Consider the following 72,089-nt stretch of genomic DNA (forward strand, 5'->3'; position numbering starts at 1 on the left):
CGCCGCAACTCGCAAGCATCAAGATTCAGATCGGAGTCTACAAGCAGAATCAGCTAAGACCCAAGATCAAGTCGCAAAAGAATCATAGATAGGAATCTTGTAACTAGCAGTTGACATGCATATAAGTAGTTAGTTCAGTTTCCAATTTTCCTTTGGTTGTAATAAGGCGGTCAGTGACGCAGCAGTGACAACAGCAACAGCAGTAACAGCAAGCATTGCAATCCCATGGTAGTCCCAGCTACCAAAACTTCCCGAACTACATTGACCTGATTCCTGTTTAGCCCAGGATATGTAGGAAATCTTTGAAGCAAGATTCGGTCAGATCTTTCAAAAACATGCTTCATACGGAGTAGTCCATAGGCAAAAATCGCTCATACACGCTCACTTTATCTTTGCACGAAAACTCTTCGTGTTTCCGAACAAAGAGGGGCAGCTGTGAGCACGTGATTTTTGTTTCGCGCGACAATCGCTCCAAAAGAAATAAAAAATAATAACAATTGGTCCTGCTGTACAATTTTTGGATTTTTACATGGCACTTTGTTAATTATTTACGATTTTTGCCCATTTTATTTTATTAAAACAAAATACAAAAAATGTATGTGTCATGCGTAATCTGAACCATAACACGGTTGTTAAATAGAAAATCATAAATAGGCATCTTTGTCCGTGATTTTGTTTTTGTTTGATTTTACCTGTTTTAAAATATTTTAATGTGTGTGCAATTAATTGTATTAAGTGTTTATTTAATTTTAATTTGATTTACTTAGATTTTGTTTTTTTAAAAAAATAAAGAAGAAAATAAATTAATAATAAAAAACCTTTCTTTTTTCGGACTTGGGCCAATTTTAAACAAATTGGCCCAAACAAACCCAGCCCAAAACCAGGCTTGCCCGGTCCGTGACCAGCTGACACCCAGAACGTCCAAACGACGCCGTTTTAATCCAATCTGATCTGGGCCGTTGATCTCAGATAGATCAACGGCCAAGATCACTTCCTCATAACCCGTGATAAACCCGACCCATTTCCACCCGGACCAACCCAAACCCCCTTTAGATGAAACGACACCGTTTCCCCTAAGCCTTCAGATCCAAGCCATTGATTTCGATTGATCCGACGGCTGAAATCAACCCACCCATTCCATATATAAGCCCTTTACCATACCCTGCCCCCCTATCCAACACCCCAGCCTTCGTCTTCACCGAACCCTTCCCCTTCAAACCCTAGCCGCCCCCGTCTCCCTTCACCAGAAACCCGGCGGCATGAACGCCGGTGACCCTACCCTTAACACCATAGAACCCCCTTGCCATCCGGAACACGGATCTGTTAACCACTTAACTCGAATCACTTCCCACCTTCTCGAATCTTCATTTGAAGATTCGAGTCGGAACTTGACTTACACCGTTTAACCCCAGTTTCACACCAGACACTCCCCAGACCCCCATCGTGACCAAACCAGGCTTGGTTTGGTCCGAATCTGATCAGGGAAGCATGAATCCTAGATTTGATTTTTGGAACCTTAGGGTTCCTCGTCACTGGTCCATATCTGTTTAAGCCGAAGAGATTAAGGTCTAATGGACCTTAATTGAAGTGTTTCTCCGTTCAGCCTTAAGAAAGGTCTGTTCGAATCCAAGTAAGATTTTGATTTTTCGGGGTTTAAGGTAAGTTTTGCTTTCTTTTCTTTATTTGTTTTGGTTCATTTGATTGTTTTAAAGGTCTGTTCATGTTTTGTTTGTGTCCCTGAATTTTATCAACTGTGCCCTGTCCACTTTGCCTGAACCTCTGTTGTTTGATTGAGTCTTTCTATTTGTTCTGATAATGTGTATGTAAGTGTCGTGCAATTAGCTGATTTTCAAAGTTGAACTGACTGATTGATTCCTCGAATACCAATTCTGCTTAGTCAGTATAATTCAAATCATGTGCTTGATACTTTTAAATGTCTGATTTTGGCTACGATTGTACCTGTTATGATTAATATAGTCGAGTCGACATATGTCGTCAATTAGTTTTAACTATCTGAACAATAACAAATTGACCTGCTGCAGTTAAACATTGCCTGAATCAATTAAGAACTGAGTCTAGTGCTTATAATTGTTAATTTGAATCAGAAATGTAAAATCAATGTTTTGTTTAGTTACAGTTTTGAAATTGGAGGGCATGTGCACTTGTGCACAACATGTGCATTTGTGAACAGCCTGTGCCCTGCCTAAGGGCTTTTTGAATTAAATAGTTTGACAGCATATGCTGTCAGACTACATCCTGCTGCCCACACCCTACTTTAGTTTCAGAAATAATAAACATTACTAAAGGTAAGCCTGCCAAGGGAATATCATGGGGTTTTGTTTATACTTAATTAGCTAAGTGGAAACTGAAAAGGGGCAGCACATGGGAGGGTATTCTGATGGTCTAAACAGGCTGTTAAAGGGATGACTTTAGGCTTATAAAAGGGCAGGACTTCCATCAGTTTTAGAGGGAGGAGATAGAAGACATCAGATAGAGATTTTGAGAAGAGAGAGCTGAAATACATACATATTAACACACACAGACAGACAGAGAGAACTGGAAAAGATTTCTTTTGATAACTTCAGTATAATTTCAAAACTGAAGATTGACATTAGGTTTTGAAAAGAAAGGAGATAGGGAGAGGGATATCACAAAAATCAGAAACTGCTTCCTTCCTACTGTTTGTTCGATTCTTAGTTTGTTCAAACTGTCCAAATCAGTTCTGTCTTCTTTCAAGTATCGGCTAAGTCTATTGTTTGGATTTGTATTGTTTGTTTCTCCTGGAATTGGATTGCTTGGATCTCTGATTCCATACTACTGGGAATTTGCTTCATTCTGCCCTTCCTCCATTGGCTTTAGTGGCTTCTTGCACTGGGATTTTGTTCTATTGGTACCTGTTGTTACTGCTGCTGTTTGGTATTGCTTCTATTGCTCTACTGACCCCTTGCTTATTCTGTTGTATCCAATATCCAGGTACATACTAAGACTTGCATCTGATGTAACAATTAAAGCATGAAATCAAAGATATGCAGGAGTTTAATCATTCGCTTGCTGCAATTACAGTTTTTTTATGAATACTATTAGATTTATGTAATTTGTTTAGTTTGTGATTCAGCAAAAGAAGCACATTAGGTAGCCTTGTACTTAATCGCAGCTTAGTTCACCCTAAATTGTGATTTCGTTTGCTTAATGGATTGTCTGATAAGGCATGTATGAGTGTTTTGGCACACAGACAATTAGGTAACCTTTCAATTAATATTCTGTATGTATAGAATAGAATGCCCTTAATCTTGCCAGATATGATGTTAGATTTCATTGAATCTTTGTAGGTAGTTCACATGATCCTGTTCAAACTCTATTAGCAATAGTTTTCGATAGGATAATTCTACTGACTTGGTTTAAATAAGTGGGTTTCAAACTCGGATCTAAAAAACATTTATCATAAGCTTTTAGTAGTGATATTGATCTTGTATATTAATTCCCCCTGACCAATTAACAACACGTTCATCCATGAAATAAAGCACAAAATAATTCACGCCTCATAAAATCAGATAGTCAAATAAGGATCCGAAGTTGGTCAAGCATGTAATCAGCATGTAATCCTCCTTCTTTCATTTTATTAGAGACAAACACAATAGAAATGTAGTCACTTTAGGATATCCTCTTCTAAAATAATGAGACGAGCCTCGCTAAATAAAAAATGCAAATTGCGGGGCCCTCAATGATTAATCATAATAAATACTTAGAATTTGGGATGGACTGTTTAGTGAATTCCACTGCCTTCCCCAAAGATAATAACGCGTTAGACTTTTTAGGCGCGACTTAATTAAATTACATTCTTAAATTCGGGTGCGCATTTATGTGACCCAAATTCAAATCTCAACGGAGTCGAAATGTGTTAACAACTACGGGTGCATTGATTGTGACGTGGTTCGAGATGCATTTTCACGACGTTGCAATTCTATAAAAATAAATGATAATAATAAAAGCGGTTTAAACTTAATAAAAGCACGTAAGTCATAACATGTATTTAAATCAGATATTTAGCCATTATAACAATTTAAGCGACCGTGCTAGAACCACGGGATTCGAGGGTGCCTAACACCTTCCCTCGGGTCAACAGAATTCCTTACTTAGAATTTCTGGTTCGCAGACTTCATTTGGAAAAGTCGAAAATTTCCTCGATTTGGGATTCAAGATAAACCGGTGACTTGGGACACCAAAAGCCAAACCTTTCCCAAGTGGCGACTCTGAATTAAATAAATAATCTCATTTCGAATATTGTCACTTAAATTGGAAAAACTCCCTCGCGCATTTAACCCTTCGGGGCGGGCGCGCACTTATATATATAATATATGTACTTACGCTATACTATGCACTAAGTATAAGTGTATTAGGTAATACTGTATCGAATACAACTTATATATATATATAATATATGTACTTACGCTATACTATGCACTAAGTATAAGTGTATTAGGTAATACTGTATCGAATACAGCTTATATATATGTATCGAATATATCGAATACAGCTTATATATATATAATATATGTATTTACGCTATACTATGCACTAAGTATAAGTGTATTAGGTAATACTGTATCGAATACAGCTTATATATATATAATATATGTACTTACGCTATACTATGCACTAAGTATAAGTGTATTAGGTAATACTGTATCGAATACAGCTTATATATATATAATATATGTACTTACGCTATACTATGCACTAAGTATAAGTGTATTAGGTAATACTGTATCGAATATAGCTTATATATATAATATATATATACTTACGCTATACTATGCACTAAGTATAGACTGTTTGACCAAAATAGCGACCAACGTTGGTCGCCATTTTTGACCGTCTGACCAAAAGGCGACCAAAGTTGGTCGTTTTTGTATATATATATATATATATATATATATATATATATATATATATATATATATATATATATATATATATATATATATATATATATATAAAAAAAAAATTATTTTATTTATTTATTTTCAAATATAGCGACCAAAGTTGGTCGCCATTTTGGTCAAACGGTCAAAAATGGCGACCAACGTTGGTCGCTATTTTGGTCAAACAGTCAAAAATAATTTGGCTACCAAAATAGCGACCAAGTTTGGTCGCTATTTTTTTTAACAGGAGCCAAAACGGGTTTCAGGTCCATTCTTTCAAAATTATTCCCCAAATTAAAATCTTTCTCCTCTAACACTCAAAACCCCTTCCCCCTCCGACTTCCAGCAGCAGCGACGCCCCCGCCACCGGCGACCCCTGACGGCAGCAGCAAATTCCGGCGACCTCCACTCCCAAGTTTAGTTTCTCTCTCCTTTCTTTTATTTTTCCGAGAAACAGTGATTTTAGGGGTTCAATTCCAATATATTAGGGTTCAAAGTTATATATTATTTGTTCAACTATGTTTAGTTCAAAGTTAATTCCATGTTAGGGTTTCATTTCTCCATGTTAGGGTTCAATTTCTCCATGTTAGGGTTCAATTTCTCCATGTTATATATTATTTGCAATTTTTAGGGTTCTTATTAATACTTTTAGGGTTCAAATAAATTAACTATTTAGGTAGACTAATTTATATATGGGGTTAAATTTCATTTTATGAAGCAACAATAATAGGATATGAATTGGACTTTTAGTTAACTAAAAAAAGATTAGGCTATGAATTAACTAATTTAATTTGTTCTTGCTTTATTTAAATAGATGGAACATCGTTCTTGGATGTACAATAGGAATTATCCTAATCGGCGGGGATTGCGGGAGGATTTTGTAGAAGGGGTTGAGGACTTTATTAGACATGCAATGTCACTTCCGCCATACATAAAAGAAGGAGTAATTAGGTGCCCTTGTGTTAAGTGCGACTGTATGAAGTTTGGAAAACCGGAGGAAGTTAAGGTTCATCTTTATATGGTGGGGTTTATAGCGAATTACTTTGTGTGGACTAATCATGGAGAGATGGATGGTAGCCATGGGATATTTCATAACATGGTTGTTGGTGAAAGTAGTAGGTCGAGGGAGAATAGAAATAGTGATTCCAGAATTCATGATATGGTTGCGAATGCTTTTGGAATGCACTTTGGGGGTGAGCCCAACGAAAATGTTGAACAAACTCCTAATGATGAAGCAAGACATTTTTATGAACAGTTAGAGGAAGCTAGTCGTCCACTACGTGAAGGACGTCCGCACTCTGAGTTGTCTGTTGCAGTTAGATTACTAAGTATCAAATCTGATTGGAATATTTCTCAAGCAGCCATGGATTCTTTCATTGACCTTATGCGTGAACTAGTTGACGAGGAAATCGAATTACCTGGTGATTTCTATAAGGCAAAGAGATTAGTTTCTAAGTTAGGACTTTCGTCAATGAGAATTGATTGTTGTGAAGATGGTTGCATGTTATATTATAAAGATGATGCAAATTTAAGCATTTGTAAATTTTGCGGAAAGTCTCGTTTCAAGAGGCTTTCCAGCGGGAAGATGGTCGCTATCAAGGCGATGCATTATTTACCTCTTATACCTAGGCTAAAGAGGTTATATACGTCGATGAGTTCTGCTCCTCATATGAGATGGCACTTTGAAAATAGAAGACCACTTGGTGTTATGTGCCATCCTTCAGATGGAGAAGCTTTGAAGCACTTTGATAGGACATATCCATGTTTTGCTAGTGAACCAAGGAACATTTGGTTAGGTCTGTGTGCGGATGGCTTCACGCCTTTTTCTGTATCTGCGATACCGTATTCATGTTGGCCTGTCTTTCTTACACCTTATAATCTACCACCCGAGTTGTGCATGACTAGTCCATATATATTCTTAAATTGTATTATCCCCGGTCCACGTAATCCGAAAAGTTTGATAGATGTATATTTGCAACCTTTGATTGATGAGCTAAAACAATTGTGGTACGATGGTATTGAAACATATGACATATCAACCAAGCAGAATTTCAATTTGCGTGCTAATTTAATGTGGACAATTAATGATTTTCCTGCGTATGGAATGTTGTCTAGGTGGATGACTGCTGGGAAGCTAGCTTGTCCTTACTGCATGAAAAATAGTAAAGCGTTCACTTTGGAACATGGCCGAAAGCAATCATGGTTTCATTGTCATCGTCAATTCTTGCCTGAGGGTCATGAGTTTAGAAGGATGAAAAATGCTTTCAAAAAGAATAAACTGGAATATGATTATCCACCTCCGATACTTTCAGGTGATGAAATTTGGGAGAGGGTCCAGAACTTCAGTAAAGTTACTGAAGTTCCACCGCATAGATTCCCCGGATACGGTGTTACTCATAATTGGATCAAACATAGTATATTTTGGGAGTTGCCTTATTGGAAGGGTAATCTTCTCCGTCACAACCTTGATGTCATGCATATTGAGAAGAATTATTTTGACAATTTGTTCAACACAGTGATGGATGTTAAAGGTAAGACAAAGGATAACCCGAAGGCTAGAATGGACTTACAAGAATATTGCAGGCGGCCTGAATTACACTTGCAGATAGCAAACAATGGTAAGTTATTCAAGCCCAAAGCAAGTTACACATTCACTTTGGAGGAAAGACGGCAGATTTGTGATTGGGTAACGAAATTGAAGATGCCTGAGGGTTATGCGTCGAATTTTGAGAAAAAAGTTGATATGGAGGTAGGGAAGTTGAGCCATTTGAAAAGTCATGACTGTCATGTTTTCATGGAGACCTTAGTGCCTATTGCGTTTTCTGGTTTGCCTGAAAGAATCTGGAAACCCATCACTGAGATTAGTTTGTTTTTCAAAGACTTGTGTTCTTCCATATTAAGGGAAGAAAACCTACGCCGGATGGATCAGAACATTCGTGTAACTTCGGGTAAGATGGAAAAGATATTTCCATGTGGGTTTTTTGATGTGATAGAACAACTTCCAATCCACCTTGTACACGAGGCACGACTTGGAGGGCCTGTTCAATGCAGATGGATGTATCCCTTTGAGAGGTAATATTATAGTCCATATATAATTTTCTGTTTTATTTGAATGTTCTTGGCTAACCTGAAATTAAGTAGGACAATTGGCAAATGCAAACAATTTGTTAAGCAGAGGAATAAAATTGAAGGATCTATATGCGAAGCTTATCTTGCAAAGGAAACTGCTCATTTTTGTTTTTATTATTTTGAGAGCAACGTGCCATGTGCTAGGAATAGGCCCAACAGGCACACGGTCGACCTTACGAATGATCCATTATATCCGCCTATGTCCATATTCAATCAACCAGGCCGATGTTCTAAGGATGGTAGAAAGAGAAATTTGAGTGATATGGAGTTCAAGTCAGCTACACTTCATGTGTTGCTAAATTGTCCCGAAGTAGTACCATTTCTCAAGTAAGTATTGATTTAATAGTTATCAAAATATAAAATTTACTGTGATTACATCTCAATGCAACTACTAAAAATATTTGATGTGTCACAGTCACTTCGTGGGTCAATTTGGCCAAGATGTTGTATATACGGCATTTCATAGGTGGTTCAAACAATTTGTAAGTATATCCTTAAAATATTCTAACACTATGTAGGTAAACAATGTTTGGAAGTTATGCTAACTTATGAATTTTGTTAACAATATGTAGGTAAATGATCCAAATAATGGTGTAAATCAATTTTTGAAAGATATATCTTGGGGACCTGGGGTTGAGGTCACAACATATTCCAAGTACGTTGTGAATGGTTATAAGTTTCATACAGAGGGTTGCTCTAAAAATAAAAAAAGCAACAACAGTGGGGTGTGGGTTCAAGGTGGTGATGGCAACCAAGTTGGAGATATTGATTATTATGGTGTGCTCAAAGAAATAATAGAACTAGAATATTCAGGTAGGCCATTTAAGAAAATTATTCTCTTTAGATGCAAGTGGTTTGACCCAAATCCAACAAGAGGTACGAGAGTACACAATCAATACAACATAATTGAGGTTAATCATACGAGGGAGTATGATCGCTATGATCCTTTCATAATTGCACATAATGTTAGGCAAGTGTATTATGCTCCTTATCCATTTCGGCGGAATAAGTCTGATTGGTGGGTTGTAATCAAAACTAAGCCTGTAGGTAGGGTCGAAGTCGAGAATGTGTTGGATGTTGCATATCAAAACGATATCTCCAGTGTTCACCAAATAGTGGACGAACTTTTAGAAAATGATTTGGAACATCTTGAACACATATTGGAAGAAGTTGATATAAATGAAGTAAGAATTATAGAAAACGAGGAAGAAGAATCAACTGATGAAGCTCAAACTAGTGAGGAAGAAGAATTCTCTGACGAGGAAGAAGAATTCTCTGACGAGGAAGAATACGTCGATGAGCTTTAAAAAGTTGGTTTCTTCGATAACTCTGGTTTATAGATAGTTTCCTTATATGTTTCAATCTAAATATGTATTATATTATGCAGATAACAGGCAAGGGTCGAGGTAACAATGAAGGTAGTGGTTCTCGGGGTCGAGAAAAGGCTAGGAAGCAAAAGAGAAGGGTAGAAGATACTACTCATCAATCTTTTCCACCATCTTCTGATTTGCCTATCACTATGCCACAGCCTCTACCCCATGGCTATACTGAGCTTCCACAACATCACCAGCCCTACACCTTCGTGCAGACCCCGGGTGTTTCTTCACAAGGCCATCAGACTGTGCGTCCGACATACAGTCCACCTGCCTCACTACCACGTGGATCCCACCCAGCAGCATCACATGGATCGCATCGATCCGTGTCACAGCCATATGGATCACAGCCATCAGTGTCACAGCCAGTCTGGTCACAGCCACTCGGGTCACAGCAATCAGTATCACAGCCACTTGCGATCCGTGCAGCTATGTCACAGTCATAGGGATCACATCTATCGTCATCAGCGACTCCACCTATTGGAGGCCTTCGCTTGCGGGATAGTAGCTCTGACCACCCCTACTCCTTCCACACATGCCTCTGATACACATGTTTCGGACGATGATGCTGATGCTACTACTGCTTCTGACGATGAGGTGCATTATGATCAGTATGGCAGGATCATCATAGTCCCTGAGGGTGATGGGTAAGAGTTATTTGTTATTTTTTTGTACAGTTTTTACTAAGATATTAATTTGTTTTATTTATTAAATTGCAGGTTCCTCCCGATTAATATTACTACGAGGATAATCACCAAAGCAACCAGAAAGCTTTATGATGCCCCTTATGCGTCTTGGCGTGAATTCCCATTCTCACTGAAGGAGGCAATTTTCAATGAATTTAAGGTATAAATGTTCTTTTAAGCAGTATAATTATTTATATTTATGATATTTCCATATAATATTTAACTTTTGAAATACAGAGCAAGTGTGTATGGGAACACCAGTATAGCGCGGACGTGGCTGCAAATTTTAATCTCAAAGCTCGCAAGCGGTTGTCACATTCTTTCTCCATAGCTAGACAGCTGAACCAGAAGTCTGGTTGGTTGCTTCAGGAGTTTTGGGATGATTTGCAAAGGCAATGGCTTACTGCAGAGTTCTTACAGAAGAGCGAAAAAGGAAAGAAAGCTCGCGCATCTGAGAAGGGAGGATCATTGCACACTGGAGGTGCGGTCAGCCAGGGGACAATAAAAAGAAGAATGGTACGTAATTGCTTAATTTATTTTAATTTTCAAAGTATATCTATTCTATTTATTAATTAAAATTTATGAATTTTCAGGAAAAGAAGTTGGGTCGTCCGATGAACCAAGATGAGCTATTCAGGGAGACTCATATTGTGAAGAAGAAGAAAGAAACGGATCAAGAAAGGTGGGTCGAGGGACGTGCCTCGACTGTACATGTAAGTTTTCACTTTTCATTTACTTTTATATAAATTTTGAAATACTAATTCAATTTACTTTTTCTTATAGGATCGTTTCAGAGTTGAAGCTGAGGAATTCATACGCAGCCAGCCACCTAATGAGTCGGGCACGCCATTCCAACTTTCGGCCAAGGATGTTGAAAGACTATGGACGCGGGCTGCAGGCGGTCCAAAATGGGGGAAGGTATACGGCCTTCCTACTAAGACATTCCATCGCTATAGGTGTGGAATGCAAGGAATAGGGACTTCCTCGCAAGCCGAGCAACTTGATGGGGAGAGCCTCTCCGCTATGCGGGAGACTGTGACAAAGCTCACATCCGAGCTAGAAGCGTCCAAGGAAAGAGAAAAGCTTAGAGATGCTCAGTATATTGGTGTGGTCGCTCAGTGCCAGAGCATGCAAGAGCAGATCAAAAATCTCCTAGCTGGATCTTTTTCGATTCTCCGGTCTCGGCCATCATCGCCAAAGGCTGCCCGTCCCCGTGCTCGTTCGTCCCGTCCTCCAAGTGGTCGTTCCTCCCGTCCTCCCCATGATCATTCTTCCCGTCATCGACAAGTAGACCCTTCTCAATACCGTGATAATGATGAAACTTCATCAAACGTTGATGATAATGATGTACCAAACAATGAATGAATTTTAGACAATTTGAACTAGACAAATACAATTTGTTTTCCATTGGGTTGTAATAAGAGTTAACTTAGTTTGGTAGTTCTATTGAAATTTACACTTTCTTGGTTTTAATGTAGCTTTTAATGTTGTTTTTGTGTTGTTGTTGTTGTTGTTGTTGGGTTGTTGTTTGGTATTGTTATTGGAATTGTTGTTGTTGTTGCTTGTTAGGGTTTTGGTATGACTGGCAGGTGGTGTAGCTGCCAAAACAGGCAGTTTCTGCCAAAATAATACACAGAAAAGCAACCAAAGTTGGTCTCTATTTGGTCGCTTTTTATGTTAAAAAAAATAATTTTTTGGAGAATAGCAACCAACGTTGGTCGCTATTTACCCAGATTTCTACAAAAAGCGACCAAACTTGGTCGCTATTTCATTAAAAAAATAAAATTTCTGGTGATATAGCGACCAAAGTTGGTCGCTAATATTTAAAAAATAAATTAAATTCATGTATTTAGGGACCAAAGTTGGTCGCTAGTTTAATAAAATAAATAAATAATTGAATAAAAAAGCGACCAACATTGGTCTCTAGTTTCCAGATTTTAAAATATAATATTTGGATTAGAGACCAAAGTTGGTCGCTTTTTAATGATTAATAATAAATAAATAAATAACGTATTTTATATTTAGAGACCAACTTTGGTCGCCAAATTTATATTATTAAATTAATAAAGCGACCAAAGTTGGTCTCTATAGTCAATATCCGAAAAAATTGGTCCATTTAGCTTAGAGACCAAAGTTGGTCGCTAATTAGCGACCAACTTTGGTCCCTAAATAAAAGGGACCATCAATATAGCTATCAGGCCCTTTTTGTCGCTTTTTAGCCCAATAGCGACCAACTCTGGTCGCTTTTTGCGGTCGCTTTTTCCCGAATTTCTAGTAGTGAAATTAAATCCGTTAACTAATATTATAACCTATTTTGCACCCGAATCTATATACAGTATATAATAAAGCTGGGAATAAAAAAACTGATGTGGCATCTCTCCTAATTTAGGAAATATATTTATCTATTTTCTCAGTTTTTTGGGGTTTTCTTCTCATTTTAATACAATATATTTAATTTTTGAACCCAAAGAAATAAAATTTTAATTATAGCTCCATAATAAATAAGGGAAAAGAGAAAACAATAATACCATAACTGAAAGACATCCGTTTTTAGCTACCAAATCAATTATAATATCTGTTTCAATTGGTTATTATGATCCTATTATTACTAATTAATACACTAACACTGATTCTATTACAATTGCTCTGTCTAATTTACGTTACAATTTATTCCTATTATACTCAATGAAAGTTACAAATTGAATTGGTTTACTATAAATATTTAAGCAAATCTTTTCCATCACATAACTTTCATTTATTGTTCTCATCAATCCTTCACTCTCTATACGAAATCTTTCTTTTTTAAAAATAAACTCTTTTTCTAGTTTTTCTAGTTTTCTAGGCTAATAAAACCTAGAATAATAATTGGCGCCACTTGGATCATCGCAAATGTTTACAAGGAGGACGATAGAATTTGGCATTTTGAGCTATCTAATTTTTTTGGTCTCTCTAAATTCAAAAGGATAAATTTGAACGAGGCATAAAACATTACAAGAGCAAGATCAATAAGGACAAGAGAATAACTCTGGAGAAACATTTAAGTGTTGATGCACTCTATGAGAAGGAAAAAAAGGAGGAAAAGAGGGAGGTATACTAATATATGTTAGAAAGTGATATTTGAATTTTTTAAATATGGTACATAAATAAAGGAAAGTATAAGGAAAAAAAATCAAGAGAGAAATTAAATTTTTGGATTTTCATGAGTTAGTAGGAGGAAATCGGTAATAGAAATGATAGAAGGGTGTAAATATAAGAAAGAAAAGCAAAAAAAATAAATAGAAAAGATAAGCAAAGGTAAGTAAATAAAGAGGGCCACAAATTGTGGGAAGTGGAAGATAATATTGGAATGAATATAAGATCGTGAAAAGAATAATAGATAAACAAGAAAAATAATGAAAGGAGAAAAATAAAATCTCAAAATGCCAAAACTGTAATGAGAATATAGTAAAAACATTTTTGCCTTTTCTTTGTTCCTTAAAATAGAATAAAGTCTCTTTTATTTTTTATTTTTATGAAAGTAAGGAGAAGAAAAGCAACACTTGGACATAGATTTATTCACTTCCTAAAATTTTGAAAATATAAGTTTCTAACTTAAATATATCTATTAGAAATCTTAAGAAAATAATCATGATAGGAGGTCAAATTAATATAAGTGCCTCCAAGAAGTAGAGAAAAAAAAATTTGACCACACCATTTATTGGATATAACTATTTATGAAAAGAAAATAAGACTAAATCGATTGACTACTTTTGCTATTTTTTTATTCAGATATTAGAAATTGATCATATCGTTAATTTAACTGCGTGAGTTCACTAGTTTGGATATAAGACTGGGGGTTCTTAGAGGCTTGTAATCATACATACAGCTTTCCATCTAACCAAGACATCCTACATACTGCATCAAGGTCAGCCATTTATCTATTCCTGCGCTTTGGCTCAATAGGTGGTGAAACATGAAATGAGGTCAAAGAACGTTCACCATCATCTTCTGAGGAACAGTCAAAACAAAAAGAAACGCTCTAATTTCTTTGCTTCTTCAATGGTCATACCCATACAAGAGGGATGGAACCAGTCTTTGCATTGTGGTAGCTTTATACCCTGCGACAAGGTAGCAGTAAAACCCCCTGTTGTAGCTTTGTACCCGAACCTACAAAACTAATCCTTAGGACCCACATTCTCCAATTTGGTGTAGTTCTAAAACGAGAGAAGTATGCACTTCCTTTCAATGGTGCATATCAAAGTGATCTGACTAGAACAGCTCTTTGGCCCCATGTAATATCTGCAACCACCAAGAGACTCCTCAGGTTAGTAACACCATCCAGCTCTGACTATCACATTGTTGTGGTGGTCAGCCTCAACCTTCTCCACTCTTACCACATAAGGAGGCTTATCAGAATAAGAGTCTCATTAACACAATCACCAGGTCTAACGACTTTGTTGGTGCCCTTAAGTGTAAGAATCAAGGTCTTTCTTCCCAGGTTAGTCTTAGCCATCAATCTTTCAACTCACTCTTCAAAACCCAGAAATTTCTTTTTGTTTTTACAATAAAGACTCGGTCTTTTTTCCCACTTCTTTAATGAAAATCAATGACCCACTAAGAAAAGAAACTATTTTGGAGATGACAACTGTAAAAATGGAAATGGGTAAGCACTGGGACCACTCCTTCAGAAGAAGAAAAGGAGCAAAAGCCCTAGTTGCTAACCCGCAAACCATTTTACTAGCGAAGAAAAGAAAGTTTTAAACGATTGCACGGCCAGAATGCAACAATATGATGATGAACTCGTCCAACTTAGCGGGAGAAATTCAAAAATAACCAGATTTACAGGTGGTCATTCAAAAATAGTCACAGTTTCAAAAGTAATCGAAATTTAGCCACTTTTCATGTAAAAATAAATCTGAACGAAAATACTGTTCAAAATCCGGAAAAATACTTCAGCATAATATTATACCGGTCCAGCATAATATACTGGAGTTTGGAGCATCGGTGCTCCAGTCTCCAGTATATTATACTGGAGCCAGTAAAGTATAGCGGTCCAGCATAATATGCTGCAAGTTCATACACAGGTGCACCGAACTCCAGTATATTATGCTGGACTGGTCTTTGCTGCAGCAAAATAGTGACTATTTTTCAATAACTTGGCAAACGTTGGCTATTTTTAAATGACCAGTCCGAAAACTGGCTAGACCATGCTATTTTAACAACTTTAGCACAGTAACAGATCAAAGTAATCAAAGCTGCCTAACTATTATATATGGCTCATAAAAGAAAACTTATTCGCACCTATTGTACACCAAAATATATCATGTATATTTAGATGCATTTTTACCACTTAACAGTATTTAATTCAGACCCATTCTTATTTTAATTTTATCACTTAACCATGGTAACAAGGGCTAAGTGCAGCAATAGCAACTTCAAAAGAGCGGCTGTGAAAAAGATATTCAGCATTTGCAATGTGTTGAAAATTTAGCCAAACACGGAAAACTCTTCTACTGCTTCTTCTGCTGTACCTTCTTCCCTCTTCTTTTTATTCTTCTTCTACTTTCTTCTTTCTTTCAAACTTCAAAACATCAAACTTTCTCACAGAGCTACTTACAGTTTCACACAGACAAAACTCACTTTACTCCAAGAAAGCTCGGGAAAAAAAGAGCCTGAAACCAGTCCAATAACTTTTTGCAGTGGTAATTCCGGAATCTGTTCAACCAAGTTGTTATGGATACTTACTTGGTGTAGCAAGGATGCAACAGAAAATAATCAGAAACAGGAGAAGTTCTCTAGTAAAGGCACTAACCGAGTAACGAATGTTCATGCCATGAGTTTTTTTTCATTACAAGCAAGATTCACATTTACTCCCACTAAACCTTCTCGATGACAGATCCTTCTGCCTCAAGTCTGCTTCCATTGTTTATCATAACAGCATCACAAAACACATAAAAACCACTGATACACCCATCATCGAATACGCTACTCCACCTATATAATGTCCTGAAGTTCGAACTTCGGGACACTCAATTCGAGCATCAGGACACTCAATTCGATGAGTGGCCTGAAGTTCAATTGTAGAGTTGGAGAGAAATTCAAGTAGAAGAACCTTCCTAGCCTTCAAGTAAAGCCACTGCTTCCACAGTTTTCATTAATATCCTGCGTTGACTGATCAGAATCCTTAAAGGTCACCTTCTCCAACTATATAAAAATAAGAAGAAATGGAAATGCCTCAAAATCATTTATCGGTTAATGTTAATGAGAAATGGGGGAAAAAAACAAGAAGTTCACCTTCTTTATCTTTTCCCACTTTTCCTGACCTTAGCTGCATTATCATCTCAAGTTTGCTGTTTTTCTAGTGATTTTCCAGTATTACACATGCCAACTGAGTTTATATCAGAAGAAAGAATTTTCCTACTTTTCCAGGAAGGGAAACAGAAGCATGGGAAACTTTACAAGGATGGGTTTTTGACCAATATTGTCCCTTATCTTTGAGGGTATGTCTATTTCGGTCCCTCAAATATAACCTTGAGCATATTTAGTCCCTTAAGTATGCTAAAGTGGAGCACCTTTAGTCTCACTGACAGAATGTGTTAAAAAACTAACAGTGTTAACCAACTCTGATTCATGAAGCAAATCTTTTGCTCTGAAGCAAAACGTTTCTCTCCTTTTATTGGATAACGCAAATTATCACTTTAATTCCTCATTTTTAGATAATGTCTTCTAAAATTTTGACCTTGAAAATATCCCCTTCTGTGCCAGTTTTCAATGAGAAAATGATATTGTATAGCCGTTGTAAAAATAATAGCCAAAAAAAGGTATACATTTTGTATATTATTTTGTGTATATATACATTTTGTATGTTAATATACAATAATTATACAAATTTTATATACTTTTTCAGCTATTAGATGTAAATAGTTTTTGGCGCTGGCTAAAAGTGATAATACAATATGGTTATTCGTTTGCTTTAATAATATGCCTAGAAGTGATCTTGGCAACTCTATTTTTTTTTTTTTAACTTTTCTTTTTGAAAAAATCAACCGAAATTGTTAAAAGTAAAAGTTTCAACGTTAAAATCTAAAATTTATCAGTTCTGTACTATTAGTGGGGATTGGTTTATAAATTTTTTTGATAAGTAAATTAAAAAGACAGTGAGTGCCGAAACCAACCCCGTAATTGATCTTGGACAGATTCTGTCAGTGAGACTAAAGGTGCTCAACTTTAGCATACTTAAGAGACTAAATATGCTCAGGGATATATTTGAGGGACCAAAATAGACCTACCCTCAAAGATAAGGGACAATATTGGCCAAAAACTCACAAGGATGAGGAAGAGGAAGAAGTGAGGTTGGTAAGTTTAGAAGGGATGTGAAGTATATAGTAAAAATAGGCTGAGGAAGAGGAAGAAGTGAGGTTGGTAAGTTTAGAAGGGATGTGAAGTATATAGTAGAAAAGGAAAAAGGTCATATTTACCCTTCGACTTTCAAATATTATTCGTATTTACCCTCCGTTTCACTATTCGACTATAAAAACCACTGTTGTATACTTTGGTCCAAGTATACCCCTTATCCATTAAATAATCCGGTCCAAGCCTAAAAATAGACACGGAGGGCTAGACATTTATTTAAAGGACCCATTCTTTTTGCCCAAATCAACACCCAAAATTTCCATAACCCGACCCATTACCTCCCTTAAAATACTCTCTTAACCCAGCCCATTAATTCAAACAAAAAAACAAGTAAAAGCAAAAAAGCAAATTTGAATTTGATCATAAGCCCAAATTTCAAACAATTTCAAAATGACAAAACAAATCCCCATTTATCCCTTCTTCAAAAAACCCTTTCTCCATTTCACAGTTCAACACCCCCTCTCTGCAACCACCCACGCCGGCGCAACAACACCCTCTCCAGCAGAATAAAGCAAAAAGCATTTCAATTCAACCATTTGGGTTCTGCATAACTCAAGCTGAAAAGTTTCGTGAATATCTTGATATGAAAGCCTTGAGATTTTTAGGACATTGAACTCATCACTATCTTCAAATCCAAGCAAAACCCATTTCAATTCAACCATTTTTCTTTGCCTTGACCCATCCTAACCTCAACAAGACCACCCCACAAGCACTAGTCTTTCTTCCTCTGAAGAAGATGACACGTCCTTCTCAGTCTTCGACAGTTTTCAGTACGATGTGGTGGATGTTGAATTAAATGATGTTAATTCAGAAAAAAATGTAAGCAGCAGCTCCACTTGGGACGAGAAATATAGGGAAAGAGTGAAAGCTAAAATCTTTCGTGAAGAAGACCCTTCTTTGGTGATTAAATGGGTTCAAATGGGTCGGGTTATGGGAATTTTGGGTGTTGATTTGGGCAAAATGAAAGGGTCCTTTAAACTAATCCCTAGCACTCCACGTGTCTATTTTTAGGCTGGGACCAGATTATTTAACGGATAGGGGGTATATTTGGACCAAAGTATAACGGTAGGGGTTTTTATAGTTGAATTGTGAAACGGAGGATAATATTTGAAAGTAGAGAGGTAAATATGACCCTTTTTCCAAAAACAACTCAACGACAGGTAGGGGGTAATGTTGCACAGGTAAATCGGGCCTTGGCCGAAACTCCGGACATCAGCGGATGGAGATATCACCATCAGAAGGATGGCGGTGTCACATAGCAAAATGTTCAATTATGTTTTCAGGTTCTGGACTTATGAAATGATCATCATCAACTATATATTGCTGCTGGGAAATAAGGCTGCCATATGGTATGTGAGTGATCAAAATCAACCAGTAAGATACAGAAATGTGACTACCTTCATAGAGAAAGGGTCAAGTGACGAATTCTATGTCCATGGATGGATGGATTTGGAAAGAAATTGGCAAGTTCATTCAGGAGATGAAGTTGGATTGTACTGCAACAAGTAATGTGATTACTACAAGTCATTCCAGAAAACTTTTAAAACTGCTATTTTCATATTCTTTCCTATAGGCTGTTTTCCAGCATCGTACTTTACTTAAGCATCCCCACTGTTTTGAATTAGTTCAAATAGCACTAACTAGATTCTCGATCTCTGACTCACCCAAGATATTATCCTAGGAATAAATTGTCAAACAAATTAGCTAGAAGATTGTATTTCCTGCTGTTCTATCTTGATGTGCTAGCCTAGCTTAATTAAAAATTATTCTTCAAAAACATTTCAGCCATTTCATATAATTAAATTATTGTTGGTTTTAGAAGCTCTATTTTTTCATATGTTCAAGTTAGAAACATAATATGCAGAGGAAAGCAGTAGAAGTCCAGCAATGGTAAGTTGTAGGTACTGCTCAATCTACTGCAACTCGATATCCATATGCTTTTTACATTACATTCAAGATTGTCACTAATAATCTCACCGACCAAAATGATGAGCCCCCATCATCACCATAACATGTGCCAAACATTTACTATGACTATTAAGCTCAAACTAACATCGAAAATGACATAAAAACAAACAAAGAAGTCCCATAAGGTGATTGTCATCCTCTCTTTTTGGAGCTCGTTTAGGTTTCAGGCAGTCCATTTCTCAATAGAGGAACTGTTCTCACTACTTTGCGGTGGGGCCCAATGAAACTCATTGAAGATTCAACCATACACGTGGTAACATCCTTCTAAAGCTTGCATAATAGATCTTTCTCGCTTCATTTAAATTTGAAACCCATTCAAGATCCAGCCATTTGTGTGGCAATATTCTTCCTAAAGCTTGCTATAGTAGATCTGTGTGACTTAACGTATCTTAATAGAATACCACTATTAGGATATGGTTCTCCTTATCTTTACCATTTAGTTCCTAAATTATCCATCAAATTCAGTTGAATATAGGAGAGCTCGAAGATGCTTAGGTAAAATTTGTCTTGGCTAAGAGAGGTCATACGTTGAGAAGTCGATAATCATTCTGGTGAAATTGTTGTTACCAATAAACATATTAGTTCATGGTGTCGATGATAAGTATCTGTATTATCTTTCAGGGAACCTATTTTATTTTGACCAATTCAACATCTTAAAATTCAAATGCAATTAAAAATCTTAGTTCTCCTTTCTCAAAATTAGTTGATAGTACGTCCTCCCATCTGTTTATTGTTTGCTACCAAAATATCATCTATACCACTTCATTAGTGTTGAAAATTAGATAAAATTTTACAATTAACTTTGAGTTTACCTTAAAGGCTCACTGGAGAAACTTAATCAAATACAGAACTTGAGTTCAGTTCCAATTCATTTGTCCCCCTATCTCATAAATAAAATGGGGCAGATACCAAATGTACAGAGCAGAAACATCCTAATATCTAACCTCAGGCTCAGTACTAGCCACAGTTTGTTCCTCTCGCTAATTCAATTTCTGCTATAACAACAAGCTTAATGAAGATAAACCCAGAAAATAATGATCAGATTAGCAGCTTCCAGAGAGGAAAAACCACCTAACCTTGGCCGTCCATGAGCTGGTCACAGCTTAATGTTCTTCTCTTTTCCTACAGACATTTAAACAAGCTTTAGAAATTAGAGGTACACATTGAAGGATCAAGCATGTGCAGAACAGCAATCTCACCAAATATGTTTGATTTTAGGGGGAACCTTAAAGATGATCCTTTAAGTTTTACATCTCTGAGATGCTTGCTCCTGCTGGGTTTCTCCATTTTTGGCAGACCATTGCTGCTTTCTCCAGCTGAGGGAACATTTCTTTTCTTAACCTTTTCATGGTACACAGCAGGTGGTGCAAGCCTCAACTGAGGAATATTCTCTATTTGCATTGACTGATGGTTCTTTTGAAGATTAAGCAGGAGGTCAAACTGTAAAAATTTCACATGTGATCAGTGGAGCCTAAATTTTGGGGTGCGTGCGGAAGAGGGGGGGGGGAAGCACATGGTAATATCAAGTACACAATTATAACAAAGTGAAATATTTGCATACCCTTGAAATGGACTGGAGTCCATAGAAGTTGTCGATACCATCATTCTCATGGGGATGAAGAGCAGTCATCCCATGTGTTTGATGGGATTTTGATAGAGTCTTCACCAATCCATTCTCCACAAGCACAGATTTACTTCTCAACCTCTCTGAATTCTTTCTTGGCATACAAATAGGACATCCAGCTGAGTTGCCCCTGCATGAAGCTTCATTTCCCTGAGTTTCGCATTGGAGATGTACTGCATGACCACAACTGAAAATTTGAATGCTAGAAGCTGAGAAATCTTTTGTGAGGGGACAGTTACAAATGCAACATAGGAGGCTCCGCGGTGCAAATCCATGAGAAGCTCCTCTCTTAAGTAAGCTCAAGGAGGAATAAGTATCATCTTCAATCAATGATTTAGCAGTGTCCTGTAACAGAGTATGGAAGTTGTCACTATGAAAATACTGCATGACAGCTTTGACTAAGAATCAGTGTCATAGGTAGGTAAAGTTACTTTAAGAGTCCAGGTCTAAATCCTTTATCAGAAAAGAGTGGAGCCTTGAAGACCTAGAACTTATTGAGCGCCCCACCCCCCCCCCACCCCCCCACCCCCCACCCCAAAAAAAAGAAGGGGAAACCCTGAAAACCTTAACAGGATAAAATGGCAAGTGGAATGTTTAATGCAGTGGTATTACTTTGCTGATATGAACAACTAATTCCACAGAAAATTACCAAATTTTTTTTCTTCTTTTTTTTTCCTTTTCAAGTTAGCTGTTCTGGTTAGAAGTCAGGATTGAGGTTTCGCCGCCTCTCAGGTTATTCAAACAAAATACATCAAGTAGTGAAGCAAATCAGTTTTCCACATTGAGGTTTCTACATAGAAGTTAGAGATATTTTGAAATTGGGATCCAAGCAACAGAAAGAGTTACTTGCACAGGATGTCACCGACGCAAGAATACAACCTTTAAAATGAACAACAAAAAAAAAAAGAAAACGGACTTCGATGACTCATGCACAAGTGTACATTTATTATTTATTTCGCCTTTTCATATTTTCATCAATTAATCAAAATCTTTGCTTGAGAGAACTCACAGGCTTGAAGGGTTTAACACATTGATTAGCATATGGGAATTCTTCAGCAACCAAATGAAGAAAAAGGTGTACGCCAAAGAATATACATTCAGCCACCAAACAACAAGGAAAAACCTATTTAAGTAAACACCACAAGCAAATTACATAGAGTAAATGAATGGCGTGCAATGATAATCTTATTGACACGCCGTACTCACAAGATAGGAAAGATGAGGAAGAAACATAAAAGGAAACCTACCAAAATCCGCCTCTCAAAATCATATGTTCCAAGCATCCCCAGTATAGTAGGTTTGAAATCACCAAATTCCTGTGTCTCATTATCTGAAAGAAGCTTTAGAATGATCCTTGGGAGGCTTACATATCCAATCATTCCTTCGACAATCTCTTTGATAAACACAGAAAGCAATTTCCTGAGGATGTGAGCATTTATATGAGATTTTGATACCTTCCACTGAATTTTGCAAGCCTGCTGACCTTCTTGCATGCATTCTTCTTCTTTGTACCTTATTTTACTATGATCATGTGAATCCATCAAAGGCTCACAAAAACTGTACCAGGAATAAAAAGAGGGAATCAATAAGCAGGTGATGAAGATGATGTAAGGATCTTTTTTTTTTTTTTGGGAAGGTAACATTTATGTAAGGATCCATTTTTGTTCAGGTGATTTGAAATCCATTGGGTAAATAGAAAAGATTATTATGGACAGAAAAAACATTAAGTAGTTAGATATTGTTAAAGAACTTGTTTCTATTTTCAATTTCAGTGAAATGGCTAAAAAGAGAGATTACTAATTAAGAATCTTGATATTTTCACATAAAGTAAGAGATCAATGTTCAGGTGTAAAGTTACCAACGGGAATACAAACCTGTCGAAGTAAATGAAAAATGGAACTAAAGATTTCAAGTGACCTGAAGGGAAGCAGTTGCCTCTTTCATTTGAAGCCCCGTTATAGTGAAACTGGGCGAACATGAATAGTAAAGGTAAGCAAGAAAATAAGCAAATAAAGGAAATTGGCTTACGAATCAAGCAATTGAAACCAGAGACTTTCTGCTTCATCAGGGTCCAATCGGGGGCTGTTTCTCTGGCACAGTCCAATACAAGTGCGCAAAATATCTAGTATGTCAGTGACCTGCAAGAGAATAAGATGTTGAAGGACTAGAGCTAACAAGACAAACCTTATCATAAAAGAGTATAAGAGGGAAAAAAACCTCTTTCTTGCTTAAAATAGCTTTGAAATGCTCGGGAGCTGCATCACAGTGTTTACTTTCAACAGCAGTATCAAGCAGGATGAATTTTTCATTAAGTGTAGATATAACAAGCAAAAGGGCACTTCCAATGTCACCAACCCTTTCTAACAAGAAAGCAGCTGCATCTACAATTCCATACTCCTGGCACAAACGCAAGCAGCGTTCCACCCTATAGCTTTCAAAAGTCTCCAAAAATCCAAGGACTGACTTAGGCTCATACCTACATAACAGCTACACAAAAGAAATTGTATAAGGAAGATATTGGACTTAAATGGCAGTATAAGACTAAACTGCATCTGCAGGACCTAAGTCATGCTTCACAACTAAGGCTCTAAATGGAAGTGGCTTCTTTTTGACATGGAAAGAAGCCACTTTCATTTAAAGCCTTAGTTGTAAAGCATGAAGGTCCTGCAGAGCTCTTATTCTGAAGCAGACTTTCAAGAAAAGCTATATACTCTGGTTTTTACAACACAATCTGGTAGTTATTATCACTAACAGCAGGGGATTGTACCAAAACTGCCAGATTACTATATTTAGATGCAATAAAACACTGACTGAGAATATAAACTAAGATAGCTCTAAAGAAATAGGCTGACAAGTAGTCGATCATATCTGCTGGAGGCAAAAGAGAGGGTCCATGGAAAATACATCAGTTAGTTGTGGGATGAATTTAGCCAAAACACTCATTCAAGATATGTAATAGTAAATATGCCAGGTTCTGGGAAGATAGATGGCTTAGAAATAACTCTTTAGAAGAGGAATTTCCAGAACCTATACCTTTTGCCCTCATCCCCACATGCTGCTGTAAGTCATTGTAGAGTAGAAGGCAACTGGAACGTACTATTCAGAAGAAATATTCATGACAGGGAACTGGAGGAAGTAGTAAATCTTCTATCAAGGCTAGAAGTAACAGTCAACCCCCTCATGATGTAAGTTGGGGTGGAGTTGTGGTAACAGTGGTATTTTTACTGTGAAATGCTGCTACTTCGATATGTCCAGCAGCAGCAGAGTCATAGAAGAGTGACATGGAAGATAGTGTAGAAGGTCAAAAATCCTACCAAAATAGCTTGCTTCAGTTGGATAGCCTTATCTGGTGGTTGTTTAACACATGAAAATTTGATAAGAAGCCTCTCAGCAGTAGATGCTATATGTGCCTATAGCATCTGACATGTCACCTCCTACTTCACTGTCAGATAGCTAGAGAGATATGAAGTATGTTCTTCTGCCTTTTGGGGTACACTGGCTAATGCCCTTTCAAATCAAAGAAGCCTACAGAAGTTGGAGGCAGTGGAAAGTAAGTCCATCCGGAAGATATGGCAGATGGTACCAGCTTGCACTTTTTGGTGCTTATGGACTGAAAGAAATTGCAGATGATTTGATGGTCCTTATAAAAAAATATTCTAAAACCTAGATGCCTTGTAAACGTTTTTTGCTGGTGTAGATTCCATGCTAATAATTTTTATCAGTTTTTTGACTTTGAGCTCCTTAGACAACATATAGCAAAGCACCATGTAGGAGCTTCTCTCTTTTGCTCTCTGCTGTAATTTTTAGCATCCTCTTGAGGCATTTTCAGTGAAACTCCACTTACTTGATTAAAAAAAAAAGAGAGGAGGTATTCCATCAAGACAGGGCATATCAGGAGAAAAGTTCATGCTCGATAAGCTAAAGTTGAAGGAAAAGAAAGTGAAGTAGAAAGGCTCTCTTACCTATATAGGCTAAAGGGTAGACCTCTAATATGGAGCGTTTTTACCAATGTATGAGTACCAGATCAAAAGGTCAGTACGAAACAAACTTTTCTTCTATGTTTAGACAACATTTGACTGTTGCTCAGAACATCCAAAGGCAGCTTTTCTGATAATATGTTGAATTATTTTGCAGAAGGTACAGGATAGGAGCAAGGATGTGAGTAAACAAGGGAGGGCGCCTAGGAAAGACTTGGCATTAGGACAGCACATAAGCCAAACTTATATATACAGGAGAGAGTGACAGAAGGCTGAAAATATGTAACTGTAATAAAAGCAAGTAACTTATATTCATGCGAAGGAGTAAAAGATGCCCCTGAACAAGTTTCGATGTACACATTACTCAGTTGAGAACAATACTCACCTCAATATAAAGCTCTGTCATTTCATCAGTTATGTGAATTGGATAATTCTGCAGGAGCTTAGGTAAGTCAGACAAGCTTTCCAGGTAGACTTCAGACGACATAAGTTTCTTGCTTCCACGAAAGTCTGAAGCATTATCTTTTCTTAGAGAAGAGAAGTTTAGGGTGCCTGTTGAATGAACTTCAATGAGCGCCTTCAGATAAAGGAAAAGACTTTCCGGATTAGACCGCAGCTGAGACAAAATGTAATCCTTCTCCTCTCCTAAATGATTGACAATCAGAAAAAAGGTTCCTTCCCTGCAGAATACCAAAGTTAGCAAAGATATTCCAGCACCATGTGATTCTCCTCTAAAATAATAGGTTAAATAACGTGTCGCTTGCATAGAATGAACTTCATCTCATGAAAATCCAGCTTGACTATGAAGGACAAGCTTTGTGGAATTGTATAGCAACCTGTTCAACTTGAGTAGATCTGGGATTCGAGAAATGACTGCTGATCTAAAAGCATCAGATTCTTTGCCTCTCGTTTGCCGCAACATGCCATCAATAAATACGAAAGCAAGAATAGGCTCATCAACAGCTTTCATATAACTGTCCAAAGCAGAAAGATACTGATGTCGGATGGCATGAATTAAGCCGCAGACCTAAAATAATAAGCATGTCCTCTTAAATAAATGGAATTCGTTGATACATGATAGAAGAGAAAGGAAAAGAAACAGTTAACAAAGAAAAGTACCTGATGCAGTTGACCCCTCTCACATAAATTCAGTAAGTAATGTGCATCCCAGTCTTCCTCTGGCAAAACTTCTAACAGTGCAGTCAGTTGCTTCTGTCTTCTGTTGAAGGTTTCAACAATCCGCCCAGACACATTGGGGTAAGTTTCGTTCCCCAGTGTCAGGTACTCAAGAATTTGACGAAGGGTATCTTTTGAAACCGTAGCTTTTTCAAAGGTAATAAAAAAGGAAATAAAATCTAATATGTACTCAATATCTTTTTTTGTAGGCCAAATGTCGGTACATCTTTCATCTTTACTGTTAAAAGAACCACCAGTTTGGAAATAACTCATATCAAGAATGGCAGCAAGAACATCTACTACTTTCTGAACTAAGTTTTCGCCTTCGATAGCTAAAATGTCTATTTCAGTTGTTTCCGTCTTTAAATTAGCTGGATTCCATGCAGGACTGAAACTTTCGTTTCCACCTTCTACAAATGCATATCGGAAAACATCTAAGGTGGCCTCTGTGTCGAGCTCTAACAGAGAGAGCAGGTTTGGGTGCGGTACACTGTATGGTAAGCACATTGCTGTAGAAGAATTTGGAGAACTCGCTTCCTCCAACAAAAATTGCACAAGCTCTCTTTTAAGAGACGGCACACGTGTGGGAGGGAGAGTTCCACGCCCTGCAACACAGTTCATCATCAATTGCTTGAGGCTAAACACAAAAGGCACAGCTAAGTAAAAGATAGCGTGTAAAAATACCACAGGAAGGTCCACACAAGAAGCAGAGAGAAGCGGTGGAAAACAACTCCAGCATGCATATGGTGGACGATATGGAGGGAAAGAAATGCAAGATGCTCAGAAGGAAGCAGTAATTTAATACAGAAAATCAAAATGAATTATATATTTCTGTTTCACTTTTGGTGTAAAGAAAGCTTTTTAGAAGATGCTCAACCTTTAATAGAGATTATTGAGTCCTTGTAAGATGAAAACGACACCTTTTTAATGTTTTGTATTGCAAATATGGCTCCAGCACAGCCTTTGTACTGTTTTTCAATACACTTTTCTCATATAGAAAAAAAAACAGAAATGCAGAATAGCTAAAAAATCTTTTTAATTAAAGTTTCATTATCTTCAGCATAAACTCCCCATCCCCAGTCCTTGTTTCTCCCCTGGACAAGATGCCGAGGTGCATATATCATTAGGAGATCTACTGTGCCAGTCTTCAAAGACTAAATATGAAAATAGAATAGGATATAGGCAATGCAACATGTCACGGTGGATATTGTGGGAAAATATGTAACGGAAATAGAAAAACTATGGAAATTGATTTTGAAAATAGCCCCATATGTCTTGAGGGAATATTCCTCTCATCTTTTAATTTTCTCAAGACTCTGTAACACCTTTATCCCAGTTTATAAGTCCCTAAAATCTCTTGCTCCTATCCTTCAACTTCTCCATGAACTACTATCTATCCAAAAACTTCTCCTTAAAGTACTTCAGCTTCTTCAAACAAAAGAAACCAACACAACCATATACCAACCAAAGTAATTGTCTCCTCGACGGCTTTAATGCTCACACAAACAAGGGAAATGTCAAATGCATTCAATAGCCCTTAAAATACGTGAAGCTGAATGTTTTAACATCACATGTGCATACAACATTTGACAGTTCCATATTTTTTTTAATCGAGCTCGTTTCCTCAGTTGAACTAACCGTCAAATCTTTCAAATTTAACTGATATCACAAGAATCGACCACCACAATAGAGAAAAATAATAGAGTTGCTAGGAAGTGAAACCCAAAATATAACCCTTTTTCTTCTGGTATCAACAACAACAAAGTGCGGTCTGGAGAGGGTAGGATGTATGCAGCCTTACTCCTGCCCTGTAAGGGCAGAGAGACTGTTTCCTTTTTCTTCTGTTATCAATCTATTAAAGCACGGAATAACTAACGGCAGTTTACTGTTCAAGCAAGCATAGAAAAAGAAGTTTATCAAGCGCTAAACCATCTCAAATTTAATTGTGTATAAGTTACAGCAGACCAACCTGGAGGAAAAGCAAGACCTTGGAAGCAGTACTTGAGGTAAACGAGCATCTTATACCTGTTTCCACAAAGAAAGTGAAGTTTGTTTACTTGAAACACCAAGTACATTTCAAAAGATGTCAAAAAATGGATGAAACTTTAGGAAGCGGATCACCTACTCTAGCAGAAATTTACATTAGATGGGGGCATTAAATTTGTAGAAGTTATGAGACATGTTCAAACAATTATACACATTTATCAACTTACCCAAGAGCAGTAGCACTTTCTCTTTTGCTATCCCGCAAAATAAAAAAGAGCTCTTCCAAGGGAGTCCTAAAATCATCAAGACCTTTATTGAACAAGTAGATCAATGCACCATGCAGCATATGCTCCCTGCATAGGCGAACAACCTACAAAGTAGATTAAAATTTAACAGTTAAAGCCCAACAAATTCACAGGAAAGAGAGAAAAAACAATTGCAGATCAAGCCTATTATGCAAGCTTTATTTCGTTCATGCAACTTTTTATATGCAATATTTTCCCTGTTTAAGGACAATCTCCTTTGCACTTCTGTCTTATTAACCAAAACATTCATGACGGGCTAAGTTGCTCCAACACGGCAGTTTAGGTGCCGCATCCGTGTCGACATGACACTAGTATGGGTATGGGCATGGGATCCGTACCGAATTTGGTCAAACAATTTTGGGTACTTTGATCACGACGGAAAAATTCGAGACGAGATGCAATTTGATTCCTGAAATCAGGACCAAACTAGGGTAAATTTGAAGAAAATAGCATATCTTATCTAGGAAATCAATCCATTACTTATCTATAATTTGTGAATAAAAAAGAAGTCCATACTTTACAAGCTATACGTAAGTATTCCACAAAATTTCTCATAATTTAGAGATATTTTTATATTTTTATTTTTTTGAATTATTTTTAGCCGGATCTCCGTACCCGTATCCATACTAGGATCCGTATCCCCGAATCTTAGAATTTACATCTCGAAGAATCCGCACCCGTATTGGACACCCACCCCTGTGTCCAAGCAACTTAGATGACGGGTATAAAACATGCAGCAATACCTGATTGAAATCCAGGGACAACATGTCCATGTGGAGGACACACTGTTCAACACGCTGTAACCAACCTTTAGTGCTGTAGTGCTCCACTAGTGCTTGCATTATCTTCAGCAATAACAGATCAAAGTAGATCAACAGCAATATTATAAAATTTGATAAATGAACCACAAAGCAAGTGTGCAACAGTGACACAGTAAAGTAATAAGAGTGTAAAAAAACCCAATTCAAAAGTTCGTCACAAATCAAAACCACGGAAATACCTCAGGTGGTAAAGATCCTAGCATGTCTTTCAAAATATATGGCTCCAGAAGCTCCAAAAAAGTATCTGTACATGAAAACATATAGTTTGAACAGACTATTAACTTCATCACGATAACACATGTTGCAAATTGGAGTAAAATAAGAAGAGTAAAAGCCCAGACTTCCATTAGGGGAACACGAATGGAATTAAAGGATTAAATAACAATCTGTTAAACGTCTCTATTCTATTATCTTTTCTAATAACAGTGGTGTCCAAACTAGCCTGAGCAGACCAACTAATCTTTCATGTACCTACTAACTCCCACCAGCACAGGAACCGGTAACTTTGCTGGCTAAGTCTTAAGCAGATGAGAAGAATTTACTGTGTGTCGCCTCTGTCAGAAATTGAACTTTCAAGGTTGTCAGACCAGGGACTACTAGGCCAATCCGTTGGGGCTCCAATACGCATCAGTTTTCCCTATTTTTCCTATCCATATATAACTAGTTTCTGGAAGAATTTTTTTTAATTTGTTTTAGTAGGCAGGAGAAAGGTGGAGACTGGGGGGAAAGAAAAAGTTACCAAACAGACGTGAAATAACTGTTCATTCAAACTATGGTTTGTCCCTTCGATTCAAACTCTCTGCTTAACAATATGCTCACCCTATTATAATCAGTTCCTCATAAATCGTTAACCTAGTTAATTCACTATGGTACTGGAGCCATCACTAATATTTTACAGTTTTTATGATAAGCAATTTTCTTTTTCATCAAGGAGGCATCAAACGCAGAAGCAAGCTTGCAAATAGTTGACATGAGACATACTGCAGGAAGTTGAAGTCTAAACACATTGCAACATACCCTTGTGATTCACAGCGTCAAACTTCGGAAAAATTTCATCAAATAGAACATCAAGTCTCTTGATATGAAGACAGAATTCAACGGAAACACCACCAACCACAGTGTACTGCTCCTTAATATCAGGATGCACAAAGTTAGCATCATACTTAGATTCATTTGATTGGCCTGACTGTCCATGTTGGTTGCCAGATGCCACTGCTATGTAGGAGAATACCTCATCTACATATGACAACAGCAACTGTACAAGATATGGTATAAGAGTCTTCTGAACATCATCCAAATTACTTGGAAGGTCAATAACTGCTTGTGCTCGACCATCATAAAGAGACATTGCCATGTTCAGCGCACTCGTCCAGTCACCTCCTTTATGCAAAACCTCTATTCGTTCCTTCCAGGAAAGAAGGCGTGAAACAACAAGCTGGGATGGCCGCAGAATGTACAAAGTTGCCCCCCTGATACCTAAACAATTGTGATGCGCTTTCTCAGGGTTTCCAAAAGCATTGCTGAAGTAGGCATGGTATGACATGAGATCATCTCCACAAGATCCATCCATAGCAAAACTTCTCTGGTGGATCAAATTCCCATCTTTTGAAAACAAACAAAGTCGTCCAGTTGCCGTGAGAATTACCAAAATCTGGACAAGTAAAAGACCCTTGTAATCTTTGTACTAAATGCAAGTACGCCACATATTGCAGATAAATGACAAAAAAAGTAAGTTCCTGATAAAGCACCAAGAAATTTATACACCTGTTCATCCAACCATGCCAGCCCAACTGCTGAGCTATCTGTAGTCCATTTCCAACAAACTTTTAGCTCTGATTTCACCAGCTTAGCCACCTGAACTCTTCGATCCCAAGCAATTGCAAGCAGTGAAACATTTTCTGATGTTTCAATGGACATACTTTCTGCTGCAAGAAAAACAAGCTTAGCAAGCCTCAATGCAAAGTAACCATAGGTGAAATTCACACATAACAACTGAAGAAATAAGTGATCCCATACATTTTTTCCAAGCAGCATATGGCATTGAACCCTCCCTAGCACCATCAGAGCGTGCAATTTTAGCATAAACTTTAAATGTGGGGCTTATTTTTGCCTGCAATAGACAGTGAAACAAAAGTCCTGAGCAAGAAGTAGGAATGAAGGTTAAACTGATCATTTAAAAAGAATTTGGGTTTTGAGGAGATTGTGAGGTCCTTCCAAGGAAATGAATCTTCTAAAAACTTCATACCACAAGAGCATATTGGTGTGTGCCAAATATGACCACACCTTCCTCAATCAAAGAAGGGTTGCCTCCATCTAGAGAAGCCACCATTGCACCTCCATAACTTTCACCAGATAGTAGTGGTACAGCACATATTGTGGTGCTATTGTTTTCCGTTAGTATTTCCTGATCAAATGTCATAAAGTATATTATTCAATCTTGCCATTCACGTTATTCATGTCAATTGAGAAGCATGAAAAGGATATTTTTACCTGTGACTTCGAAAGGGAGATCATATTGATCAAGGGAAGCACTTTAAACCGGCTTAACTTAACTACACCTTTAGTATCACCGCTGAGCACATTAAACTGACGAGTAACTTGAGAATCCTGCCCTAAATATAAAAGGTGCACCACTGGAGCTTTATGTTCAGTGACAACTTTAAGCACAGAGGCCCTTTGCACATCCCATACAGTATAATGCCCATCACCATATCCTGCAAAGAGCAAGTCCCCTTGCTGATTAAAGCTCAAGGAAGTTACAGGGACTTGAGGTCTATCTCTCGGCAACCCAAAAACCAACATCTGAAATATATAGACATTTCTGCCATCAGAAAGAAACATATTTAATAATTCAGTAGCATCTAATAGCTTTAACTTTAAGTAACAAGTAAATATCCACAATACAGATATAGAGATTCTACAATAAGCAATGAGTAATTTCCTTCTCAGAAGTGCATATAGCTAAATATTTGTTAAATTAAATTCACATAAGTTCAAAGAAGAAAGAAAGAATAATATATTTTGGAATAGACCAATGCTTTTTGTTGAAACCTAACTCAGAATGTGGTCAGTCACTGTAATAAGGTACTGGTGCACAAAGCTAATTAGCACAAAAACAAACCTTAGCATCCATGTCATCAGCATGATGTGGAGAGTATCTGCTTGGCATCACAAGAATCGATCCTCTGGACATTCCCACAGCAATGTAGTTGAGGTGAACAGCCAAGACCTGGGAAGATCCATGTTCTCGCCTGAAAGCTTGAGATAACAGGGTTTGAGTAATAGTGTTGTTATCATCTACATCAAAGTAACCCAAGACATTAGAACCCCTATGAACTCCATCAAGCCTCATTGGTTGAGCAGCAGCACCCTCTTCCAAGTGCATAGCCGTGAAGGCCTGCTTCTTTTCAGCTTCCTCAGCCAATTCTAGGGGCTTCAAGGCAGAGTGGTATTTTTTCAGAGGCGTTGTACTATCCCTCATACTTTCCCCTTGTAGAACTAACTCCTCAATGATGCTTGCAGCATCATTTAGAGAATCGTTTTCATCTCCATGGGAACTGATATCCTCCTCTTTAGATTGAGAAATTACATTCTCAAGCTCATGTTTAGCACCATCCTTTTCAGTCGAATCTTCATCAGAAAGACTTCCATAAACTGGAGAAGAGAGTATCTCATTTGTAGCAGCTTCTTCACTGCTATCAGCACTTGCAACATTATCTTCACCTCCAGATAAAGATTGAACTTTCCTATCTTCAATCTCATCCAACCCAGAGCTCTCATTAAAAATCAAGTCTTTTTCAGTTCTAGTAGGAAATTCCACTAGAGTTCCGGTATAAGTTGGAGCTTCCTTCAAATTACTTTTATTTGAAAATTCTTCCATCTCAGAAACATCATCTCCAGCAAAGCTCGTATTATCCTGACCTGCATCCACTGTAGAAACCTCCCTACTAGTCTTGTCCATATCACTTAGTTGAGCTTGAGCAGCTTGAAACTGATCCTTTCTGTCAACTTCCAAGTCAATATTCTCAGAACCAATCTCGTGTAAAAACCCTGAGCGCCCAAACGTATTAAGATTTTTGTCCGAAACGTTGGTTTCATTATGGGTTGGAGGAGCTATGGAAGGCAATGCATCACTTTCCAAAGCCCTTTGCAACACTGCAGAGCTTGCTCTTCTGGATTTGATGGCTGCTGCACGAGGTGCAGGAATGGAGCGTGATGCAGCGACTGCTGCAGCCAAGGCATCCCCGGGCTTTGAATTTGATCTGATGACCCCGTTAAAAAATGGTGGCAACACACTCTGGCCTGCCGGTGGTGAAGAAAATTCACTGGATTGTTTGCTACTAATTGACTTGGCTCTTGGCTCTGTAGATTGGGAAGACGAGTCTACAGAGAGACTGCGACGATCTAGATAATTGTGTCCATGTGCAGCAGATGGCGAAGAAGGAGGAGAAGGTGAAGAAGAAGAAGAAGAAGAAGAAGAAGAGGAGGAGTGGTTGAGGAGAATTTCATCAACAGTGCGATGACGTAGTAAGTGATCATCGTCGTCGTCATCAGCATGTGACTCTAAAAACGAATCGAGGTCAAGCTCCATTTCAAGTCTTCACTCACTACTGCTTTTATCTATGACGCAAAACCAATTAGCTCTTTGCCCCTGTAAACAAGGTCCAATGAAATTAGTTTATGATAAAGGAGATCTATACAAGGTAGAATGTCTAGAAGGTTGTCGTATGTTTAGAGTCTGAATAACTAAAGACCTCTACTTAAGTTAGGGACATAATTAGCTAGTATTTCAGAGACAACGAATATCTAAATTATGTGAATTATATGAACTCTGAATGAACACAAGTCAAAGGCCATATAACTTACAGTTGCAAAACATAAGTTGCTTAGTCGCAGGAGAAATTAAGGGAAACAAAATTTCAAAAAAGAAAGAAAAAATGCAAAGAGAAACCCAAATCTACAACCTGAAAAATCACTGCTCAGAACGACAAACCCAACACTAGAAACACATCAAAACAACAATAAAGGAGCCAACGAAATCTTATTCATTTCGAAGAGATTAACTTCTGCATTCAACAAAGCCAATAGCACTAGCAGGAAACAGGACAAGATAACAAGAGGGTTTTATAAAGGCAGCAAATTAGCACTTCAAATAAATAGGGAACACAAAAAATAACATTTTTGACAAGTAGGAAGCACAAAATAAAACATCAGAAACACAAAATAAAACAGATCACAATCCAAATTAACCATACATTAATTAAAACCTGCAATATTCTGTAGTTGGATAATATCACTAAAAGCACTGTAATCTTTAGGCAGTGATACAAACTCAGTTAGGCGGTACTGGAACCCATATTTTATAATAGTGAACGATAAGAAATTTACAGAAAAGGCAATAACTTCCATTATATATATGCTGAAGGAGTGGATGAGACTGCTGTACACCCTTAACGAGGAACTATTTACATGCTATTTCAGAGGCTACAATGCAGCCGTCTAAGCTTGGGACAGGATGAAACTGACCTTTCTGACAGAAAATTTTAATTCACTAATTGTTTAACTTTTTTCAAAGTAGTAGGACTAACTCTTATAACTACATCAGCCTATACAGTGTCCATTTTAACCGAGTCAAGAGATCCCACAATATCACCCAAAAACCCACTTGAGCCAAAAATTTCACATTTCAATGACATACTTGCATTGAATTAATATTGACTAGACTAAATCAGATTAAGCACTTCGTCCTCTCTTTTCTGCTTATATTTTTTTGCAGATTGACCATTTAAATGTTTTGTCTCAAAAGACAAATACTTCAAGGAAATTTAAGTATCATAATAGAACAATCAGCCCAACGGGTCCAAATGAAGCTAAATGGATATACAGATTCATTAGCCGACCCCAACTAGTTTGGGATTAAAGCTTATTGCATAATTCACGACAATAGAACGCCAAATGCAGATTGCAGGGTATACCTCCAATTGCCCCAGACGGAGAGCCTCTGATCATCCTCTTCTTCATCAAACTCATTACCATATCCAAAGTCCAAACTCCCATATCCTGATTAATTCTAGAAATCCTGAATTTGCACGAACCATTAGAATTCTCTCTCAACAAACCCACTTTCCTTCTCCCACTTCGAATTCCTCTTAATCTCACTACATACAAACCAAATTCAAATCTCCATTCACAAACAACTCTCCACATGAATCAGTCCCAACAGCTACAGGGAAATCCGAGCAAGTCCCATAAGCTGCAGAAGTTCCAACAGAGCAACAATGGCGACAGGTCCCACACCAAACACTGTGCCTCCCCGAAACGGAGCAGGACCACCACCCCCCTCCCCTGCGTAGCCGCTTAGCAGCTATCAAACCGAGATTTTTCCATTTGTTATTAGCGATAAACAGCTATCACTATCATAGAAACTGAGTTTGGACATGTCAAAGGCTTAAATGGGAAAGGAAGTGGCTCGATCAGCTGGACATTGGCGCCTAGTTTGAAGCCCATGGGATTATGTAGAGTAGGGTTTTGGGGAATCAGAATCTAGGGATTTGGATTTGAAGCTGAAAGGGCATCCAAGAATGGATGTACAGGATTCAGTGGCGTGACATGAATCTAGGGTTTTGTGCGACATTGTAACTTCATGAATACACACACAGAGACTATGTAAGTTTATTTACACTTTCTCTTAGAACTCTACAGTTCGAATCAGCTTGAACACACCTCAATTAATCTATGAAAAACAGATGGGCTAACTTAGTATGTACATATAGATCATGTAGCTCAGTAAACTTGAATTAAGCAGAAGTGTGTAGGGAAATTTGAATATGGATCAGTGAAGAACAAGAAGGAGAAGACCTCAAGTAGTAATTCAAAGCTAAAACCATTTACTATCATGTATACACACAAAGAGCATAAAGTACTCTCTTTTTTCTTTGATACAAAACCCAGCAGTTGCCATTGAATACAAGAAAGGTTCGAATATCAAAAGATCAGGAATAAAACCAAAATTAATCCACTAAATACCAAAACTCCCATCATATATTAACAAATACGAAATAAATTCTTTAAATCCCAATGTCAAAAGTTAAAACGCTTCAATCAGAAAATCTAGCACGAATTCTACCAAAAAACTAAGGAATTGAGGCATGAGATTACCTTGATTGGAAGAAGAACTGGAGAGTGGCTTTGGCCCAATTTGAAAGCTCTTCACTTTAGTGATTTTTAATACACACGGATCAAAGATAAATAGTACTCATAAATGTATTCTTCCTTCGGTTTATTTTCTAGAATAAGTAAGGAGAAGAGTATTGCCAAGTTAGAGAATAACAATGGGTATAGGTATGTTTCGACCCGGTTCCTTCGCTAAGGTGAAACTGTTTCCTTTATTGGTATACCAAAATAATCCTATTTATCCTTAGTTGGGTTTTTCTTTTTTCTTCCTTCAAATTTCAATATGTGAAAGGAAACAGAATTACTGAACTATGTGAAAGGAGAAAAAATAAGAACAAAAATGAAATTTGTCAGGAATTCAGGGGCTAAAAATACTTCATTCTTCAACCAAAACGAGGCGGACTTTCACAACAGATGAAATGGGACCAGACCGTTTAGTCAGCCCAAGGTAGCCCCTCTCTGAAATGGGCCTTCCGTAGTTTATTTATTCAATAAACTGAAAAAACTGCTAGTATTTAGTTACATGAGATACATAAAGTTAGCGTTTGGCAGTAGATTTCTAAATTTATTTTGAAAAATCTGGTTTGGGTAAAGTTTGATTTGAAGATGAAAATGTGTTTGGACATAAGATTTCAAAATATATTTCACTTTTCTTTTTTGAGAAAAAACATGAAACATGACTTATACCCACAAGTTCTAAAAACTATCACAAATACTCAACAGTAGCTTTATCAATAACATTCATTATATTATCGCAAACCATAATCCTGAACATAAATAAATTTAGTACAAAATTATCATTTTTATAATGAACTACATAATACACTATCAGATGGCCGATAACACGAAATAACATTATTACAAAATAATAAATGGTGGGTTCTTTTATAAAATACAAAAGTTTGGGGCAATTTTTAAAAAATGTAATAGTGATATTTTGGACCAGCTGATTTTGGAATTTGGGTTTTGGGAATTTGCCAAAATGTAGATAAAATCTATGGCCAAATATGTATTTGCCAAAAAACCCCAAATATATTTTGGCAAAATCTATGGCCAAACAGGTCAGAGAAAGTTGAGAAATTATATTTTATCCCTTTAATATTAGGTGCCCTGTCAAGGAACTTCCTCACCAAGTTTTCAAATTTACGTTGAAAATCTATTGGGTAGCTAGCTCAAAGTCTCCTATTACGTCATTAACCTTTAGGTAGTATACTACTTCCTCCGGTCCATAATAAATGACCTTTTGATTTTTTTTATTTTGATCCAAAATAAGTATTTTTTTTCATATAATCAAGAATGAATTAACTTTAACTTTTTAAATTTGCCCTTATTTACATATCTCAATATGTCAAGTTAACAATATACAAATTTTATTTAAGGGTAATTTAGTCAAAATACTTATTTATTTTGTAGGAGTTAGTATTTTATTAAGGGGTGTGCCAAAAGCAAAAATGTCACTTATTATGAACTGAAGGGAGTAATTTATTTAGTACTTGTATCATCGCAATGAGTAATTTAATATTTACGAATCATGAGCAGTAAATGGTAATTCAGCACAATAAACAAGCAACAATAACAACCCAGTGAGATCCCACAAGTGGGTTCTGGTGAGGGTAATGTGTACGCAGACTTTACCCCTACCTTGGAGGGCAGAGAGGCAGTTTCTGAAAGACCCTCGGCTCGAGAGCAAGAATAGGAATAAGTAAATAATAATAACAAGGACGGGAAAATGATATCAACAATGTAAGGACCGGAGAAAAATAAATGGAAGAAAGTAGTAGCAATAGCAAAAGTAATAGCCACAAGCAGTAACACGACAGGGTACTAGAAAACCGAAGGGAAAGATAGTACTAAAACAACCCTAATACTAATATTCTAAGAGTCGAAGACAATGTACTAGGCAGCTAGCCCTAATAAACCTGGAACAGATCAGAAAACCACATGACCGCCTATTATCCTTCTACCTTAATCTTCGACCTCCACACCCTACTGTCAAGGGACATGTCCTCGGTAAGCTAAAGTCACGCCATGTCCTGTCTGATAACCTCTCCCCAATACTTCTTAGGCCGCCCTCTACCTCTTCTCCTACCTGTCATCGCCAGTCGTTCATACTTCCTCACTGGAGCATTTATGCCTCTCCTTCTCAACATGCCCGAACCATCTAAGCCTCGCTTCACGCATCTTATCTTCCATAGGGGTCACGCCTACTTTCTATCGAATATACTCATTCCTAATCTTGTCTAACCTAATGTTCCCACACATCCATCGAAACATCCTCATTTCGGCTGCGTTCATCTTCTGGATAAGAGAGTTCTTGACTGGCCAGAATTCTGTCTCATACAGCATAGTCGGTCTAACCGCCGCCTTGTAGAACTGACCCTTAAGTTTTGGTGGCACATTCTTGTCACGCAGAACGCCAGATGTTAGCCTCCATTTCATCCACCCCGCTCATATACGGTGTGTGACATCCTCGTCAATCTCCTTGTCCCCTTGGATAACTGACCCGAGATACTTGAAACTTCATCTCTTAGGGATGACATGAATCAAGCCTCACGTCTATACCTGCTCCCTTTGACACTACGCTGAACTTGCACTGTAGATACTCCGTCTTTGCTCTATTCAACTTGAAACCCTTAGATTCTTAAGTTTGTCACCAAACCTCTAACTTTTCATTGACACCGCCTCGCGTCTCTTCAATCAGTACTATGTCATCAACGAATAACATATACTATGGCACCCCCCCTTGAATATGGCGCATCAGTGCATCCATCGCCAAAGTAAATAAGAGGTTGAGCGCAGATCTTTGGTGTAACCCCATCCCAACCAAAAAATGTTCTGAATTCCCTCCCACTATCTTCACCCTAGCCTTAGCTCCATCATACATTTCTTTAATCACTCTAATGTACGTTACAGGAACACCACTAGCCTCCAGGCATCTCCAAAAGACCTCCCGAGGGACCTTATCGTACGCTTTCTCTAGGTCAATAAACAACATATGCAAATCTTTCTTCCTATCCCTATATTGTTCCACCAACCTCCTAATAAGATGGATGGCTTCTGTAGTCAAACGTCTCGGCATGAAATCGAATTGGTTCTCAGAAATAGACATCGTCTTTCTAACCTCGCTTCTACCGCCTTTTCCCACACTTTCATTGTGTGACTAAGCAACTTGATACCCCTATAATTGTTGCAATTTTAGATATCTCGTTTATTCTTATACAACGGGATCATCGTACTCCACCTCAACTCCTCGGGCATCTTCTTCGTCCTAAAAATAGCGTTAAATAACCTAGTTATCCATTCTAATCCAGCCCTACCCGCATACCTCCGGAATTCAACTAGGATCTCATCTGGCCTGGTCGCTCTGCCCCTGCTCATCTTATGCACTGCCCCTATGACCTCCTCGAAACTAAATTGCCTACAGTACCTAAAATCACAATGGCTCTCGGAGTGCTCCAAATTGCCCAACACAATGCTCTTATCCCCCTCTTCATTCAGAGTTCATGGAAGTAAGTCTGTTACCTTCGCTTGATCTGTGCCTCCTCCATTAAAACTCTATCATTCTCGTCTTTGATGCCCTCACTTGGTCCAGATCACGATCCTTCCTATCCTTCACCTTATCCAGACGTAACAAATTTATACCACTGCCTTTGTCCCTCAGTTCTTCATACAAATGAGCAAATGCTGCAGTTTTAGCCTCCGTGACCGCCAACTTAGCCTTCTTATACTCTTCTCTGATGTTCCTCTTCTCATCCTCGTCTGTGCTCTCTACTAACTCATATGCTACTTTCTTGGCTTCTATTTTCCTTTTGACCTCCTCATTCCACCACCAGTCTCCTATGTGGCCTCCAGCGTAGCCTTTAGAGACCCCTAATACCTCTCTCGCAGCCTCCCTAATATAGTTCGCCGTCCTCGTCCACATACTACTCGCGTCCCCACTACTTCTCCAAACCCCTACAACCAACAACTTCTCTTGCAACTCCTAAGCGTTGTCCTTAGTCAGACACCTTATCTTCGGTCAACCACGCCCAACTGTCTTCTTCTTCTTCTTCTTCAGCATGATGTCTAAGTCCATCACCAAAAGCCTATGCTGGATCGTGAGGTTCTCACTCGGAATAACCTTACAATCAGTACACAGATCTTTATCACACCTCCGGAGAAAAAGATAGTCGATTTGCGTCTTGGCCATTGTGCTCTTGAAGGTAACCAAGTGCTCCCCCTTCTTGTGAAAACTCGAGTTTGCTATTACCAAATCAAACCCCTTAGCGAAATCCAACAACGACGTACCTCCTCTATTTCTGACCTCAAAGCCAAAGCCGTCATGCACCTCATAATAGCCCCCAGAAGACCTCCCAATATGACCATTAAAATTCCCTCTTATGAATATCCTTTCAGTGGGCGGAATACCATGCACAACCTCATCCAGACCCACTTGGGGTGCGTAAGTGCTAATAACATTCAAAGTACACCCTCCAACCATTAATTTAATAGCCATCAGCCTATCATTCACTTGTCTAACCTCTACTACTAGCTCCCTGAGATCCTTGTCCACGAAGATGCCCACTCCGCTCCTACCCCTCTTACCTCCTGAGTGCCACAGTTTAACCCCGTCCGCTTCCGGCACCTTAGACCCTACCCACCTAGTCTCTTGGACACAAGCACAATAAGAAATCAAGCATTAATAATAAAAAGTAAGCAACCATAAAAATGTGGAAAAAATTACTTGACATTTCCCTTTTTACCGTAAAACATAATTAGAAATGAAAAAAGATTGACTTGACCAAGTGTATTTGTTTGAACCCGTAATAATATCACGACTCAAAATTCCACCTCGAGGATCATGATGGCACCTAGTCCCTAGGACTAGGTAAGCATAACACATAATGAGATCAACAAATCAAAACACCAATTGAAATATTAATGAAAGTTGAAGAGTATCATGGCATATTCAAAAGTGGAATACAACAGTCCCGTAAATCCCCAAAATCCAGTAATATCGAGTCATAAGCTCTACAGAGAGTAAACAAAAACCTCAAAATACAATATCGTTTGGAAATACGACAAACAGTAACAAATACTAGAAGGTGACTCTAAGGCCTGCGAGCGGAATAACAGGCATACCTTGAAGTCTCCACAGTAACTTGAAGAGATTATCTTACTAACGACCAGCTCGCTCTGAAGTACCTAGATCTGCATAAAAATGTGCAGAAGGGTAGTATGAGTATGCCACAATCGGTAACGCAGTAAATATCAAGACTAATCTCGGCAGAATAGTGACGAGCTTCAAGTCAAGACATTCACTAGACAATAACCTGTATAGAATATCAATATAAAACGAACAACAGAAGCATAGCTAATTAATAGCAACAAGGAATAGGCATGTGATAACACGGAAAAATTAACCAAAACCTATAAAATACAAAGTGAAACCATTTAAGGAAAACCATGACATGTTCAACTCATCAAACCATTCCAACATGGGAATAACATCAAGAATCACTTCGAAATACCACATAACATAAGTCGATCTTGAATCAGCTTCACCTTCTCCAAAGTATCTCGAATCAAATCAGTGCCCAACAACCAATAAAAGAAAATATTATGAATAGAAAACATGGTGCTCTCATTGTTTGATGCTAATGATGGTAATTATTGCTAGCAATTAATCTTTGTATTATTTTCTTTACCTTAAAGAATTTTAGGCTTTTGCTTTTCTGATAAAGTATCTTAAAGAGCTTTAATAAAATAATTATCTACTTGTAGGATGGATCTTATTCGAGAGGATGAGCTAATATATCCGGTCCTAATTGGAAAAGTATGTACCTCTCTGAGACTTTTTGAGCTTGAGCAAGAAATATTTATAATTACTGTAAATAGTATATCTATTTTTAGCTGGACAAATTTTACCATCGGAAGAGTTTTTGTATTTTTCAAAATGCAATGCTATGTGTCAATAACTGAGGCGAAATCTATAAGTTCTGGTTTACCTAAACAATCCTTAATAAAATATCCCGCAGTTTACTAATAAAAGATACACTAAATATAGTTTACAAGCAAACGAATGGGTAAAATCTGATTAAAATAATTGCAGCCATGCACGTCGATTATTTTAAGGAAAAAATAAAGACGAGATGCATTTAATAGTCTAATACTAAGCCTATGGCTCATAAGCACATGTTTTACTGCATACAATAAAAGTTTTACTGTCTAAAGAAGGAGAAAATAATAGTATATTTAATTAAATATTAGATGATATATAAAATTATACTAAAGATAAAAAACTAATAGTGCCTTTCGGAAAGCAAAGATCGGGCATTCTTAGGAATTCTTTTTTAGTTCAAACCCTAACAAAAATCAATCTTAAGCTTTAAAATTCATGCGAAAAACATGTCAAAAATCTAAGTTACTATTGACAATTACTAGAACAACTTTCACAGTAGAGTCGCTTCCATCAATGATCAAACAAATACAAGTTTTAAGTAATCTTTATATGTTGTGATGACATTTTTAACGTAAAATAGATAGTTAAATTATTTATAAAAGTTCATTATCTTTAAACATAAGTTTTACAGTAATTGCTAGGGCTACACGTGTGTGGCACGCGAAATAGAGACTAGTACCAATATATATCCCTCATCTTGATTATAATTTTAAATGCTACGGATACATAGTTGATTTACATTATTTATGTAGTTTTAGATTAAATTGAAATTTTAGATTAATGGGTACAACCAAGATATAGGCATTGGACTTGTAAATTGATTCATAATTTTTTGGGCCACAACCAATCTCTATTTGAAATTTCTTCTATAATGATCCAACTGGTCTTTTTGAGCTCTAGCATGTCGTTCGATGGTTTGAGACCTTAAGTAGCTTCACTTCATGTATTATGACTTGCACATGTAGTCGGATTTGATTTTTGAGAAGTTCGGAGTTGATTTGGAAGATTAATTCTCAATTCGAAAGCTTTAAGTTGGAAGAGTTGACCAAAGTTTAGCTTTTGAGTAAACAACTTTGGAATCGAGATTTAAAGGTTCCTATAGGTTTATAAGGTGACTTTGGACTTGGGCGTATGTTCGGATTGAGTATCGGATGGTCCGGGAGCGAATCAACATTTATTATTGGAAGTTTACATTTTAAAGGTTTAAAATTTGCTAAGTTTGACTTAGAGTGTACTTTAGTGTTATCGGACTCGGATGGTATTTTGGGATCTTCGATAGGTTCACGTTATTGATTGGAACTTGTGTGTGAAGTTGGTCATGATCCAGAATGTTTAAGAGTGATTCAAACACTTAAGTTGTATGCTAGTTAGGTTTAAGAAAATGAGTTGACCATGGTCAAATAATGGACTTAATAAGTTTGGATTCATGATTTAAAAGTTTCAACATATTTTATGATGATTTCAGACTTCTCAGCAAGTTTTGGTTAAATTTCAGTGACCTTTGGATGAGTTTGGATTGGGTCGCGCTCTTGTTTGATGTTTCGGCGTCGTTTTTTTTGCGTAAAGGGTACTATATTGAGAAAAAAATCTTTGATTTATGATTGGATTGAACCAGTAGATCCGTATCATAATTACAGAGCCATATTAGCAAGAATCATTGAATTCCGAGATTGTAAAAAAGAGTTATGCCCTTTTTCATGTTGGAAAAGATTGCTGGTTTCTAATGTGAGCTTTTATTTTTCGCGAACGCGAAGAAGGAATTTTGGGTTGACTGATCAACGCGAAGGTGTCCCGCGAAGGAGATGAACAAAAATCAACTCGGCAGTGTTTTATATCGCGTATTTTAGTATTTTGAGCATATCTTGAGTTTTAGAGCTTCATTTGAGGTAATTTTCACGGTGTTTTTCTCATTTAAACAAGAGGGTAAATATATAATCTTCATGTTGATGTTTTCCCATGATTATTCGTTGATTGTCATTTTTATCCGTATTTAGATTGTAGAAATTGGGGTTTTGAGCCCCAAAGTCGTGAAATGGTAAATCCTTGATTTGAGGGTCAATTCATGGACGAAATTGGATGATTTTCTGGATATGTACTATATAAGTTATATGTAATATTTATTTTTCATAATTTTTGGAATCCGGTCACATTTTCTAATTATTAAATTATGAGTATTGAGGTATATTTTGATCGGTTTGGATGTTGTTTGATTAGTTTCGAATCGTTTGGCATCGGTTTGAGGTGTTAGAGAGGCGTTGGAGCCAATTATCGGATTTCGGAACGAGGTAAGTCTCCTGTATAATTTTGTGAGGGGGAATTTACCCCGTAGGTGTTATATTTATTATGTGCTACATCTTGTGGAGGCTACGCACATATGAGATAATGAGTGTCCATTCGTATGCTAGAATTCCTGATAAGGACTAAGTAGACTTATACTCATGTCATGCTTTAATTGTAATACTTGAGTTATTCTTACATGTTTAAACTTTCACACTTTTTCCTGAAACTAGACTTGCATAAAATATCGAATTACTATTTGAGATATTTGGCGAGCTACCTGATTAGAAGTATAATTTGTACTTTTTTTTAGATTTCTCCCGCGTTATACGAAATTGTCTGAAAGGCTTCTTGAATTTCATAACTCATACATATATTCATGAGTGGGGCCAGTGACCCGTCAAGTTTCACTATTCTTATGGGATCAGGCTGAACGCCTTAACAGTACTATTATGGATTGGGTCGTACAACCCCGATAGTATTATGAGATACATCTATGGTTCGCACCGATCGACCCTCGACAGTGTACACGATTATGGAATCAGGATGAACGCCTCAGCTGGTATCGGGTCGTACACCATAACAAAAAATATGCCATTACTCTTACGGGAACGGGCCACTCGCCTCAGCAGAATCGTGCATAATATTTGATAAGGAGTCAGTTTACCTATGAGTTTTCCTGACTTGAGAAGTGATATTTTTATCTGGTGTTGACCATTATGTATTCTATTCGAGGTTGTAACCGGTCATCGAGGATTTCGTATTTATTCTTCTGTTGAGGAGCTTCTTATGCACATATATTTGTTTCCTTATTTTTACCTGTTATACCTCATTCCTGTCTACTTTTATTATACCTGATTTATTGGACCACTAGTAAGTATCGATGCCGACCCCTCATCACTACTTCTTTGAGGTTAGGCTAGATACTTATTGGGTAAACATTGATTTACGTACTCATACTATACTTCTGCACTAATTGAGCAGGTACTGAGACAGGTTCATTTGGTGGTCATCTTGGCGCATAGGTGCAGCTACTGAGGGAACTTTATAGTGAGCTGCATTCCATTCTACGATCCGCAGCACATAGAATCTCCATCATATTCGTTATTTTATCCTATCTATTTTTTTTATTCTAGAAAGAGGTTGTATTAGTACTGTACTCCCTAGTAGATGCTCATGCTCTTGTGACACCGGGTTTTGTGAAATTTTTAGTGAATGCTCAAAGTTGTACCTAATATTATTATTATCACTTCACTTTATGATTTATTCATACTCGATAATTTAGTAAAGAATAACATATGTTTATATGAGATATGAATTTAATTCTATTTATTTAATGAAATTTCGGTTTAAAAAGTTAAAATGGATAATTATGTTTGGAGGTTCAAGCGTTGGCTTGCCTAACAATATCATTGGGCGCCATCACAACCTATTATGGGATTTGGATCATGACACATTCACTTGTAAAAGTACATCTTGAATTTATCGATTATGTTATGGCTGGAGTCTTACTCATGGATGAAACTTTATGCCTTGTAAAATGATTAGTTTGGAAGTTTTCTTTATTAAAACATCTCTAAATAATTTACTTAACTAATTAAAGTTTAACTTATATTTAGGTTTAAATTAGATGTATTATTAAGTATTTGTAAGTTGCTTTATTTTTATATGTTAATGCAAAAAATATCATTGTTTTGTCTAGCTAGCTTTCTTTTAAAAGGAGTTTGAACTACAACTAAGAATGTCTTGGGATAGATAAAATTCTTTTATCCTTGTGCTTTAAAAATGAAAAAAAAATTCCTTATAAGGCTCACTTCTTACTTAAATAGGTCCTACTACTATTAGAAATTCGGTCAAAATCGACTGCATCGATCGGTTAAAAAATTGACCGAATAACCGATTAAAGTCGGTCGATTTTTCAAATTTTTTTACGAAACGGAGCAACTTTGATCGTTTTTTTGTGCAAAAATGCGAAAAACTATTTTTGCACCCCTCAAAATTTATTTTTCATGAACCCGACTAACTTTGGTGGGTTTTTCATTTAAAATAAATTTAAATTAATATTCAAAAAATCGATCGAAACCGATCGGTTATTTCGGTCGGTCATTTTAAAAAATAAATCGATTTCGGTTGGTAATTTTACTTTTTTAATAAAACTAAACGAAATCGGGCGGTTATTTTGGCGCGAAATGCAATTAAAGAGTATAAATAAAATAATAAAAAATTCTTATATCAAAATGCACCAATGGTCTAGTGGTAGAATACTATCCTGCCATAGTACAGACCCCCGTTTGATTCTCAGATGGTGTAATTTTTTTAATTAGATAATTGAAAATACCGAGTGATTTTGGTAAGTTTTTTCAACAGATTTTTCTTTACTGGTCATTTGTGGAATTTAATTGACCGACCGAAAAATACCGAAGTCGGTTGGTTGGCTCTACCGACAACACGATTACCGACCGCCACGAATCTGTCGGTTTTCGGTCGATTTTGATTGTCGTTTTTTCCGCTTATTTTAGTAGTGTACGCCTTACAAATTTAGATAAATTTGGTCAATATTGTTTAATACCAAATTGTTAAAAAAGTATGACTGTAAAAAAATAATAAAATATTATCCTCACTCAGTTCTTGTCACTAAACCAACTCAATTATACGAAATTCTACAAGATAAAAAATACTGCTAACTTCAGAAGCCAATTATATTTCTGTTTGATCAAAGTACTCGTTCAAAGGACATTGTGATAGAAACAAGGTGAAAATGGTCAAAATAGCCGTGTTCACAGTTCGATGATATCGATTTCGTTAAACCATGACCAAACCGTTAGTTTTTAAAATATTAAAATCAAACCAAACTAAAATAACACAAAAGAAAATAAATAAAGTAAAAAATACATATTTATAATTAGAAAATACAAGAAAAAAATAAAATTTTGAGCTTTTTTTCTTCATTTCGCGTGTTGCACAGTGCAGACATTGCTCGTGCCACATGGGCTTCAAAGGTGGTACTTTTATCATTTTGAACAAGTTTAACGGGTTTAATTTAATAAGACCCATGCAAAGTTAAAAGTGCGTAATGTTAGAAATTACCATCTCTTTTAGAGACTTCTAGTGTGACCCACATATAAGGTAATAAATTATTTACTTTGTCTCCCAAAAGAAATAAAATATCAGATAATATTCTGAGTTATGCTCTTTGATGGAAAGAAATTACCATATATTAGGAGTCCCTATGATAATTATAATTTATGGAGAAATTCATATGGCTAAAGTATTTGCCTAAAAGTCCCTAGCCTACCTATAAATACGTCTGTGACTCCATCAGTCTGGCATCCTACGATAGACACAGGCTAGAAGACTCTTTAGGTTTTCTCTCAAGGTTCTTCCAAGGAATTCCCCACATCACTTGAACAACCATGGTTGAAGGTACGTTCCTATTAATATTCCGCTGCGTTAGTTTTGTGTTTGTATTCGAATTTTTCATCATGTGGTATCAGAGCTTGACTTTAGCCGGTTGTTTAGTGTTTTAAAACGACTCATATTTACTTTGTTTAGTGTTTTAAAACGACTCATATTTACTTTGTTTAGTGTTTTAAAACGACTGTATGATTGATGAGAATTGATAGACCATTAACGAAGTATTTTCGGCAGCACAGTTAAATCTTCTATGTTATAAATTTCTTATTTGACTTATGAATTGATTCTATTGTGTACTGTGTCATAGCTAATGTAGTGTATTTTTAGATTTTCTTGAAGCATTAAACACAATAAAATAGATTATTTAATGATAGAATCTCTGGCTGCTTTAGTGTTTTATGAAGATCTATATGTTATGGAATTCAAAGTTGTTCCTTTCCTTGTAATCATGAAATTACTTGGCTTAATACGTAAATCAAGTATGCATACTTGGAAAGATCTATGTTACTATATAGTTCAAGGCTTCTGTTAAAATATTATATGCCGCTAATTTTATAATATATGGAAGAAACCTACTGTTTGTGTGAATTCTCGACGAATTTTGGTTTCCAAAGTTTACGGTATGACTAATTGAAAGTTCCATGTCTGTTTTGAAAAATTGATGACACTGGAACTTCATTCGATTGGTTCTGTCAATTAAATGACTTTGTTTTCAGTTTTAATAATTGTTAAACCTTTGACCGAATATATCTAATTTTGTCCCTTTGAAGAGAAATCCGAATTTGATAATAACAATGTCGAATGCAGTTTTTAACAAGTCCTGAATTAACTATAATGCATTCTGCATGTTTGGTAGTTCATTATATGACATGGAATCTGTAACTAGTCTTGCTACTTTTTAAGGTGGTTAGTTTAAGTTTTTTTTAAGGGGTGATATAGGCAGCCTGCCTATACTCTGTGTGCCTATTTTGAGATGAATCAACATTTTTATTTAAGTTGGTTATTAAGGTTAATTACTAAGATGTCATTTTTGAGTTTTCTTTTATATGATGTATTTAGGAGTGGCCGCAGCATCTTGAGTACTTAATATAAAAGAAATTGGGTTAATTAATCACATAACGTTTGTGATTAAAGGTTATAATATCTATTTAGTCCAGTTATCTTATTAAAATATTAACCCGATCCTACAAGGAGGTAACCATTTTGGTTAGATTAATTGGAATGAGATAGTAAACCTTTAAGTTAAAATTATCTTATGCCCACAGGTATAGATAATTTTTTTTTATGTATTTTGGTTTACTAGTCTAATCAAGTTGTAAATTCTATGCATGGGTTGCAACCTCTGCTCACATGAAGGTTTAGAATTTACTATAAATCGGTATTTTACGCAATTCACCTTTGATGGATTGTACTTCATATTTTATGTATGTTTATCCTTATTTTGCAGTCTTTATCGCTTTTCCTACCGCTTTTTTTAATGAGAATGATTGAATTCCAATGCTTTCTGGTGACAATTATGCTGAATGGAAGGAGAAGGTCCTTCTCACTTTAGGGTACTCGGATCTGGACCTGGCACTCCGTGTGGATGAACCACCTATCCCCACGGAATCAAGTACTCCAGCTGCTAAGGCTAATTATGAGCGGTGGGAGCGATCTAATCGCTTAAGTTTAATGCTCATAAAAGCCCACATAAGCCAAAGCATTAGGGGTTCTATCCCTAATAGCGATAAGATCAAAGCTTACATGAAAGCAATTGATGAACAATTCGTTAGCTCTAACAAGGCATTGGCCAACACCCTTATGAAGAGGCTCTCAAGTATGACTTTCGACAGAAGTCGTACAGTGCGTGAGCACATTATGGAGATAAGAGACATTGCTGCTAAACTCAAGTCCCCTGAGGTGGATATGTCTGAACCATTTCTTATGCATTTCATTCTCAACTCCCTTCCTGCGGAATATGGTCCGTTCAAGATTTCTTACAACACACATAAGGATAAATTGTCAATCAATGAACTTTTGACTATGTGTGTTCAAGAAGAAGAGAGGTTGAAACATGAGATACCTGAAAGTGTTAATATGGTGACTCTTGGTAAGAGAAATGCAAAGAAGGGCAAAAGTGTTCCCATGAAGAAGAAAAGCACCTTTGACAAAAATGCTTGTCGTTTATGTAAGAAGAAGGGACACTGGAAGAAGGATTGCCTGAAATACAAGAAATGGCTTGAGAAGAAAGGTAATTTTACCTTTGTATGTTATGAATCTAATTTTACTGAAGTTTTTGATAATACATGGTGGATTGATTCTGGTGCTACAATTCACATTGCCAAAATCATGCAGGGCTTTCTAACTCAGAGGAAGCCGATAGGAAGTGAACAATACGTCTATTCTGGCAATAGGACGCATTCACGTGTGGAAGGCGTGGGGACTTATAGGCTCATTTTGAAGGATGGTTTCACTTAGATTTAGAAAATACTTTTTATGTTCCAGAATATTCTAGAAATTTAATTTATCTTTCAAGACTATCAGTTAGTGGATATGATTTGAATTTTCATTATCCTTCTGTGAAACTTTTGAAAGATAATAAAGTTATTAGTTTTGAAAATTTGAATGAAAATTTATATAAACTTGAGCTAGACCCCATATTTGAATGCAATGTTTTAACTTTGCATGACAAAGAAATTGGCACTAAGCGATGTATTATAAACGAGAACTCATCAAGTCTTTGGCACAAGAGATTGGGACACATCTATATTGATAGAGTCAAAAGGTTAATTAATGATGGAGTTCTAAAAGCTCTTGATTTTTCTGACTTTGGGACTTGTATGGACTGCATAAAGGGTAAGCAGACCAACAAATCAACTAAAGGCGCCAAAAGGAGTTCTCAATTACTTGAGATCATACATACATATATATGTGGACCTTTTCCTACCCCTTGCTTGAATGGTGAGATATATTTTATCTCGTTTATTGATAACTATTCAAGATATATGTATCTCTATTTTCTGTTTAACAAATCAGAAGCACTTGATGCTTTTAATGTTTACAAAACAGGAGTAGAGAAACAAACTGGTGCTCAGATAAAAAATGTAAGATCTGATAGGGGTGAAGAATATTATGGTAGGTACATAGATAAGGGACAAGTTAAGGGTCCATTTGCCGAGTTCCTTGAAAGTGAAGGTATAATTGCTCAATATACCATGCCAGGAACACCACAACAAAATAGTGTGGCAGAAAGAAGGAATCGGACATTAATGGACATGGTAAGAAGTATGATTAGCAGATCAAGTTTACCTTTATCCTTATGGCAGCCTTAAAAACCACTGTGTGTATTTTAAATAGGGTTCCATCCAAGGCTGTCCCCAAGATACCTTTTGAGTTATGAAAATGATGGAAACCTAGTTTAAATTATTTACACGTTTGGGGATGTCCAACTGAAGTGAGGGTTTATAACCCACAGCTAAAGAAGTTGGATGAAAGAACAATAAGCGATTATTTTATAGGCTATGCAGTTAACTCTAAGGGATTTAGGTTTTATTGTCCTTCTCATTCTCCTAAAATTTTTGAAGCTAGAAACGCTAAATTTCTTGAGGAACATGAAGAAAGTGGGAGTGGTTTGACTCAAAGGGTGGAGTTGGAAGAAATAAGGGAACCACCTGTGGTACCTTTATATATTGGGAACTTGAATACTGCTCAGAAAAATTCTCATGAATTATCTGAACAACAACAAGTTCAAGAGCTACCACCACTTGAGGATCCACATGAAGATCAACTCGCTTTACCTGAACCTACTGAAGAAGTGTCTGAACCAGTGGGAGTGAGAAAATCCTCAAGAATTCAAAAATCAGCAATTTCTAGCGAGTATGTTGTATATCTCCAAGAGTCTGATTATGATATTGGACTACAAGATGGTCCATGCTCGTTTCACAATCCATGAGTGGAGAAAACTCCACAGTTTGGTATGATGCCATGAAAGAATAGTTAGAATCTATGGCTAAAAACAAAGTCTGGGATCTCATCGAATTACCAAATGGATCCTCTACCATAGGTTCCAAGTGGGTCTTTAAAACTAAAAGAGACTCATAGGGTAATATCGAACGATATAAAGCCAGACTTGTAGCCAAGGGTTTTACTCAAAGGGAAGGCATTGATTACAATGAAACCTTCTCTCCAGTATCAAAGAAGGATTCATTGAGAATAATCATGGCATTAGTAGCTCATTTTGATTTAGAGTTACATCAAATGGATGTGAAAACTGCTTTCCTGAATGGAGATCTTGAAGAGGAAGTATACACGAGTCAGCCTGAAGGATTTTGTGATAAGGACAAAAGTCACCTTGTTTGCAAGTTGAATAAATCCATTTATGGGCTAAAGCAGGCTTCCCTCCAATGGTATATTAAATTTCATAATATTATTTCTTTTTTTAGATTTATGGAGAACATCATTGATCAGTGTATATACCTTAAGATAAGTGAGAGCAAATATATTTTTCTAGTCCTATATGTGGATGATATTTTGCTTGCAAGTAGTGGTTTAGGATTGTTGCACGAGACTAAGCAGTTCCTTATCCAGAATTTTGAGATGAAGGATATGGGTGAAGCCTTTTATGTCATTGGCATAGAGATTCACATAGACAAATCCCAAAGATTAATTGGACTGTCTCAAAAGGCCTACATTGAAAGAATTCTGGAAAGATTCAGGATGAAGAATTGTTCACCTATAGCAGCACTCATAATTAAAGGTGACAAATTCTCATTGAATCAATGTCCACAAAATGCATTGGAAAAGGAGCAAATGAAAGACATTCTCTATGCTTCCCTTGTTGGGAGTCTTATGTATGCACAAGTCTGTACTAGACCTGATATTGCTTTTGCGGCAGGAATGCTTGGCAGATATCAAAGTAACCCTGGTCTTGACCATTGGAAAACTGGTAAAAAGGTCTTGAGATATTTGCAAGGAACCAAGGATTTTAAGCTCACATACAAATGCTCTGACTCATTGGAGGTGATTGGATATTCAGACTCTGATCTGGGTGGATGCAAAGACACTGGTAAATCTACTTCAGGATACATTTTCCTTCTTGCTAGAGGTGTTGTGTCTTGGAGAAGTGTCAAGCAGACCATTGTTGCAACATCCACAATGAAAGCTGAATTTATAGCATGCTATGAAGCTACATCACAAGCGTTATGGTTGAAAAACTTTATTTCCGGCCTTAGGATTGTCGATTCCATTTCAAGGCCATTGAGAATTTTTGTGACAATTCAGCTGCAATTTTCTTTTCTAAGAATAATAAAAGTGGCAGCCGAAGCAAGCACATCGACATAAAGTACTTGATGGTTAGAAACTATGTGAAGAAGCAAGATGTGAATTTTGAGCATGCTAGTACTACTTTGATGATTGCTGATCCTATGACTAAAGGTCTGCCGGCTAATATTTTCAAGGATCATGTAACCCATATGGGGCTTAGTAGCTCAATTTAGTCTTGCTTTGCTCTCTAATAGTTTGTCTAGACATTATGTTTATTTTGATATACATGACAGTGCACACTTTTGGTTTTTCATGTATTATTTGTGATCATTGGATTAATAAAGTTGGACTCTGAATGACTTGTATTAAGTTCATTCATAAGTTGTTAGATACTTTATTAGAATATATTGTGTATTGTAATACAAGAAAGTGTTTGTTTAAAAGCATGACCGCCATAATTCGTGTAATAATATATTCTAGTTAAAGTGATTGTCGCATAACTTTTAGTTGATTGATAAAGTTTATGGCCATATTATACGTTTATTTCTCATAAAGGATTATCTGATTTTAATATGTGGGCCAAGTGGGAGAATGTTAAAAATTACCGTCTCTTCTAGAGACTTCTAGTGTGGCCCACATATAAGATAATAAATTATTTACCTTGTCTCCAAAGGAAATAATATATTAGATAATATTCTGTAGTTATGCATATATGGTAGTTTCTTTGATGGAAAGAAATTACCATATATTAGGAGTCCCTAGAGTAATTATAATTAATGGAGAAGTCCTTAGGGCTAAAGTATTTGCCTAAGAGTCCCTAACCTACCTATAAATACACCGGTGACTCCATCAGTCTGGCATTCTACGATAGGCACAGGCTAGAAGACTCATTAGGTTTTCTCTCAAGGTTCTGCCAAGGAATTCCTCACATTACTTGAACAACCATGTCTGAAGGTACGTTCCTATTAATATTCCGCTGTGTTAGCTCTGTGTTTGTATTCAAATTGTAAAACAGATAAAGTTCGACAAGATTCGCATGTGATAATAATAATGTATAAAATAAAACGGATGGACTATTTTAAATTAAAAGTAATATGTAAAGACATATAGAGATATGGTGAATTATTGAACTGTTTAAAAACAGTATAAATTTCAAAAGAGAAAATGTATTGAAATTAAATATTCAAATTAAAATCTAAAATGTGTTCTAGCCTCTAGGTCACATAGGGAGTATAATTCAAAAAAACATGCACATGGCATTATTGGAGCATACATAAGGTATTAAAGTGTAACTTCGAACAATCTAAGACGTTTATTGTACATGAGTTGCTAGTAGACTTGCTTGATTTATTCAAATGCTGCTTTAGACTTCTACTACATGTTCGGCTAACTAAAGATCAATTTTGATTTTAAGCAAAGATCTATCAGTAGTGGTTCTTATGTTGGATAGTATTAAGTATTAGTTAAAACTTCAACCTCAAATTAGTGCCTATAGTGTGAGTCATCACTTGGGTTACAAGTGAATTCAGTGTTCCGAGACCTAAAAACCTCCTTTTACCCCACCTTGATTTACGTGCGTGGTCCGGACCTATATGCGGAAAGCCTTTTATGTGAAAATATGAGAAATAGAAGTCTTCAGAGTTAAAAATTTAATTATGGTTGACTTTGGTCAATATTTTGAGCAAACGGATCCGGATCTGTGTTCCGACAATCCGGAGAAGTCCGCAGTAAAATATGGGACTTGGGCGTATGCCCGAAAATGAATTCCGAGGTACCAAACCTTAGAAATCAATTTTTGAAAGAAATTGTTTTACTGAATTATCTAAGAAAAAAAGAAAAGAATTAATGTTTGAAACCATTGTTATCGGGCCCGTATTTTGGTTCCGGAGCCCGGTACAAACTTGTTATAGTATTTGAAAGATAACTGTAAAGTTTGGTGAAAAATGGAGTTTATTTGACGTGAGTAGGACTTCCGGTTGGAGAGTTATGAACTTTGAGAGTTCTGGATGAAAATATTGAGTTTTGAGGTTTAATTCATGATTTTTACATGTTATTTTGATGATGTGATCGCACGAGTAGGTCCATATGATGTTTTTGAGTTAGTATGCACACTTGTGATCGCCGCAGTCCATTTTTTGCGGTCCGCACAAGGGGTCTGCGAGGGGTATAAATAGGCGGGATTTTCAGTTATTTTCATTTTTCAAAACCCCAAAAACATAAGAGGCAATTTTTTTCAAACATCCTTTCTTCTCCAAAATGTTAGTAAGTGATTTCTAACTCATTTTCTTCACTCCTTAACATCTTTTAACATGATTCAACTTCAAATCAATGATTTTCATAGGGGAAATTGGATGTTTCGGGTAGAACTTTGGTTTTCAAAAATTGGGGATTTGGACCTCAATTTGAGGTCCGATTTCAAAACAAATTATATATTTGGGTTCGTGGGGGAATGGATAATCGGGTTTTAGTTTGAACCTCGGGTTTTGACCATGTGGGTCCGGGGGCGATTCTTGACTTTTGGATAAAACTTTAGAAACTCATTTTCATGCATTCAAATTGATTCATTTAGCGTTTATTGATGTAGTTAAGTAACTTGTGACTAGATACGAGCGAATTGGTGGTGAAATAAAGGGGTAAATCTATAATTGAATCGTGAATTGTGTTCGTGGCATTGAGGTAAGTGTTTGGTCTAACCTTAGCTTGAGGGATTAGGAGTTGAGTCCTACTTGCTATGTGGTAATTATTGAGTACGACGTACAGGCATGGTGATGAGTATCTATATGTTGGTGTCTAGCATGCCCGTAAGTCTTTATATTGTGATTATCATGACTTTGTTGTATCTTTCATGCCTTGGTGATGGTTTCTAATTGTTGTATAAAGTTTGTGGAAAGAATTGTAACCTATGAACATTGAGGAGCGTTGGCTCAAGTTGTATAACGAATTGTGAAAGCATAAGTGACAGTGAACTTTTAGAGCATTAGCTCGAGTTGTGAAATAAATTGTGAAGGTATAAGTGATAATTGAACCTCTAGAGCATTGACTCGAGTTGTGAAGTGAATTGTGAAGTAAAAGTGAGAAAGAGAAGAGATCATTATGTTGTCACCCTTGCCGGACTATTGTTGATTTATTTTTTTATCTCCCTTGCCGGGATGTGGATGTTATTGATGTTGTTCCCTTGCCGGGATTTAATTGTTGACTTGTTGCTCCCTTGCTGGGATTCTTATTGCAAATTTTCTTTATTTCCTTGCCCTATTGTTTGTGATTGTTGTTTGGGTGAGGAAGAGAATTAAAACACGAAGGGAGATGCCGTGCATTATTTGTTTTGTGAGGAAAGAGTGTAAAACACGAAGGGCGATACCGTGTATTATTACGAGGAAAGAGTGTAAAGCACAAAGGGTGATGCCGTGCCACACGATGTACCATTCCGTTCTGATTTTATTGATTATATGGTGAGGAAAGAGAGTAAAAGCACGAAGGGTGATGCCATGCACATTTTTATTATATGATTGCTTTGGTGAGGACGGGAGTAAAAGCACGAAGGTGATGCCGTGCATTTGTTGATTTCTGATTCTTTGTTGATATTCGGGTTATATTGTTTCTTTCATTACTTGATGTCTTTCTATTTGGAATTGTTATCTCCTCCACAGCATGCTTCCCTTCCCATATTGACTGGTTATTTCTGTATTTCTTTCCATTGTATATGTATTTGAACTGCATAGGTTATTTGGTAGTTTGGTCCTAGCCTTGTCACTACTTCACCGAGGTTAGGCTAGACACTTACCAACACATGGGGTATGTTGTGCTGATACTATACTCTGCACTGTGTGCAAATCCCGGAGTAGCTTTCGAACCGTAGTGTGGAGGCTACCTTCAGTGCACACGGAGATCCAAGGTAGACCTGCAGGCGTCCGCAGGCTCTGGCGTCTCCTCTACTCCTATTTCTTGTTTCAGTTTCCTTTTATTCAGAAACAATGTATTGTCATTTTCTTCAGACTTTGTATGTAGTAAATCTTAGACCGTCTGTGACACTGTGACACCAGGTTTTGGGTGCTTTAGGTTTTAATAGTTGTAATAGATGCAGATTTAAGATATTAGTTGTTATCTTCCGCTTAATTATTTAAAGTTCCGTTGTTTTCATGCTATAGTCTTATATTTGTTTTAAAGAAATAATTGAGTAATGAAATAAGTAGTTAAATGATTGGCTTGCCTAGCTCACATTAGTAGGTGCCATCACGACTCTCGAGGATAGAAAATCCGGGTTGTGACATAGAGCCTATTAAAGTGCTACAAATTATAACAACGTTTCACGAATGAAGGCCTTGGTGACACTCATGATGAGCTCATCTTTGTTGGGATAGCCGGCGTGCTATTTGTATATTATGACCCTTTACAATTTTGAATTTAAGAAAATGATCTTTTTAGATTTTTTATGTGTAAAAGACAGATCTCTTACGATACGTGTAAAATCAAATCTCTCATGTGTAGAAAAAGAGGTAGGGTCATAAAAATAAAACAAGTTTGTAAAGAGCCAAAAAACCAATTACCCCGACAGCGGCATAGCACAATTAGAAGCAATTCCTTTTATATTGAGACACTAATATTAGGAGACTTTAACCAATAAACACCATGGTCGTTCTAAGCACCTTACCAAATGGTTCACATAAATTCTACTCCATAGTAATCTATTAAATAATTCAAACTCATATATTACAATTCAATTAACGGTAACCTTGACCTTTTCACAATTACGCTTTAATTTCGTGTAGTTGATGTTAAACATAAATTACATAATGGTGCATAGGTTCAAGTTAGTGACAGGTAACAACGACCTCTTAGATTTGTCTTTCAATGCATAGAAATTATATTTACTTAATTACTTGTTCTTCCATTTAGATGTGGAGAGAAATAACCCAAACAGAATACTTGAAACTCCCATAAGCCAAATCATGCGAACTCATCTGGAGTTATCTTTGCAGAAAGACTGATAATTTAGCACTGCGGGTACTAATAAGGAGAAAAGAGAGTTGGATTTTATATTAAGCAGATATAAATATAGATATTGATGTGAAAACTAGTGATAGAGTTTATGAGAAGAAGCTGCTTGCTTCACTGATTTTATTAATAAGCAAGACTATATATATACAGGCTTATCAAACGTGATCTAATAGACTACGTAATAAAGAATAGAGTCCTATACAAACTATACAATGGAAGGAGGAGTCCTAGACACTTACCAGCACATGGGGTCGGTTGTGCTGATACTACATTCTGCACTGTGTGCAGATCCCGGAGCAGCTTTCAGACCGTAGTGTTGAGGCTACCTTCAGTTCACGCGGAGATCCAAGGTAGACCTGCAGGCGTCCGCAGGCTCTGGCGTCCCCTCTACTCCTATTTCCTGTTTCATTTTCCTTTTATTCAGAAACAATGTATTGTCATTTTCTTCAGACTTTTTATGTAGTAAATCTTAGACCGTCTTTGACATTGTGACACTAGGTTTTGGGTGCTTTAGGTTTTAAGAGTTGTAATAGATGCATATTTTAGATATTTAGTTGTTATCTTCCGCTTAATTATTTAAAGTTCCGTTGTTTTCATGCTATAGTCTTATATTTGTTTTAAAGAAATAATTGAGTAATGAAATCAGTAGTTAAATGATTTGCTTGCCTAGCTCACATTAGTAGGCGCCATCACGACTCCCGAGGGTGGAAAATCCGGGTCGTGACAAGTTGGTATCAGAGCTCTAGGTTACATGGGTCTCACAGTTCACAGACAAACTTAGTAGAGTCTGAGGGATCGGTACAGAGACGTATGTATTTATCCCTCAGAAGCTACAGAGTTAGGAAGACTTCACATTTATTCTTTCCTATCATGCGGTTTGGTTTGTCAATGCTAATTGAATTCCTACTCTGATCTTTCACAGATGGCGAGAACACGCGCTTCTTCATCTACTGACCAGCAGCCCGAGCCCCCAGTAGCAGCTCCCACAAGGGGCAGAGGGCGAGGCCATACTAGAGGCCGAGGTAGGGACAAAGCTCAGCCCCGAGTAGCAGCACCAGCGGTGGAGCCTCAGGTTGACTTTGATGATGAGGTTCCGGACCCAGCAGTTCCGGTGGGCCCAACTCAGGTACCAGAGGGGTTTATTGCCACCTTAGTTCTTCAGGATGCTCTGGTCCTACTAGTGGGCCTTATGGAGAGTGTCACCGAGCAGACTTGCTTCTTGTAGCACTAGCCGTCTCTCAGGATGGAGGAGGAGCCCAGACTCCTGCTACTCGCACTCTGGAGCAGGAAGCTCCCCAGATTCAGACTCCAGCGGTTCAGCCAGTTGGAGCAGTTCAGTCGGGTGTGGTGTCTCAGACCGGTGATGGAGCAGCTATGTCTGCCGATGCTTTGTGGAGGCTGGATAAGTTCACCAAGCTCTTCACTACTACTTTCAGCGGTGCATCTACTAAGGATCCCCAGGATTATTTAGACAGTTGTTATGAGGTTCTCAAGAACATGAGATTGTTGAGACCAATAGGGTCGATTTTGCTACATTTCGCTTGTCTGGATCCGCCAAGACTTGGTGGAGAGATTATTGCTTGGCTAGACTAGCCAGATCGCCAGCCTTGACTTGGGAGCAGTTTGCACAGCTATTTCTGGAGAAGTTTCTCCCTATTACTCAGAAAGAGGCCTATCAGAGGCAGTTTGAGCGTCTCTAGCAGGGTTCCATGACTATTACATAGTATGAGACCAGATTCATCAACTTGGCTCGTCATGCCCTTGTCATACTTACCACCGAGAGAGAGAGAGAGAGGGTGAGGAGGTTTATTGACAGTCTTATTCAGCTGATTCGTCTTCAGATGGCTAGGGAGGTTGGGAGTGAGATTACTTTTCAGGAGGCGGCCAATGTGGCCCGTAGAGTTAAGATGGTTCTGTCATAGGGAGGTGGTCATGGGTCGGACAAGAGGTCCCGTCATTCAGGCAGATTTAGTGGTACCTCGTCTGGAGGTAGGGGTTCATATGGTAGAGGCCACCCTCCTAGTCCTTTTCAGTCAGCACTTCAGGTTTCTCATAGTGCTTCAGGTAGACGTGGTCCTCAGATGCAGTATTCTGATCAGCAGTCCTACAGTGCACCACCAGCTCCTATTAGTACGCCGCCGCTCTAGAGTTTTTGGGGTGGTCATTCAGGCTGTCAGGGCCAGCAGTCTCAGCAACCAAGGGCTTGCTACACTTGTGGTGATATGGGTCACATTACTAGGTTTTACCCTTGAGCACCGAGTAGCTCTCAGCATCAGGGTTCCCGTGCCATGGTTCAGGCACCATGTGTCCCACAGCCCGCCCAGCCAGCTAGAGGTGGGGGTAAAGGTACTAGAGGTAGAGGTAGATGTATTAGAGGTGGAGCTTAGGCCGCTAGAGGTGGAGGCTAGCCAGCAATAGGGTATCCCAAAGATGTAGCTTAGGGTGGTGAGGCCCAGCCCTGATGTTATGCGCTTCCAGCCAGGCCCGAGGTTGAGGCTTCAAATGTAGTTATTACAGGTATGGTTCTGGTTTGTGATAGAGATGATTCAGTGTTATTTGATCCAACCTACTCGTATGTGTCCTCTTATTTTGCACCATATCTGGTTATGCCTAGTGATTCTTTGAGTGATCCTGTTTATATGTCTATGTCGGTGGGAGATTCTATTGTGGTAAATTGAGTCCATCGTTCATGTATAGTTGTGATTTGGGGTCTTGAGACTCGTGTAGATTTGATGCTTCTAGACATGTTAGATTTCGATGTTATATTGGGGATGGACTGGTTATCACCTTACCATGATTTCTTGGACTGTCATGCAAAGACTGTAACCTTAGCCTTGCCGGGTTTACCTCGTTTAGAGTGGAGAGAGACTCCTGGTCATTCAACCCGTAGTGTTATCTCGTATGTGAAGGCTCGGTGTATGGTCGAGACGGGGTGTTTGGCCTATTTGGCATATGTTCGTGATTCTAGTGCTGAGGTTCCTTCTTTTGATTCTATGCTCATTGTTCGTGAGTTTCCTGAGGTTTTTCCTTCAGACCTGCTGGGTATGCCACCCGACAGGGATATTGACTTTTGCATTGATTTGGCTCCGGGTACGCAGCCCATTTCTATCCCGCCGTATCGTATGGCCCCGCCTGAGTTGAAAGAGTTGAAGGAGCAGTTGCAAAACTTGCTTGAGAAGGGTTTCATTAGACCCAGTGTTTCGCCTTGGGGTGCACCGGTGTTGTTCGTTAAGAAGAAGGATGGATCGATAAGAATGTGTATCGATTACCGGCAGTTGAACAAGGTTACAATCAAGAATAATTATCCATTGCCGAGGATTGATGACTTATTTGATCAGCTTCAGGGTGCCAAGGTATTTTCGAAGATTGACTTGAGATCTGGCTACCATCATTTGAGGATTAGGGCGTCCAATGTCCCTAAGACAGCTTTCCGCACTCGGTACAGGCATTATGAGTTCTTGGTTATGTCATTCGGGTTGACAAATGCCCCAGCAGCTTTTATGGATTTGATGAACAGAGTGTTCAGGCCTTACTTGGATTCATTCGTGATAGTCTTCATTGATGACATTTTGATATATTCCCGCAGTCGGGAGGAGCACGAGCAGCATCTTAGAGTGGTTCTTCAAAACTTGAGGGATAGTCAGTTATATGCTAAGTTCTCGAAGTGTGAGTTCTGGTTGAGTTCAGTTGCATTCCTGGGTCATGTTGTATCAGCGGAGGGTATCCAGGTTGATCTGAAGAAGATCGAGGCAGTCAAGAACTGGCCTAGACCAGCATCAGCTACAGAGATTCGGAGTTTCTTGGGATTGGCAGGCTACTATCGTCGGTTCGTGGAGGGGTTCTCATCTATCGCAGCCCCGATGACTAGGATGACCTAGAAGGGTACCCCATTCAGATGGTGGATGAGTGTGAGATGAGCTTTCAGAAGCTCAAGACAGCTCTGACTACGGCACCGGTGTTGGTTTTGCCCACAAGTTCAGGGCCTTATACAATTTTTTGCGATGCATCATGTATTGGGCTTGGTGCAGGGTGGCAAGGTCATTGCCTATGCTTTGCGGCAGTTGAAGATTCATGAGAAGAACTATCCGGTTCATGATTTGGAGTTGGTAGCCATTGTTCACACATTGAAGATTTGGAGGCATTATCTATATGGCGTGGCATGTGAGGTGTTCACGGATCACAAAAGTCTCTAGTATTTGTTCAAGCAAAAGGAGTTGAATTTGAGGTAGAGAAGGTGGTTGGAGTTGTTGAAGGATTATGATATCACCATCTTATATCATTCGGGAAAGGCCAATGTGGTGGCTGATGCTTTGAGTAGGAAGTCAGCCAGTATGGGCAGTCTTGCTTATATTCCGGTCGGTGAGAGACCGCTTGCTTTGGATGTTTAGGCTTTGGCCAATCAGTTCGTGAGGTTGGATGTTTCTGAGCCCAGTTATGTGTTAGCTTTCACAGTTGCTCGTTCTTCATTATTGGAGCGTATCCGCATTGGCAATATGATGATCCCCATTTGTGTGTCCTCAGAGACACGGTGCAGCGCGGAGGTTCCAAGTAGGTTACCTTAGGTGATGGTGGATTTTTGAGATTGCAGGGTCGAGTTTGTGTGCCTAATATGGATGGGCTCTGGGAGTTGATTTTAGAGGAGGCCCATAGCTCTCGGTACTCTATTCATCCGGGTGCCGCGAAGATGTATCAGGATTTGCGGCAACATTATTGGTGGCGGAGAATGAAAAAGGATATCGTTGCATATGTGGCTCGGTGTTTGAATTGTCAGTAAGTTAAGTATGAGCATCAGAGGCCTGGTGGCTTGTTTCAAAGGATTGAGATTCCCGAGTGTAAGTGGGAGCGAATCACTATGGATTTCATTTTTGGACTCCCGCAGACTCGGAGGAAGTTCGACGCAGTATGGGTCATTGTTGATAGGATGACCAAGTCAGTGCATTTCATTCCTGTGGCAGTATCCTACTCTTCCGAGAAGTTAGCTAAGATCTATATCCAGGAGATTGTTCGTCTTCATGGTGTGCCTGTATCTATCATTTTGGACCGAGGTACGCAGTTTACCTCGTGCTTCTGGAAAGCAGTTCAGCGAGAGTTGGGCATATGGGTTGAGTTGAGCACACGTTTCATCCTCAGACGGATGGGCAGTCTGAGCGGACTATTCAGATTTTGGAGGATATGCTCTGAGCTTGTGTCATTGACTTTGGAGGCTCGTGGGATTAGTTTTTGCCTTTAGCAGAGTTTGCCTACAACAACAGCTACCAGTCGAGTATCTGGATGGCTCCTTATGAGGCTTTTTATGGTAGGCGGTGTCGATCTCCGGTTGGATGGTTTGAGTCGGGAGAGGCTAGGTTGTTGGGTACGGATCTGGTTCAGGATGCCTTGGACAAGGTTAGGATTATTCAGGATAGGCTTCGTACAGCTCAGTCCAGACAAAAGAGTTATGCCGAACGCAAGGTTCGTGATTTGGTATTCATGGTCGGTGAGCGGGTATTACTTCGAGTGTCGCCTATGAAGGGCGTGATGAGATTTGGGAAGAAGGGCAAGCTTAGCCCTAGGTTCATTAGCCCGTTTGAGATTCTTGATCCAGTGGCAGAGGTGGCTTATGGACTTGCATTGCTGCCGAGCTTGTTAGCCGTGTATCCAGTATTTCATGTGTCCATGCTTCAGAAGTATCATGGCGATCCATCCCACGTGTTAGATTTCAGCACTGTCCAGTTGGACAAGGACTTGTCTTATGAGGAGGAGCCGGTAGCTATTCTAGACCGACATGTTCGTCAGTTTAGATCGAAGAGTTTTCCTTCTGTTCGTGTTCAGTGGAGAGGTCAGCCTCCTGAGGCATCGACCTGGGAGTCTGAGTCCGATATGCGGAGCCGTTATCCCCATCTTTTTCCCGACTCAGGTACTTCCTTCTTATGTCCGTTCGAGGACGAACGATTGTTTTAGAGGTGGAGAATGTGATGACCCAAAAGGTCATCACTTGTGTTGCAAGTGAATTCAGTGTTCCGAGGCCTAAAAGCCTCCTTTTACCTTACCTTGATTTACGTGCATGGTCTGGACCTATATCCAGAAAGCCTTCTATGTGAAAATATGAGAAATAGAAATCTATAGAGTTAAACATTTGATTATGGTTGACCAAATTTGGAGCAAACGGAGCCGGATCCGTGTTCTGACGATCCCGGGAGGTCCGCAGTAAAATATGAGACTTGGGCGTATGCCCGAAAATGAATTTCGAGGTTCCAAGCCTTAGAAATCAATTTTTGAAAGAAATTGTTTTACTAAATTATCTAAGAAATAAAGAAAAGAATTAATGTTTGAAACCATTGTTATTGGGACCATATTTTGGTTCTGGATCCTGGTACAAACTTGTTATAGTATTTGAAAGATAACTGTAAAGTTTGGTGAAAAACGGAGTTTATTTGACGTGAGTTGGACTTCCGGTTGGAGAGTTATGAACTTTGAGAGTTCTTGATGAAAATGTTGAGTTTTGAGGTTTAATTCATGATTTTTACATGTTATTTTGATGATGTGATCACACGAGTAGGTCCATATGATGTTTTTGAGTTAGTATGCACACTTGGTATGGAGTTCCGAGGGCTCGGGTTAGTTTCGGGTAGGTTCCGGGATGTCTTAGACTTAAAACCAAAAGTTGCAGGTCTTTGAATCCGCCAGTGCGGTCCGCAAGAAAACGTGTGCGACCGCGGAAGGAGCCAGTACGGTGCGCAATCGACCTTGTGCGGTGCGCGGTGGAGGGCTGTGCGGCCGCAGTCGACTTTGTGCGGTCCACACAGGTGCACTAGACTGCAGTATCCTCAGGAAGGACTGTGCGGCCGTAGTCCATTTTGTGCGATCCGCACAAGGGGTCTGCGAGGGGTATAAATAGACGGGATTTTCAGTCATTTTCATTTTTCAAAACCCCAAAAACATAAGAGGCGATTTTTTTCAAACAACCTTTCTTATCCAAAACGTTGGTAAGTGATTTCTAACTCATTTTCTTCACTCCTTAACATCTTTTAACATGATTTCAACTTCAAATTAATAATTTTCATGAGGGAAATTGGGTGTTTTGGGTAGAACCTTGGTTTTAAAAAATTGGGGATTTGGACCTCAATTTGAGGTCCGATTTCAAAACAAATTATATATTTGGGTTCGTATGGGAATGGGTAATCGGGTTTTGGTTCGAACCTTGGGTTTTGACCATGTGGACCCGGGGGCGATTTTTGACTTTTTGGGTAAAACTTTAGAAAACTCATTTTCATGCATTCAAATTGATTTATTTAGCATTTATTGATGTAATTAAGTAATTTGTGACTAGATACGAGCGAATTGGTGGTGGAATCAAGGGGTAAAGCTATAATTGAATCGTGAATTGTGTCCGTGGAATCAAGGTAAGTGTTTGGTCTAACCTTAGCTTGAGGGATTAGGAGTTGACTCTTATTTGGTATGTGGTAATTGTTGAGTACGACGTATAGGCATGGTGACGAGTATCTATACGTTGGTGTATAGCATGCCCGTGAGTCTTTATATTGTGATTATCATGACTTTGTTGTATCTTTCATGCCTTTGTGATGTGCCATGGATGCAAAAAGACTCAGCGAGTGAAATAGGTTTTGGTATTCCTTCTCGAGCTTCTATTTCTTCCGTTAAAGAAGATTCGAGAAAAGATGGAATAGGAAGACGTGTTTCCAGAACGAACAAGATACGGGTTGAGAAGGGGGAGTTAGCAAAGTTAGACAAGATTGGAATGGGCATAGGAACATGTATTGATGTACCAGATCGGCTGTATAAAGTTTGTGGAATGAATTGTGACCTATGAACATTGAGGAGCGTTGGCTCAAGTTGTATAACGAATTATGAAAGCATAAGTGACAATTGAACTTTTAGTGCATTGGCTCGAGTTGTGAAGTGAATTGTGAAGTAAAAGTAGAAAGAGAAGAGATCATTATGTTGTCACCCTTGCCGGGCTATTGTTGATTTACTTCTTTTATCTCCCTTGCCGGGATGTGGATGTTATTGATGTTGTTCCCTTGTCGGGATTAAATTGTTGACTTGTTGCTCCCTTGTCGGGATTCTTATTGCAAATTTTCTTTATTTCCTTGCCCTATTATTTGTTATTGTTGTTTGGGTGAGGAAGAGAGTTAAAACACGAAGAGTGATGGCGTGGATTGTTTGTTTTGTGAGGAAAGAGTGTAAAGCATGAAGGGTGATGCTGTGCCGCACGATGTACCATTCCGTGCTGATTTTATTGATTATATGGCGAGGAAAGAGAGTAAAAATACAAAGGGTGATGCCGCGCACATTTTTATTATATGATTACTTTGGTGAGGACGAGAGTAAAAACACGAAGGGTGATGTCGTGCATTTGTTGATTTCTGATTCTTTGTTGATATCCGGGTTATATTGTTCCTTTCATTACTTGATGTCTTTCTATTCGGAATTGTTATCTCCCCCACATCATGCTTCCCCTCCCATATTGACTGGTTATTTCTGTATTTCTTTCCGCTGTATATGTATTTGAACTGCACAGGTTATTTGGTAGTCTGGTCCTAGCCTTGTCATTCATTCGCCGAGGTTAGGCTAGACACTTACCAGCACATGGTCGGTTGTGCTGATACTACACTCTGCACTGTGTGCAGATCCCAGATTAGCTTTCGGACCGTAGTGTGGAGGCTACCTTCAGTCCACGCGGAGATCCAATGTAGACCTGCATGCGTCCGCAGGCTCTGGCCTCTCCTCTACTCCTCTTTCCTGTTTCATTTTCCTTTTATTTAGAAACAATGTATTGTCATTTTCTTCAGATGTTGTATGTAGTAAATATTAGACCGTTGGTGACACTGTGACACCAGGTTTTGGGTGCTTTAGGTTTTAATAGTTGTAATAGATGCAAATTTCAGATATTTAGTTGTTATCTTCCCCTTAATTATTTAAAGTTCCGTTGTTTTCATGCTATAGTCTTATATTTATTTTAAAGAAATAATTGAGTAATGAAATAAGTAGTTAAATGATTGACTTGCCTAGCTCACATTAGTAGGCGCCATCATGACTCTCGAGGGTGAGAAATCCGGGTCGTGACATAGAGCCTATTAAAGTGCTACAAATTATAACAACGTTTCACGAATGAAGGCCTTGGTGACACTCATGATGAGCTCATCTTTGTTGGGATAGCCGACGTACTATTTGTACATCATGACCCTTTACAATTTTGAATTTAAGAAAATGATCTTTTTAGATCTTTTATGTGTAAAAGACAGATCTCTTGCGTACGTGTAAAAGCAAATCTCTCATGTGTAGAAAAAGAGGTAGGGTCATAAAAATAAAACAAGTTTGTAAAGAGCCAAAAAACCAATTACCCCGACAGTGGCATAGCACAATTAGAAGCAATTCCTTTTATATTGAGACACTAATATTAGGAGACTTTAACCAATAAACACCATGGTCGTTCTAAGCACCTTACCAAATGGTTCACATAAATTCTACTCCATAGTAATCTATTAAATAATTCAAACTCATATATTACAGTTCAATTAACGGTAACCTTGACCTTTTCACAATTACGCTTTAATTTAGTGTAGTTGACGTTAAACATAAATTACATAATGGTGCATAGGTTCAAGTTAGTGACAGGTAACAACGACCTCTTAGATTTGTCTTTCAATGCATAGACATTATATTTACTTAATTACTTGTTCTTCCATTTAGATGTGGAGAGAAATAACCCAAACAGAATACTTGAAACTCCCATAAGCCAAATCCTGCGAACTCATCTGGAGTTATCTTTGCAGAAAGACTGATAAATTAGCACTGCGGGTACTAATAAGGAGAAAAGAGAGTTGGATTTTATATTAAGCAGATATAAATATAGATAATGATGTGAAAACTAGAGATAGAGTTTATGAGAAGAAGCTGCTTGCTTCACTGATTTTATTAATAAGCAAGACTATATATATACAATGCTGCGGAGGCTTATCAAACATGATCTAATAGACTACGTAATAAAGAATAGAGTCCTATACAAACTATACAATGGAAGGATGAGTCCTATTCTAAGTCTTCCAATACTCCCCCTCAAGATGGAGCATGTGGATTATACATGCCCAGCTTGCTTAGTAGACAATGGAATTCTTGAGCCCCCAAAGACTTAGTGAAAAAAATCTGCTAACTGATGCTTGTTGGAGGTATGGCAAGTAACTAAATCTTCAGAGACTATGCGTTCTCGTACAAAGTGGCAATCTGCTTCGATGTGTTTTGTTCGTTCGTGAAAAAATGGATTAGCTGCTATGTGTAAGGCAACTTGATCCACTACTAGAAATTTGAAAAAAAGTGACCAAAATTTGGCGACCAAAATTGGTCTGTCAAGAAAAGCGACCAACGTTGGTCGCTAAATTGGAGAAGATAATTAAATAATTATTCTAAATACATTAGCGACCAAGGTTGGTCGCTTTTTGGTCGATAATTTGGTCAAAATATTGACCGGACTGGTCAGACTTGCTTGGTCAAAGAAATACTGAAATTAGCGACCAACTTTGGTCGCTAAAGTGGGACCCACTTATAAAATTTTAATAATTATATTATTATTTAAAAAAATTATAAAATATAAATAAATATGATTTAAAATTAGCGACCAAAGTTGGCCGCTAACGAAAGGGGAAGCAGATAGAGACCAACTTTGGTCGCTAATCTGGGACCTAGTTATAAAATTTTATTAAATATATTATTATTTTAAAAAAATTATAAAATATAAATAAATATAATTCAAAGTTAGCGACCAAAGTTGGTCCCTTACTAAAGGGGAAGCAGATAGAGACCAACTTTGGTCGCTAATCTGGGACTCAGTTCTAACGTTTAACAAATATATTATTATTTTAAATATTATATAAAATATAAATAAATCTGATTTAAATTTAGCGACCAATTTGGGTCGCTAATTTTAATTTTTTGGATAATTAGCGACCAACTTTGGTCGCTAATTTGAAATTATGGATAATTAGCGACCAAAGTTGGTCTCTTTTCAGGTCAACATTGGTCAAAATTAAAAATCACTTTTGTATTTACTATCTAAATAATATAAATGTAATCCGTTAACACTTTTGTAATACAAGGGATGAATACACTAAAATATACTCTAACATGCTATATATATAGTTAAAGTAGTACAACGACGCGTGTAATATATATATATATATATATATATATATATATATATATATATATATATATATATGTAAATTGAATCATTGACTTATAACCTACTTATATGCATCGTTGAATATTAAAAACAAAACGTCTCGGCTTATATCAATTAATCTGTTATAATATATTCATCGACTTATAACCTAGTGATGAATGAATGTAATTCATTAACTCTGTTACAATACAAATAATGAATACAATATCATGTACTATAACATGCTATATATGTAGTTCAATATCCTTCTCTTCCAAGAAAAACGTTTTACCTTTAATTCTTTTGATTAGCATTTCCATACTTTTGTCACTGAAATCATTATCTGAATCCGAAGAAATACCACCAATCCCATTAAGCTTGTATGGATCAGACTTGGAAAAAAATTGAGAATAAAACTTCCTTTCGTCTTTGTCATCACAGAGTCTTATGATCCCCGTTTTATATGAACTTCCATGAGCAACAGACAACTTTCCATTACCATCAACCTTGTCACTCTCAATTAAACTTCTTTTCCTCTTGGAAAATGAAGTAGAGAATTCCTCTATAACCTCTTCTTTTATCTACTTAGGAATTGTTAAATTCTTTCCTACATCATCACTATTTGAAACACATGCTATTGCCTTTTCATCATCAATGTCACTAATGAGAACAACAATTTATCAAAGACACACCCTGTCAGGTACTATATTCAAGTTATTATCTGTATCCAAGTTCATCCCGAGTAATAGTATCACAAGGATAATCACCAAACCCACCAGACAGCTTTATGATGCCAATGAAACAAGATGAGCTATTCAATAAGACTCGTATTGTAAAGAAGAAGAAAGAGACTGATCCAGAAAGGTGGGTCGAGGGCCGAGCCTCGACTATACATGTAAGTTTTTTACTTTTCATTAAGTATTTTGATATACTTTTGTATAAATTTTGAAATACTAATTCAATGTAATTTTTCTTATAGGTTTGCTTCACAGCTGACATGGAGGAATTCATACGCAGTCAGCCACCTAATGAGTCGGGCGAGGCAATCCAACTTTCGGACGAGGATGCTGAAAGAACACTCCTTGAGTACTTTATATACTTTGAACTAGACAATAGAACCAGTTTTCGAATGGGCTTGTAATAAGCGTTAACTTAGTTTTGTTAGCTTAATGTGTTAGTTGTATTTAACTTTATACTTTGTTGGTTTTAATGTTGTTGTTGTTGTTGGTATTGTTGTTGTTGTTGCTTGTAATAGGGAATTTGGTATGCTGGCAGGTGGTGTAGCTGCCAAAACAGGCAGTTTCTGCCAAAATTATACTCAGAAAAGCGACCAACTTTGGTCACTTATTGGTCGCTTTTCTTATTAAAAGAATATTTTTTGGGCAATAGTGACCAAGGTTGGTCGCTAATTAACCCAGATTTCTTAAAAAGCAACCAACTTTGGTCGCTATTCTATTAAAAAAATAAGTTTTGGAAAATATGTTTAAAAAATAATTAAATTCTTGCAATTAGCGACCAATTTTGGTCGCTTATGTTTAAAAATTTTTTTAAAAAATGACCAACTTTGGTTGCTATTTTCCAAATTTTAAAATATAATATTTGGTTTACAGACCAAAGTTGGTTGTTATATTTTGATTAATAATAAATAAATAAAAAATGTAATTTAAATATAGAGACCAACTTTGGTCGCTAAATTTATATTATTAAAATACTAAAGCGACCAAAGTTGGTCTCTATATTTAAAACCAGGAATATTTGGTCCTTTTACCTTAGAGACCAAAGTTGGTCGCTAATTAGCGACCAACTTTGGTCTCTAAAGTAAAGCGACCAACAAAATAGCGACCAAGCCAGTTTGGACACTTTTTGGTCGCTTTTTGACCTGTAAGCGATCAACTTTGGTCGCTTTTTGTGGTCGGTTTTTTCCAGATTTCTAGTAGTGATTGTCACAAAACAATCTGGTAGGAAACACTTGTGGTATATGTAGGAATTGCAGCAAATCTCTTAACCATATAATTTCACTTGTCGCATGTGCCATCGACCTGTACTCTGCTTCAGCTGATGAGTGCGACACTTTAGTCTATTTCTTTGATTTCCAAGCACTAGGTACAGCTCCTAACATAATGAAATATCCAGAAATAGAGCGATGTGTCATTGGACAGCTTGCCCAGTCAGAGTCACAGTACGCCATTAGTTGCAAGGTGTTACTGGCCGGCAATAGAATTCCTTGGCTGGGTTAGACTTCAAATATTGTAACACTTTGATCGCATGTATCCAGTGATCCTGCTTGGGACTTTGCATAAACTGGCTCAAAATGTGGACAACATATGTTATGTATGGCCTCGTAATTGTGAGGTACAACAAGCGTCCAACCAACCTTCTGTACTGTAAGGGGTCCGTGAGAGGTTTGCCAGCTTCTTCAGAGAGACGATGTCTCTGTTCCATTGGAGTAGAACTAGGTTTTGCATTCATCAAGCCAACTTCCTTAAGTATATCCAGCACATATTTTCGTTTATTTAGGAATAATAGACCTT

The 72,089-nt window shown here is 37.6% G+C and overlaps 4 protein-coding genes and 1 pseudogene across 4 annotated transcripts; all 5 read right to left on the reverse strand.

Annotated features, from left to right (window-relative positions):
• Positions 1-13,925: 13,925 nt before the first annotated feature.
• LOC138891065 (chromatin remodeling protein EBS-like) lies at positions 13,926-15,039 on the reverse strand (annotated as a pseudogene).
• A 5,179-nt stretch (positions 15,040-20,218) lies between these two features.
• On the reverse strand, positions 20,219-36,798 carry LOC104220024 (uncharacterized). Its single transcript, XM_009770817.2, has 20 exons — positions 36,518-36,798; positions 32,481-34,010; positions 31,850-32,161; positions 31,605-31,763; positions 31,376-31,469; positions 31,124-31,284; positions 30,377-31,010; positions 29,539-29,603; positions 29,282-29,383; positions 28,461-28,603; positions 28,217-28,272; positions 26,191-26,852; positions 25,908-26,098; positions 25,457-25,751; positions 23,312-23,581; positions 23,123-23,232; positions 22,342-22,651; positions 21,032-21,439; positions 20,670-20,910; positions 20,219-20,592 (listed from the first exon to the last, which is right to left on the reverse strand). The coding sequence occupies exons 2-20, from the start codon at positions 33,948-33,950 to the stop codon at positions 20,567-20,569; spliced, it is 5,709 nt and encodes a 1,902-aa protein (XP_009769119.1). The 5' UTR covers positions 33,951-34,010; positions 36,518-36,798; the 3' UTR covers positions 20,219-20,566.
• A 2,462-nt stretch (positions 36,799-39,260) lies between these two features.
• On the reverse strand, positions 39,261-39,641 carry LOC138868596 (secreted RxLR effector protein 78-like). Its single transcript, XM_070146157.1, has one exon. The coding sequence runs from the start codon at positions 39,639-39,641 to the stop codon at positions 39,261-39,263; it is 381 nt and encodes a 126-aa protein (XP_070002258.1).
• A 438-nt stretch (positions 39,642-40,079) lies between these two features.
• Positions 40,080-40,454, reverse strand: LOC138868597 (uncharacterized). Its single transcript, XM_070146159.1, has one exon. The coding sequence runs from the start codon at positions 40,452-40,454 to the stop codon at positions 40,080-40,082; it is 375 nt and encodes a 124-aa protein (XP_070002260.1).
• Positions 40,455-40,550: 96 nt separating this feature from the next.
• Positions 40,551-41,012, reverse strand: LOC104220027 (uncharacterized). Its single transcript, XM_009770822.2, has one exon. It carries the CDS (start codon positions 41,010-41,012, stop codon positions 40,551-40,553), a length of 462 nt encoding a protein of 153 aa, XP_009769124.2.
• Positions 41,013-72,089: the final 31,077 nt, after the last annotated feature.

This window comes from Nicotiana sylvestris, chromosome 5 (genome assembly GCF_000393655.2).
Source record: "Nicotiana sylvestris chromosome 5, ASM39365v2, whole genome shotgun sequence".
Taxonomy (NCBI): Eukaryota; Viridiplantae; Streptophyta; class Magnoliopsida; order Solanales; family Solanaceae; genus Nicotiana; species Nicotiana sylvestris.

Excerpts from the sequence above, each read along its gene's own strand:
- LOC104220027 (XM_009770822.2), bottom strand. The coding sequence starts at position 41,012 with ATGGTTGGAGGGTGTACTTTGAATGTTATTAGCACTTACGCACCCCAA.
- LOC138868597 (XM_070146159.1), bottom strand. The coding sequence starts at position 40,454 with ATGTGGACGAGGACGGCGAACTATATTAGGGAGGCTGCGAGAGAGGTA.
- LOC104220024 (XM_009770817.2), bottom strand. The coding sequence starts at position 33,950 with ATGGAGCTTGACCTCGATTCGTTTTTAGAGTCACATGCTGATGACGAC. Across the intron at positions 21,440-22,341 it reads ATTTTGAGAGGCGGATTTTG|GACACTGCTAAATCATTGAT; the intron begins GTAGGTTTCCTT and ends ACTCTGTTACAG. Across the intron at positions 20,593-20,669 it reads CCTAAAATCAAACATATTTG|GAAAAGAGAAGAACATTAAG; the intron begins GTGAGATTGCTG and ends AAATGTCTGTAG.
- LOC138868596 (XM_070146157.1), bottom strand. The coding sequence starts at position 39,641 with ATGTCTATTTCTGAGAACCAATTCGATTTCATGCCGAGACGTTTGACT.